The sequence below is a fragment of the Cucumis melo genome, chromosome 8 (genome assembly GCF_025177605.1).
Source record: "Cucumis melo cultivar AY chromosome 8, USDA_Cmelo_AY_1.0, whole genome shotgun sequence".
NCBI classification, from domain to species: Eukaryota; Viridiplantae; Streptophyta; class Magnoliopsida; order Cucurbitales; family Cucurbitaceae; genus Cucumis; species Cucumis melo.
In genome coordinates this window covers 21,325,323-21,397,198 of record NC_066864.1, presented here as the reverse complement: position 1 = coordinate 21,397,198, position 71,876 = coordinate 21,325,323, and the positions used below count along the sequence as shown (strand labels likewise).

The following is a 71,876-nucleotide window of genomic DNA, read 5'->3' as shown; positions in this document are numbered from 1 at the left end:
CATAGACCATATATATATAGACTACTATTTTTTGTTTTCAAATTTTGGTTTGATTTTATAGAAATATTGATAAAAAAATAGATTAAAAAAATAATTAGATGTAGAAGAGGCCCATAGATTTTATTTTCAAAAACTAAAAACTAAAAACGGACTCCTTTTTTGTAACATTTTGTTTTTTGTTTTTTAAAATAATTAAGTTTATTTCCTTTTTCATTTTTCACAATGATTTACATCTTTCTTAGATACAATGATTTAATTCTTAGTCAAATACAAATGAAGGTGAAAGTAGAATTGAACCTAGAGACCAAGGACAAAACAAAAACAAAAGACTAAGGCCCCGTTTACTTTTTGAAAATTGACCTTTATATACAATTCTTTTACTTCCAATTTTCTTCATTTGTTGTCTATTTTATACGAATAGTTTAAGAAATAAAGCCAAATGTTAAAAACTTTTTTTTAAAAAAAAGCAGCTTTTAAAATTTTATTCTTTCTTTTTTGAATCTGAATAAGAACTTCAATCCTTGTATTAAGAAAGATGTGAATAATTGTATGAGAAGAAAATTGACCTAATTCTCAAAAGTCAATAAATTAAAAATAAATAGTTAATAAAAGAGGCCAAAAATAAACAACTCATAATTCTTGAAAACTTGATTTTGATTTTAATTTGTGTATTATGTAAAACCATGTATTGGTAAGGAAAGTGACAGGTTTACCCTCTTTATTTATATATATATATATATATATATATGTATGTATCGGGGCAACAAAGTAAGCACAAATATTTATAAGCCCTTTATTAATTGGCTTCAAATTTTGTTCACTGACAAAAAAAAGCATGTAATTATTATTAAAATTATTTTGTTAAGATAATAAAAAGTGATAGGTATAGATCATCATGAAGGTATAAGAAATTACAAAAACAATGAAGTAATTGATCATGAAAATAAAGTGACAAAAAGAGAGAAAAGCCAAATGGTAAAGGGACCTATCAACATTTGGACAAACCAAAAAAAGTAGTACACAAATCATTACATAGCTCTAAAACTTATGCATACTTACGATGACAATGTGACTGAATAATTAATAATGGAAAGCAGCCATCCTACACGGATACAAGACTACGTACCCTTTATTATCAACACATACTCTTAAATTGGAAAATTGTCTCAAACGGCCTACATTAGCTTTTGTCTCGCATGTCGTTTGAAAAATTATTTAAACATCTTTTCTCAATCTATTTTAGATAAGATCGACTATTAAGATTTCCTTAAAATACTAAAGGTGTGTTTGGGCCTCAGGTATAGAGGAAAAGGAAAAAGAATTTGGGTCAAACCTTGTTTGGCCCAAGTGTTATGTTAAATGGGGATTAGGGTTATCCTAATCCCGATTTAACCTATCTTCTCCTACATGTTACCCATCGTACGCCTCTCCAAACCCTACCTCATTTTCCAGCCGAAATCCTCTGTTTTCCTCTCATTTTTCGTTCCATTTTCCTCTCATTATCTTCCCATTTTTCTCTGATTATCTTCCTTTTACCGATCTCTCCTCCCTTCCTCTTCAAACTCATTTACATCTCCTTCGTCTCCTTTTCAAAGAATATGTCCTTGTTGTTCGTGTTCCATTTTTTGTCCTACTCTTCTCGAAACGCTTCTTATCCTCTCTCTATTTTTCGTTTCGTTGATCGGTTGCCACGAACGTGCGTGACCTCCGAAACATTTCTCATCCTCTCTCCATATTTTCATACCTTCGTCTGCCGAAGAACCCTTGCCGCTCCCCACTCTTGCCGGTCCTAGAATGAGCTTATTGAATTTTTTTTATACTAAACAGCCATTTTGTCATACATGCTACACTAAATCGGTGAAAGGAAGTTAAATAGGGGCATGGCAGAGCATGGCAGGGGTTCTCAGTCTGCACTAAAGGTATGGTCAGCCTATGATGAGTATTATGGTGGTGTGTCTGATTTTTTTTTCCAATTTTTATTCTTATTTTGGGTCAAATATGCATTTCTGTTCGCAGTGATGAGTTTAATGTTATGATTCTGTTCAATTTTTTTTAATGCTTCGTTTGTGAACTTGTTTAATCATCCTCACTCTCTATTCTTCACATGTATTCCTTTGTTTTGCGTCCATATGTGATCAATTTTGTTTTGCCTCCGTATGTGATCAATTTTGTCGCAACTCTGTATTCTGAACATGTTTGGATTTGTTTTACAACCTCTTCCATTTCAATTATTTTGCATTCAATTGCTCTTAGACCCTCCTTGTGTCTGAGATTTATATCTATTCCTGTAGCCTATGTACAACAATGTCATGCCTACTGTGTACTTGTGTTGAAAAATATGACTGACTACTTTCTTCAACTTTGACTGCATTTGTGAAATCCCCTTTTTTATGGGATTCTTGTTGGACTTAATTATTGATGGTTGTCTTATTTATTATGATACTCCATTTACTATATATTTGGGCTTTCCTCCTTCCATTCCATGTCCGATTGTCTTTCCCTTTTGTTATACTTGCATTCCTCTTTGGTATGTTCATCTAATTCCTTTGGTTTACTTGCATTCCATTATGTTTGCCACTTTACCCAGTGTTTTCAATATTTGAATGTAACATGTTTGCCATTTTACCCACTATTTTCAATATTTCTTTGGTCTACTTATGTAACGACCCAACTCCTTATACTGAATCGAAGTCATTACTAAATATAGAACAAGTGGTTTAAGTCATAAAATTTATTAAAAACGCGTAACGTTTAAGAAATTTTATTTATGAAAATTTAAACAAGGTAGTTATCCAAAAAGGTGTAATGCGTTCTAAAGTCCTACTCGGGCCCTATCTACATAAAAAGATGATAAGTAATGAAAAGTACTCAAACTCAAATACGAAAGTCTAAAATAAGGATAAGCGGAAGCAGTAGCCCCTATGGCCCTCCACGGTCACTTCGGGTCGCTCGCCAGCTTGCCCTTGCCCTTGCCTCGTCCTCTACCTGAAAATATAAGATGAAGAGAGTGAGTATAAAATACTCAGTAAGGGACCCACTACTAGTCCCACTAGGTGCCTGTTAACTTCCTGTCAGAGTCCTGTAACTGGTACCCAATTTCTGGCACGTTCCCGAACACGTGCAACATGCGCTCCCGTAGGAACGTAACTCTGGTCTTCGGTGCCCCGGGGGACACCTAGGACAGTCGGGATGCGAGGACCCCGTCGAGTCACTCGAGTCATATCTATATCCATGCTAGACTGGTGTCCCGTCGGACCACACAGTCCTCAATAGGTGGTGATCCCGAAGGACACCCATGCAGGTACGACTCTAACAGATTAAGCTAACAGGTACCCTAATTGCGGTATACATACACATGGCATCAGCATATAACATATCACATAAATCGTCTCTACACTTTCCGTCTCGACATTCGTCGTATAGCCATAACAGCTCTCGCCACACATAACAGGCTATAGTATAACCATATCGTCAGTTGCATCATACTAACATTTATTTCAGGCATCGTACTGTCTAATTCTTAACATGAAAAATTGGAGCATACATAGTCTCATACTTCTAGACATGAAGCTAGTAGTAGAATCTCTTACCTGGAGATTTACTTGTCGAGTCCTAACCGCGAGGCAGTACGCTTTCCAAGCGACGAGGTCCTAACTGTTTAATATGCCAAAATTCGTAATTAGGTCGCCAACGACTAACGGTTCAAGACTCATTTGAAATAACTTACCCTAGAAAGAGGTTGCAGTGCTCGAGCCCCTACTGAAGAAATCCCGCGCTGCCGCAATTACTTGGTCCAAGACGTCCTATAAGGAAAATAACTTAATTTAGTCCCAAATTAATTTAATTAACGTCCGAAGCATGGAGTCTTACTGGGAAATGCCACAATAATTAATTAAATTACCAAAATTTAGGTGGATGGAGCCAAATTAGTCTTGGCGGCTCGGCTGGAAGAGGACAGGGACCGGCTCGGCTTGGCGCAGGCGCGGCTCGGCTCGGTACAGGGATTTACGCGTGCGGCTCGGCTTGCAACAGGAGGGAGACGCGGCTCGGCTACGCAGAAGCGCGCGGCGCGGCTTCACGCGCGGACGCGGCTCACACGCGGATTCGGCTCCGGGTTCGGGCGCGCGGATGTGGAGCGGCTCCGGGTTCGGGTTCGACGGCTGGAGGCACGCTCGGCGTTGGCTGCTGGGCTTCAGTCGGCGCGACGGCGCGACGGCTGGCTGATGGACGTTCCGGCTGCGTCAGATCTAAGCGGCTCCTTTCGGCTTGGTCGGAGCGGCGCGACGCGGCTCGGCTATCCTCCTTAGATCGAAGCGGCGCGGCGTCGGCTGTCCTCCTTAGATCGAAGCGGCACGGCGTCGGCTGTCCTCCTTAGATCGAAGCGGCGCGGCGAGTTCCGGCTTCGGCTGGCGGCTGCGGGTTCGGCTTGCAGACGCGCGGTGGATCGGCTTCGGGTGGCGGCTGCGGGTTCGGCTTTGCGATGGATGCCCGGCGTGCGCGGATCGGCTTGGACGAATTTCCGGCGCGGCTGGGAGGGTGGTTCGGCTTCTACTGCGGCCGGCTCCGGCGCTTGTGCTTGAAGCTGGCGGCGACGTGCGGCGGCGGCGTGGAGAGTGGCGGCGGCTAGGGTTTTTCTTCTTTGGGGAGATGAGGAGTCTCACGTCTCCCAATGCCTCCTTTTTAAAAGAACTTAAAATAATAAAAGAATTTAATAAACCCTCTTTTCTCTCTCTTCAATTACCCTCTTTTCTCTCTCTTCAATTAAACCACCCTTGACCCTTTCCAAGGCAAATAATTAATTTGCTAATCATCATTAATTAAATTATTTCCCCCTAACTTCAATAATTAAAAAAATAACCAAGGAAAACTTTACCCTTACATTAAGCATAAGGTCCACCATAATCAAATCCATAACAATTTGAAGAAAAGAAAAGAAAGAAAAAACTCTAGAGGTGAAACTCTAATTTGCTGGGGCGTTACAACTTATTCCATTACGTTTGCCACTTTACTCACTGTTTTCTTTGGTCTACTTGCATTCCATTCTTTAGTTTTTAGAATGTTCATCATATTTGAATGTAACATTTAAAACAACATTTCAGATACGTCTCCTATGCTCAAAGATATAGTTAATTCAGCCCCTTTGTTTTGCCTTCTTTGCCACTGTCCGTAATTATTTACAATACGCAGATTCTGTAAATTTGTTTGCTTGCTGTTTTGAATGACCCCTTGCTCTTTTGAATGCTCTATTGGTCTCAGTTTGATCACTCTTTGGTATGTTCTTCAAATTTTCCATGCTTATTTTTTTTATATAAAACAATTATGCTTGGTGTACTCTATTTTCTCTTATGGCTTTTTTTTTTCTCATGCACTGTCACAAGTAATGCTTGTTTTCAATGCTCCATGTTTGTCCACGTGCTATGTTGAACATGTCTCCATGAAACACATTAGAATGGTCTCTATTTTATGTCTCTCTTTGGTTGATTCTGTTTTACATATGATGTTATTGAGTCCACCACAAAAAATTCTACCGCAAATGTGTTCTTCTTGAGTCTTTGCGGGAATTTCTTAACTTTGAGGCTACTTCCTTTCACATACATTATGCACTGACACTTCGATTTTTTGTACGATTCCATGGATTTGTAAAGTTTCATTTGTGGTTAAGGTATGTTTTTTCATTTGCGTTTTTTCGTTACTTTTCTACAATACGTTATCTTTACCAGCACGCATATGTAATGACAAGCTCATTTTTTATCTATATCTTCAGGTTATCGTACTTAAAGCATTCGTAAACGAGGTACTACAGCTATAAACCTCATTCAATTATGAAGTCCATCTATATGTGGTCTACTTAATTGTTTTTATAATTATTAATTCTTTTCTTTCGTTATTATTCATTTTATGTTGTATGAAATGGTTCGAATTCTAGCTTGTAAATCATATTTTTCTTACTACCTCGTTTAATGATACTTTTCTTTATTCATTCTTTTCCATACTACATTTGTCATTCCCCGTATGTATGAATATGATATTCGTTACTTAGATAATATTTTGAAACTAAATAGTGTGACATGTACCTATTAGGACTAAAAGCGTAATAAGTTATCAAATTTTATCCTATATCAAACTTAATTAACATTGTTATTTAAGAAAAATGATTGTATATAGATAGGAATAATTATAAGACATGAGCTATAGATAATGTTGAAACCCTAATTAAAGAGATGTTTTGTTTTATAAAAAGAAAATCAATATAATAATTAATGTATCTAACTTAATAATAATTTTGTTTCTTAAACCCAAAACCTTTGCTCTCTTCATTCTTTTTGGGTTTTTTTAGAATTTGAAACTTGCTAAAATTACCCTATTACTAATCATCTATTCAACTTTGTTAATTAGTGCATAATTGTATGAGAATCTTGATAATTAGTGCATAATTGTATGAGAATCTTGAGATGGAAATGGAATATATTCTAACTTTAGAAATGATGATTATATCAAGATTTATGTTATTAAGGAGTTATTAGTGAAAATAGTAATAAATATTAGTAGTCTTTATTCTTTAGTGATAGTAGTAATATTAGTTATTAATGAAGAGATGTAAGAGTTATTAGTGAAAATAGTAATAAGTATTAAGATGATCATAACTTTAGAGATGTAAGCGAATATTAGTAATAAATATGAATCTTTTTTCTCCCTACTCTAACATCCCAATTTCAGTGTTGTATGAATCCAAAAATAGATTCACAAGGATAACAGGGAGGAAGTTTCATCCTCAACGCAACAAATTTGTCATCTTCACTCTATACAAATTTTCTTGAAGTGAAAAGAGAAATATAATAGAAGAAATTAAGATTAATATATATATATATGAAAAGGATATACAGATGGACAAGCAGAAAAAACACATAGACAAAACATAATGGAGGGGTCTACAAAACATACCCCTCATGTAATATAATTGATTGTTACTACTCTTTTGAATATATATAGATTGAGACATTTCTACTACCTTATCTTCATATCAGTCATAATATTAGAGTCACGAGTCGAAACAAATATGTTGTGTACAATTTAAATTTAAAACCAATAATTATATCAATTTAAACTCTAGATTTTTGTAATTGTATTATTAATGGACAAAAAGTTTGAAATGTTAGAGCTGTAGCTGGTTATTAAGATTATAGTTGAAAATATGTATTCCATGCAATTACATTCTTAAATGTTTAGAGGATATGCTGATTTTAGTATTCAAACTGTATATGAAGTAGTGAGAGAATGGGATTATTATAAAAAGAAAATGGTCCAAAAAGTGATATAGATTATTACATTACAAACATCGAAGTTTCGTTGATGTTAGACGGAAAGTTAAAAAGAAGGGCCAGGGCACACGTGCATGCACCTACCCCTAATCCCTTAATTTTCTTGAAAAGATATATATAAACATATATATTCATATCTTTCTATAAAATTTAAAATTTTATTAATAATTGAATGAAAAATTCAAAACAATGCCTCATTTCATCAAATTGGTATGTTTAATTAATAAAATCCAGCAAAGATTAAGCTTACAACATGTAATCGATAAAATACGGCAAAAATTAAGATCAAAATTCAATATTGGGTTAGCCACAAATAAATTAAAGTTGACGAGAGGAATAACACAATTATTCTAATGTTTCATTTTCTTCGTACCAAAAGCCTCATTTGGTGGCCTTCACATCCTAACTTCAACTCTTTCCTACAATCGTTTTATTTTATTTCTTTTTTCTTTTTTATTTTATTTTTATATTCCTTCTTTCTTTCTATGTTCCTTAATTTGTTTTCTTTTTTATAATTACATTTTAGAAAAATTATCAATCATAGAAAAATTGACACAATATTTATACTTTGATTTGAAAAACCGTGTAATGAACTTTGTCCTTTAATGGCTTTTTAGTGGATGGTAAATAATTTATCCTTTCAAAAATATAACAAATCAATAAAATATTTATACTTTATAAAACAATTTCGAAATCGGAAAAAGCTCACAAGCCGACAGTGGGAAATACCAAAAATGCCTCAGTCAACACGCGATTAATCGATCACACACGTACATGTAATTTTTCTTCTAAACGATCATGATACAATCATGTAGGAAATGATACACGATCGTGTAGGTTGTACCAACATCGGTCAAACGAGGGTGTGAAATTCTTCTTCCAAATGATCGTGAACCAATATTTGGTACAGGATCGCGTACCAAGATCTAGACGATCGTATACAAAATCTAAACGATCGTGGTTCATGATTGTGTACCAAGATCATTTAAATTTAGTACAAAATCATCTACTAATATCGTAGATTTTGTACTCGATCGTGTACCAAAAGCTAAGCGATCATGTACCAAGATCTAAATGATTCACTACTACAAAAACAAACTCTCTTGACGTTTTTAAACTGTCAAGAATTATTATTTTTCACAACTTTAAAACCGCCATTCAAGCCAGTGTCAAGGAAGTCGAAGTTCTTAACAGTTGATAAAAACGTCAAGAATAGTGAACGTTGACGTTTTATAAACGTCAAGTATACAAATATTCATGACAATTTAAAACCGTCAAGAGTATAAGTATTTATGACAGTTTAAAACCTTCAAGAGTATGAGTTTTCTTGACATTTAATAACCGTCAAGAAATTGATTGTTTATGACATTGAAAACCCGTCAAGAATGTACTTTTTTTTATATATTTTAAAATCGTCAAGCATGTTTCGAATTTTTTTTAAATTGTAATTCAATTATATTTTTGCTCCCATTGTCTTGTGTAGTGGTTCAGCAACAATTTCATAAATATATATAAACTACGATATTCATCAACTATAGTTTCATATCTCAAACATAAATATGCACGAGGACAATTCCAAAACTTTAACATATATTAATATTTCACCATATATTAACATTTCACAAAACTAGTATACATATAAATAAGAACTTTCATATATAACGTTTTTACAAAGAAAATAAGTACATGAAATCTATTGAATTTCGGTAAAGGGACAAATACGAGCAAAATAGAAACTAAATCTTTGTAATATATTTTTACAAAGAAACTAAATACAACAAGGCATTGTTATGAATAACAAAATTACAACAAGTCTTGTCACTAACCAAACATCAATCACTTTCTTGGTAGCTTCATCACTACAGTAGATCGATCGGATATTGGTGCAATACCTAATAAAAACACAATAGTTTTCAAGAGTTACAAAGTAGGTTCAACACTTTGCAAGAGATTAAAACGATCAAAGTGAAGCTTGAGAACCAAAAACAAAAGAGAATAGATAAGGAATGAGAATCAATAACCATAGGCCACTAATAGCAATCGTGAAATTATTTGTTCTGTTGAGAAAAATCCCATTTGACATAGTACACATTCACATAAACATTCACGCATAGAATCATATATACTAAAAGATTAAGCAGTTCAAGTCAACCAACCCCAAATTCAGTTTACAAAAATCAAGAAAATCTAAATTAAGTACAGAATAACCAACAAGAAAAGTCATAAATCTTATCGAAATTTTGTCTAGGTATTTTTCTCTAATCTGGGCTGCCTCAACATGTCACTTTTTTGCAAAAAAAAATGAACAAAAACATATATGATTTTGATTTGAAAAAGAGATTATAAAAATACATGATTCTATAGAAAGCTCAAGAATATACCAAAATCATGCTCTTGCTTGAACGAGCTCGTAGGTATTAGTCACAAAAAAACTAAGAAAAGTGGTTGAACAAACAATCAGTCGTAGTCGATATAAAATCCATCACAAAACTAATGTAAAATAATTTATTGTACTTCGGTTCCAATAGAAGCATAACGTGAAAAAATTTACAACTTTTCTTAGAATGGAACAACATAAAGTAAATGTCACCCAGGGGAATGATCAAGTAATGTCAGATCCATAAAATTGGTATTCTGCTCCCATATCAAACAACGCTATATCACCATCTTCCAACGTCTGCATTAAAATATATAAATTTTAAACTTAGTATGCTTCACAAAAGATTCAATAAGGAAGTTAGAATCATTAGTGTCTACTTGAAAAAGTCATTTATCCAAGTTATACTATTACAAATCCTCAAAAGATACTTCAAGAGTTGTAGAGGTCGTATGTGAGAAAAAAAAAACAGAAACAAAAGGAAAAGGTAGATTTATTAATTATGGTTGAGATATGAATCCATATTCTTCCCACACATATCACTTGATCATCATCAAAAGTTCACTTTTCTTTTTGTTGCACCCAATTTTTTCCAATACATCAAGTGTTTTCAATTCTTTAAACGATCAAATATTTCTTCAACTCAACTGTGTGCTCCTCCATTCTTTTAATATCAAACTCCTCAATCCCCTGCTGTTTCATCTTGATGATGTATCAGAAATCACCTTAGAAATAAACAAAAACAAGACATAACACAAATAGAAAATGTAGTTTGATAAACATTTGTAGTTTTGTTCATTCAACTTCAAAAAACTAAAACAAACCCAGGAAGTAGAACATTGTTGAGATCATTATTTAAACAATGGCTTCTTCTGGTAGAAACCGTTCAATTCTTCAACCATTACAAGCATCAAATGCATCCATGAATTGACAGTGACATCAAACTTATATGGTCAAAAAATAAACAATAATATTATTATAATAAACCTTGTCATCTTAATCGGGAGACCCCTCTTTCTACTACTATCCAATTTCAATGATAAGTTATAAACTATAAACTATAAAATTGTCAGTTCTGAAGCTCCAACACAGAAAGAAAAGTACAAAGAAAGAGAAGGCAATATGTGGTTTACCTTGGAGAATGGTACCCCCAAAAATAGGCAAAACAAGAACAACAATAATGGGGTTCTTCAGCAGTTCCAAAATGGGGAGAAAATAGTATAAATAGCACCAGTACTTACAGTAAGGCCGTAAATGGCATATCTTCTAACATTGTCCCAAAAATTCCTCAACCAAAGAGCCTTCAAGGCCCAAAGCCAAAGTCCTTTCGCTGTGGCAACCATCAGAAATAGGGCAACACCCACCACGGCTCGATTGCACCGGCGGATTTAGTATAGGCGTAGGGGGGCTCGAACCCCCCTCAACTTTATTGTCTTTATATATATAATTATCTTTTTCTAATAATCATAAATAGCTTAATGATTATTTTAGTTGTCAACCCCCTTCCAACCGGGGTTCAAATCCCAATTATGAAATTTATTTCTAGATTTTTCTTTTTCTCCAAAATTACAACCCTTCGATTTCCACCCAAGAAATAATAATAATTATACACTTTTCCCCACCTAAATTAAAGCTATTACCTATTCATCTTCATTCATTTTATTGTTTTCTTTATTTTCATAAAACTTAATATTTAAGACCATTCTTATTGTTTGTTTTAGCTTTAAAAATTCCTTCTTCAACTTCTTCTTGGATAGCTTCTTGTTCAACTTTATCTCTTAATTTACGAGGTAAGCTTTGTATTTATTTTCTTCTCTTTTTAAGTTTGTTATTTTATTTTTATGCATTTGGTTTTAATATTTCAAGTCATTCTTATTTTTTATATTAGTCCATTTTTTTTATATCTATTATATTAACTCTTGAAATAATTTATGAAACTTAAATAAACTTGTTGGGTTGTTTAAGTTATAATATTGTTGTTATATGTCAACATCTTCTTGATTTATTCTCGTTACCATGTTATGTTATTGTAGATTCAATTGGAAATCTAAATGGAGAAATATTTTAAAAGAAAATTGAGGGGACCATCATCTCCTTTGAAGAAAAGTAATAATAGTTTTGAAAGGTCCATTATTAAAGTAAAATTAGAAGATTTAGCAGCAGATCCTAGTCTAAGGATTAGAATTCTTGATTACAATTGTAATATTCGTGATGAAGTTCGTAGAGCATATCTACAAAAAGGACCTTGCCAACCTCGAAATCATACTTTTCCGTTGAAGAAATTTGGGTCACAGTCAAGAAGATTTAATCCAATTTGGTTTACTGAATATCCTAATTGATTGGAATATAGTATTTCAAAAGATGTTGCCTATTGTTTATGTTGTTATTTATTCAAACTAGAAGTTGGAGAACAATTAGGACGTGACCATTTTGTTGGTGAAGGATTTTCAAATTGGAAGAAAAAAGAGAAATTGCAAACTCATGTTGGAGGACCAAATAGTGCACATAACCAAGCTTGGGGCAAATGTGAAGCTCTTTTAAATCAAAAAACAGCAAATTGCAACATTTTTTAACAAGATGTCTAACCAAGCAAGAATTGACTATCGGATTCGATTAGGTGCAACAATTGATTGTGCTCGATTTTTGTTACAACAAGGTCTTCCATTTCGTGGGCATGATGAAACTGAAGATTAAAAAAATCAAGGTAACTTTCTTGAACTCCTACAATGGTTATGCAACCATAATAAAGATATTGAAGTCGTTTCTTTGAAAAATGCTCCTAAAAACTTGAAATTGACTGCACCAGACATCCAAAAAGATATTGTGAATTGTATTGCAGTAGAAATTGTCAATTCAATCATACAAGATATTGGTGATAAGTTGTTTTCAATTTTGATTGATGAGTCGAAGGATATATCTTCAAATGAGCAAATGTCAATTGTGTTGAGATATGTAGACAAAGGGTGTGATTGAGCGATTTGTCAGTATTGTACATGTTACCGATACAAGTTCTTTATCACTTAAAGAAGCTATTGATGGAGTCTTTTCTATACATGGATTAAGCAGGACAAGTTTGCGTGGACAAAGTTATGATGGAGCAAGCAATATGTGAGGAGAATTTAATGGATTGAAAACATTAATTTTGAGAGAAAATGAATGTGCATTTTACATTCATTGTTTCTCTCATCAACTTCAATTAGCTTTGGTAGCTATTGCAAAAAATCATGTAGAGATCATTGGTCTTTTTCTTTTAGTTGTAAATGTGGTGAATGTTATTGGTGCATCAGCAAAACGTCGAGACATGTTAAGAGAGAAACATAGTGCCAACACTTTTGAAGCTCTGAATAATGGTAAGTTGTCAAGTGGAAGAGGATTAAATCAGGAAACAATGATTAAACAACCAGGAGATACACGGTGGGGATCACACTACATCACTTTGGTGAGATATATTTCAATGTTCTCATCAATTTGTGAGGTACTTAAGATAATTATAGACGATGGAACAAATTCTGAACAAAAATATGAAGTAAAGGTTCTAATGAATTCAATCCAATCATTTGACTTCGTTTTTCTTGTGCATCTTATGAAAGCTATCTTGGGAATCACAAATGATTTATCTAAAGTACTATAGAGAAAAAATCAGGATATTGTGAATGCAATGAATTTGGTCAAGATTTGTAATGTAAGATTACAGTCAATGAGAGAGTCAGGATGGCAATCATTGTTGGATGAAGTTTTAAGTTTTTGTAATAAGCATGGTATTCTAATGCTTAAAATAGATGATGCATTTTTAGTTCGAGGGAGGAAAAGACGAAATTCTCAAGAAATCACAAATATATATCATTATCGTGTTGAGATTTTTTATGCAGTTATTGACATGCAACTTCAAGAGTTAAATAATCGTTTCGCTAAAAAAAGCACTGAGTTGCTTCTTTGTGTGGCATGTCTCAATCCAAGCAACTCATTTACTGCTTTTGACAGACAAAAGCTAATTTGCCTTGCACAATTTTATCCTAGAGATTTTTCAACTACGGGGCTTCTTATTCTTGAAGATCAACTTCAAAATTACATCATTGATGTGTGTTCAGATAATATGTTTGTTGGGTTAACAAGTATTGGTGATCTTTCTCAAAAAATGGTGATAATAGCTAAAGATAAAGTTTACCCATTAGTCTATCTGTTGCTTACCTTAGCGTTGATCTTACCAGTTACAACGGCTACCGTGGAGAGGACATTTTCTGCTATGAGCATTATAGAGACTCAGTTGCATAATCGAATGGAAAATCAATGGATGAATGATTGTCTTGTAGCATATATTGAGAGAGATTTGTTTGATAAGATAGATATTTAAGCTATTATGTATCGATTTCAAAATATGAAATCTCGTAGGGGACAATTGTGATGTACAAAAGTCAGTAAATTTATTAATTTTTAGAACCACTCGCTTATAAATTATTTTGATTAAACTATAAAGCCCCCCATCAAAAAATTTTCTGGATCCGTCACTGCTCGATTGTCTTGATTTCCCACTTTTTGTTGCTTCGATTGTCTTGAAATCCGATGGGTGAGTAATTTTTCAGGGGAATCGAATGAAGAGGAAGAGAGAGAAGAGCTGAAGATCATAGCCCTAGTCGGAAAGAAACAGAGAGGAACATGACAGCCGAAGAAGGATTAGAGAAGACAATCGTAGTTGGAGAAGAAAGAATACAAAAGACTGAGAGAAAAAAATTAGAGACAAATAGAAGGAGAAACGGAACAAGGAAAGTTAATTAGGGCTTTTACGGATCAAAGGAAAACTAATATTTTATTCGTTTAATTCTTTAGTAAACCTTGACGTTTTTAAAACGTCAAGTAAAAGTGTCTAATTTAACGTTTAAAAACCGTCAAGAATTTTCGAAAACGACTCTCCTCTACCTTTTTATAAAAATTCTTGACATCTTAAAACATCAAGAATTCAATTGATATTTCTTGACGTTTTTAAAACGTCAAGGAAAAATACATATTACTTGACGTTTCAAAAACATCAAGAATGTTGAATTTATAAATATTCTTGATGTTTTAAAAACATCAAGAATTTAATAGATATTCCTTGACGTTTTTAAAATGTCAAGAAAAAATATATATTACTTGACATTTAAAAAACGTTAAGAAATCTAAAATTTAAAAATTCTTGACGTTTTATCTATGAAATCACCTCTTTCTTGACGCTTTTTTCAAAAAATGTCAAGAAAGGAAAACAACAACTGTCAAGAAAGTCTCTTTTTCTAGTAGTGATTATTGTTCAAGATCGTTTACCAAGATATTTTATATTTAGTACACGATCTTGAACCAAGATTATTTAACTTTGGTACATGGTCGTTTAGATCTAGAAGAGAAAATATATGAGAGATGACAAAGATCATTTACCAAGTGGGAATTTGAAGAAGTGAAAAAAGAAAGAAGTGAAAATCGAAGAAGGAATAAATTCTATAAGAGGAAGTGAATAAATGACGAACAAAAACAAGTGGGAAATGAAGAAGAAGAAGTAATAATATGAATAGGAGATAAATAAATCACAAAGAAGAAGAAGAAAAAGAAGTGAAAAATTGTTCGCAATATTCAAGTACAAATCTAAAATTTATGAAAATATCATGGGTTTTTTTATTTTGTTGCAGAGACCGTAAATATTTTTGTGTTTTGTTATATTTAGAAAAATTAACCTTAGTTTTATTTGTTTTTCATTTTTATATTTCTTGATTTGTTTATATTTTCCTTTCTTTATTAATGGGGTTTTTTAAAAAATATAATAAACCTGCAAAATATTTACACTATATAGAACAATTTTGAAAACAGAAAAAGCCAACAAGCCCACGATGAAAAATATCAAAAATACCTCAATCAACACGCGATTAATTGGCCACACACGCGCATGTAATTCTTCTTCTAAACGATCATGATACCTGATCGTGTAGGAAATGATACACGATCGTGTAGTTATTTTTAACGATGGAAAAAATGTTTCATGTAATTCTTCTTCTAAACGATCATGATATGCGATCGTGTAGAAAATAATACACGATCATGAACGATGGAAAAAATGCTTTGTGTAATTCTTCTTCTAAACAATTATGATATGTAATCGAATAGGAAATGATACCCGATCGTGTAGGAAATACTGCAAATCTAAAAGGTCGTTTAGATCATATCAAAGTGATATTTAAAGGATCTTTATATTCTAAAAGAGAAGATGTAAAAAAGAAATAGAAGATGAAGAAAGAACGAATGAAATCTAGAAGAGAAGATAAATGGAGGAGCTAAAGAAATTTGGAATAAAAATAAAAATTGAAGAAGAAAACGTTGAAGAAATCTAGAAAAGAAAATGAATAAATCGATAAAAAGAAGAAGAGAGAAGTGACGAATCGTTCGTAATATCAAAGGCAAATATAAAATTTATGAAAAAATTCTACCAGCTTCATGAGCTTTTTGATTTTATTATACGAGTCGTAAATCTTTTTGTGTTTTATTATAGTTACGAAGACCAACCTTATTAATTTGTCATCTTTTTTATGTTTAAATTAATTTTGAAATTTAAAATTTGCAACCTTTGATGTGTTATTTGATTTTAAAATTTCAAATTTAATTTTAAACTTTTTTTCCTATTTTTCAATATTTATTATATATATTTATTTATTAATTGTTTCGTATGTGTGTATATATATTTATTAATTTATATGTTTTATTTAATTTTAAATTTTTCAATAAGATAATTTTCATAAATGTAACAAAACACCAAACTATTTACGGTCTGTGTAACAAAGCCCATGAAGTTAGCAATTTTTTAAATATTACAGATTTGCCCTTTCGTCTTTCTTCTCCTCCTCACTGCGATTTCTTTCATAGTCTTCCTCTATTTTTTTCCACTGTGATTTCTTTCCATGTCTTTCTTCTTTTTCTCTTCTTTTTTACATCGTTTAAATTTGGGTAACCAATTGTAAACGACCGTATACAAAAAAATAGCAAAATCTAAAAGATCGTGTATAAAGAATATTCTTTTCCTCTTCTTTTTTTTACGTCGTTTAAATGTGAGTAACCAAATCTAAACGACCATGTACAAAAAATAGAAAAATTTTAAAAATCATGTATAAAGAATCTTGAAAAAATCATTTAGATTAGAGTAGCCAAATATAAACAATCGTGTAAAAAAAGTAAGCGATCGTGTAAAAAAAATAAATCATAATGTAGACAAATCTAAATAATCGTGTATCAAATTTTGAAAAAAAATCGTTTAGATTTAGGTTTAGATCTAAACGATCGTGTAACCAAATTTAAACGTAACCAAATTAAACGATCGTGTAACAAAATTAAACGATACAATTGAAAAAATAAATTTTAGCCAAATATAAACAACCAAATATAAATGATCATGTACCAAACAATAGCCAAATCTAAACGATCGTGTACCAAACAATAGTCAAATCTAAATGATCGTGTACCAAATATATTACGTGCGCGTTGTTGATAGCGTAGCTGACGGGGCATTTTTTATATTTTCTATGGTGGGCCTGTAGGTTTTTTTGTTTTCAAGATTGTTTTATACAGTGTAAATATTTTAGCGCTTTGTTATATTTTTTAAAAAACTCCTTTTCAATATTTAAGTTTATGTTAATTTACAAATATAGAAAAAAACCCAAAAATATTTACAGTCCATGTGACTAATAAAAGCCCATAAACTACCATTGTATTTTCATAAATTCCAGATTTTCTCTTGAATATTGAGGGACGATTCTTCACTTATTTTCTTCGTCTTCTTTGCGATTTATTCATCTCATCTTCCAGATTTTCTTTCTTCTATTTTTAAACGATATTCTTCTATTTAAATCTCTTATTTCATCTTCATCATTTTTAGAAAGATGCTTTGAAGCTATTTCATGATTTTTTTAATATTCTTCTTTATCTTCCTCATACTAAAAAATATCAAGATCGTTTAAATAACATTTTAAATAATAAACACGATCGTTGACAATAGTTGATACAATCGCTAGATTTAAAGTTTTCATAATCATTTACATGAGACTACAAGATATCTTATCATAACCAACACGATCTCTTATGATCATCAACACCATCATTTACATGATCAACACGATCGTTTACCATGGTCAACACGATCGTTAGATTTGAAGTCTTTAATGATCATTTACATTGTACTACACGATCACGTACCATAATCAATATGATCCTTTACTACAATCAACACAATTGTTTACCATGGTTAACACAATCGTGTAAAGTATTTTATTTCACTGCACGATCGTCTAGTCTTATAATTGTTGGAATTTATGTCCTAAAACTCATAGCTTGTAGTTTAAAATTATATTCTATTCAATAAAGTAGTTATTAAGAAGTTATTAGTGAAAATAGAATACTATAATCTTGAATCCAATAAACTAAGGTCCCGAGTGTCACGCTCTGCTCTAAATGTCACCCCATGCGACCAAATGAGGACGTGCCTCCTAGACATCTGTTGTGTATATCCTAGACATCCGTTGTGTATCTCTCTTTGAGACTATACTCTGAACGCCTAGTAAGTGGAACAACGCTTACTCTTGTCTCTTTAGCAAAGCTCTTCCATTGAGCATTAGAAACTGACACAACTTTCTACAGCGAAAAACTACTTTTGAACTCGACTTCGTCGTCAAGCTTTTAGTACTTAACTCAAAAATTGTAGGCAATGGGCACAAATATAAACACAGCGGCCTATACTTTACAACTTTTGAACTTTACTCTAATCGCCTAGTGCTTTTACATAGCCCTACTTAAGACTTTGACGCCTAGGCGCTAATCTCAAGGAGATAACAACAAAATAGCGAAATAAATGAACTTCTTCTCTTTATTAACTTAACACTTGCAGAGTTCATTCATTACAAATTACAACCCTTGAACTTTACTTTGCATAAAATAAAACCTAGTCTGATCTTCTCGAGCCGTCCTTCTTCTTCCTACCAAGATGCTTCTCTTCACGCCAAGGACTTAAAGGTGTAAGACTCCGACTTTTATCTTTTTTTCTATTTTATCATCTACAATCCAACTAAAGGACATCCTTAAAGGTTTCCTTTTCTTTCTTCACCATTAAACACTGCTCCTTATGGCGGGTACCTAGAGGTGTAAAGGTACAACTTAGTCCTCCGCCTCAGTCGCCCAACCACCTCTCTTTGTGGATCACATTTAAGGTTATCCCTTCCCCGACTCAGTCCCTTAGCTCTTTGGCATTTCGGGTTAAACTTGACCAACCTGCATACTCGACTTCCTTTGTAGTCGAGCCATCCACGATAAGGAGCCATCCGCTTACCAACGGGCTCCTTAGACGTATGATGAGATGTCATGGTTAACACACCATGTAAGGCTACAGAGTAACTATGCCTTTCCTTCTTACCTAGGCTACAACGCCTCAGAACATCTTTCACTTGGCTTCAACTCCTAACAATCTGTGGATGAAAAAACATAAAACATATGTCAAACGGATTTAGTTAGTGATGGGTTTGAGAAAACCTTTTTGGGGAAAGCACATATAGAATAAACAAGATTAACCACATAACACCAACAACCATAAATAATAGACTTCAAAACTCAAACTTTTGCCGCCTCAACCACAGTCACGCCAATTATTGCAAATCCATATGGTTCAAGCCATCAAGCAAACACTACCCATCACTGGGACCTAGGATTCTCCCATTACCTTTAATCACCTAGATCTGGGATTCACTTTCACCAGTTTCTCATCGCCTAAACCTGGGATTTACTCTCATCAGCATCACGTGATAGATCTGGGATTCACTTTCACCAGCATCACACGATTGAATTGGTATTATTACCAGCATCTCGTGACAATTCCATCTTTTTCAAACCTAGGATTCTCCTCTTGCCATGACCTAGGATTCACATTCAACCAATGTCATATGAGTTATCTAGGATTTCAACGAACGTCCAGCATCAAAAACACGTCACGCTCGCCCTAACCTTAGGATTCTCCCCTCGCCTAGAACTGAAGTTCACATTCAACCAATACCATGCGAGTTACCTGGGATTTCTACTAGCATCATGCGATAGATATTATTACAAGCTAACAGGGCAGACATAAGGGTTAGACTTTCGACCTATTTTCCTTACATATAATCACAGTACCAACAATATCACAAGGTACTTTCAGATAATCAACAACAGCATACAACATTTCCATAACAAGCCTATAAACAGAACACACTATTTTAGTATAAATCATTCGTAGAACATATCATTCTTTAAAAAGATCAACAAGATACCAAAAGCTTGCTTAAAATAAATATTTATTCATAAATAATCAACTCATAAATCACATTGAAAACTTGTTTATCGCTCGCAAACATTTATTTATTATAAGGATCACTTACGACAAATACTTAGCCTCAAACCTTTCCTTCTCTACTTTTGGAGTCCTCTTCTTGTTAGGCGGTTCTCTGGATCGGTCGTTCATCACTTAGGGTTCCTCCTTGACATCTTCGTTTGAGGAATTTAACACTTCCGAACAACGTTTTTCTTTTAGATTTTGGTCCTATTTATAGTGATCTCCCATGCTCAAATGGTCACTTTCACACTTTACACATGCCTCCTTATTTAATTCGTTGTGCCATGTACCCAACCCAACTCAACATGTAAGCTAACCGTTAGCGGTGATTTAACTTTTCCTCGAGGCACACATCTTATCTCATTGAGAAACCAAACTCTTTTATCGTCTGACCCTCATATCTTCTTGGAAAGTAACAGACATTTACTTTCACTCAACGAGTTGTCAAGTCATCTTGACATGACACTTCCTTGCCTCCACTTCCTTAGGCGTGGATACTTCTTCTCACATTACTAAACAACTAACTCCTAGCATTCACTGCATGCTTCTTCCTTGTCGGCTTACTTCTATCACGCCGCTTGCCTTCTTGAGATAGAACTTAGACTTAAGCATCTCTTTTGGCATCCTTTCCTCGCAGAATATCATGCTTATCCAAGACAACCCCTTTCTCCGGATTAGTGCCTCACACCGAGGCTATCTAGCGTATACTTGAACTTTATGTAGAGACATAAATGTGGATCAAGTTTGAGTATATAGCACAAATGGTCTATATTGTATGAATAAAGGTTGGACGCCTTATTCTTGGGAGACTATGGATGCAACTCGCTTTGTAGTTAGTACAAACGATGTGATCCTGAACCGTTCATGTAGAAATTTGGAAGTGGGAGCATCCTATGTAAAGAGTTTACATAAGGCTAGAACCATGAAATAGTCACTTTTAAGTTATAACACTATTAACCGTATAAAACTGACTATTTTGAGTATTAATGACCTAGGTAACTTAATCTTAATCATGAGCTAACTATGAACTTCTATTCAAATAAAATTATTCTTAGATATGCATAGTTGAGGGCAGCTCATCAGTGCTTGCCCAATAAGTCTCCCATTTCAGGGGTAAGACTAAGTGGATGGCTAGAGACATAAGGTACAAGACGAAATTCGCTCCTACCTGCTTTAGGGTTAGTAGATAGGTTGTTCCCTTAAGGACTGAATCTAGGTCTTGAACAAGGGGTCACACCCTCTCATCGGCCGGCGAGGGATTTGATTTATAGGTTGGATCTTAAACCAATTTTTCAATAGTAGATCAGTAGGCTTAACAAGCAAGAATTAATCTCGAAGGTAAAACGATATTTTGACCCAAGCGAGGTTATGAACAACCTATGAATGATTAAATTACTAATCATTAATCATGGTTATCTCATATGGACATAAATATATTTATAGTATGGGGAATGCAACTACAGGACTTCAGTGAAATCACCCGTTAGTTAACGAATGTTGATTAGTTTGGTCTAAAAGGATTTAACAAGTTGATCTCGGATCGTTAAAGCCCATGATCTATAGGTCCATTAGGTTCCTCTGCAAGCTCATATAGAATTAACTTAGAACAATATGATGGAATAATTCGAATTGTTTGAAATAGGTAAATGGAGAGAAACCGATGAATATATGTAATATAGTCATCGGTTATCAATTTTAGATAGAGCTTTATGTTTAAATGTGATTTAAATATTAAAATTATGAATACGGACTCATATTTGGAAGCTCGAAATTGATGAAAATGGTCAAAGTTGTAAAAAGTCAAAATGTTGACTTTTGACCTTGAAAAGTCAAACTTTGACCGACTTTATATTCAAATGTGATTTAAATTTCAGGAAAAAATGTGGATTCATGCTCAGGAGGTCGGAATTATTCAAGACGAATAAAATGATAAAAAGTCAAAATTTGACTTTGACTTGAATGGTTAAATGGCCATATTGCCCTTGGACTAAAGTTAGTGGGAAAATCCAACATTTTGTTGGATAATTCCACTAACACTTAGTGGGATAGGTGGCTACATGAGATGTAAATACCTAGTCCACTAAGTTCCACTAATGATTAGCGAAATATTAGGTGTTAAGATTTTATGGACAAATTACATGCAAGCTTATAAATAGTAAAAGACTATTTGGAATTGTAAATTTGGTCATTTTTTCTAATTGTAAAAAACTTTGACCATTATTTTTTGTAATTTGGAATTACAAATTTCTCTCCCTAATCTACACCCTAAATCTCCACCTTCAAATTTGATCTCTCTCAATTTCCTCCACCTTACAGGTCTCACGACCCAGTTTTAGGTTCTAAGTCCGAAGAATAACCGGTCAACACTAGTGGTGGTCTCGGCCTCAAGTTTGTGAGGAGATTACAAGAATCAGGAAGTTTCAAAGGTGAGTTTTTCTTTTAACCCTAATTTTTTATACTTCGGTTATTTTTAAAGCATGTTAATTTCTAAATTGTTCAGATTCAATTAGAGTAGAATAGATCCCATCATTCCCCTACGCATGTCTCGATTTCCTTCAGTACTATATCTTAAACGATCGTGTAGTTATGGTAAGCGGTCATATACACTGATCTCATAATCGTTTAGATTATATTATACTATCGTCGTTTATGTCTGAAGCTTTCTTGCCATCTAATCCAATCATTTAAATTTGAAGCCTTTGTTCTCATCATTTAAAATGAACTACACAATCGTGTATCATGATCTAAACGATCGTAGATCATTCATTTAAACTATAGTACACGATCGTTTAGAAAAAATTACTCGCGTGTATGTGGTCGATTAATTGTGTGTTGACTGGGGTATTTTGGGTATTACACATTATGGGCATATGGGCTTTTTCCAAATTCAAAATTGTTCTATATGGTGTAAATATTTTATGGCTTTGTTATGTTTTTGAAAAAAACCCTTAAATTTATATATTATTTTGATCTTTAAATTTTTAATTTTTAATATGTTTTGTCTTTTAGTGTTTTTTTCTGGATAAATAATTTGTTTTTTAATAATTTTTAAAAAGGATAATTTACATAAATGTAACAAAACAAAAAAATATTTATGGTCCATGTAACAAAAAAAAATTAAAGTCCATGAAGTCACTATTGTTTTTTCATAAATTCCAAATTTACTCTTTGTTGGTTTTGAATATTGCGGGACAATTCTTCATTGTTTTTCTTCTTTTTTGTGATTTATTCTTCTCCTCTTCATATTATTAATTTCTTCACTTCACTTCCTTTTCTTCTCCTTGTTCGTAATTTCTTCATTTTCTCTTTTAGAAAATTTTCCTTCTTCTTCATCTTTTATCTTTTATCTTTTTTTTTTTTACAAAGCATGTATTTATTAATAAGTTTATTGATGAGGTTTACAAGCAATGACTTATAATTAAGCTTTGAGATTATGAAATAAAGTTGTTTGTGGTTTTAGAAAGATACTTGCAAAAGCATGAATTTAATAAGAAAGGTTTTTAAGTGTCATGCCCCACCCCAAATGTCACTCTCTGCTTTGTAAGCATGAATTTAGACACCCACCATGTTCCTCACTACAAGATGACACAATGAACGCCTAGTAAGTAGAACAACTCACTTTAACTTGTCAAATCGTGTTCGCCTCGAACCTTAGAGACTTACTCGTTGCAGCAGAAAACATGTAACCTTTAAACATTACTTCATCTCCTAATACTCTTGGTGTAAACACAATTCATTTACTAAGCAATAAAATACAATTAATGAGCAGCAAAATAAACATAGCTTCTTTTATTAACACTTTAACGAAGTTTACACTTAATAGTTACATTCCTTGTCTTGCAAAGCATAAAGATAAAACCTAAGTTCTAATCCACATGCCTTCCTTCAACCACTAAAATGCCTACTCCTTACAACAAGGTATTTAGAGGTGTAAGGACCCCATTTTCATCCTTCTTCTCGGTCACCCAACAACCATTTCATGAACAACTTTTAGGGCTTCCTTCCCTGACACATTCTTTCACACTCATCGTCTTTGGCCTTACCAACCTTGAAGCTTTAGGTGACCTTTCTTCGATCTGAGTTGTGGCCCCTGCCGTTAAGGAGTGAAATTCTTACCCACCAACTCCTTGAACGCAAGATAGGATGACACGACTTGCTCACCGTACAAGTTTACATAACAACTCAACTTTTTCTCCTTTACTTGGCTTTTACGCCTGACATCCATTTCTTACTTGGCTTCAACGCTTAACAACTGGGAGGGAAAACTGAAAAGGTCAGTCAAAGACATAGTGAGTGATGAGTTTAGGAAATATCTTTTTGGGGAATACAACATACTCATACTATTAACAACATTGAACATAACCCAAAATCATACACACGAGTTTTCATTCCATCAATTACAACCACAACAACACCAAATAATTCCACGTATTTCAATTATCAGGGCATTCACTACCTTGCCACCAGGACCTGAGATTCTCCCATTTACATCTAATCGCCTAGACCTGGGATTCGTTTTCACCAACAACTCATCACCTAAACTTAGGATTCACTTTCACCAACATCTTGTGGTAGACTTGGGATTCATTTTCACTAGCGTCTCACAATTGCATCAGGATTTCTACTAGCATTTCATAGCATTCAATCTTTTCTCAGACCTGGAATTCACTTTCACCAAAATCTCATTGCCTAGACCTGGAATTCACTTCACCAGCATCACGCGATAAACCTGGGATTCACTTTCACCATGATCTCTTATTTCGTTCCTCGACTAGATCTGAGATTCACATTCACCAGCATCTAACATCAAGAACACAACTAATTCTAGCTCAAACCTGGCATTCACTTCCACCAGCATTTACCTACTAAACCTGGGATTCATTTCCACCAGCGTCTCACATTAAATTTGGGATTTCTACCAGCATTTTACGATTTATCAATCACCATTACTCGTTACAGAAACACCAACATCAAATGAGAGACATTAGCTTAACAGATCACACATAATACCAATATCACACAGCAAGCACCAACAAAAAGATTTCATAAGAAAGCTTTTAATACAAACATTCACAAAATACTTGCTTTCGTTTGTAAAAATCGTAATTACAGCATTTATGTGATAAATATCATGTATTCATTTAGAAAGATCATTCATTCAAGAAACCATTCACGAACAAACATTCATTTTTAAGGATCACTTGCAATAACACTTAGCATCAACTCTTCCTCCCTTTGGCTTTCGACTTCCTCTTCCTGTCCAGTGGTTTCCCTCAACCGACTTCTCAACACTCCAAAATCTTCTCAACAACTTAGTAAAACGTTTAACATTTTTTTTTTTTATGCTCTTTCTTCTGGGGTCACTTCCATTCTTTATATGTATCACCTTACCGTTCTACAACGTAAATGCAACAAACTCGAACTTTCCACGTAAGCTAAACGTCAGTTATGATTAGACAATTTCCTTGAGACGCCAACCTTATCTTCTTGGAAAGCTAAACTTCTTTAAATCACTTAACTTTCTTTTTAAGAAGCAACAAACATTTACTTTCTTCAAAGGGTCGTCTAGTCACTTCAACTGAACACCTACCTCATCGCCATACTCTTAGGCATAGTTCTGTAAAATGTAAGTGTTCATATTAAAAGGAATCACTACAAGAAATAACATATACAATAACTATCGAAAAAGGCTATAATATACTTTTTATATCCTTTTTTGAAAATCCTAACAACCCATATTATTAAAAGTCTGGGGCTTTTTATATCGTTTTTCCAAAGCTATAATGAGTTCGATTGTATAGTATGAAGATATAGCTTATATACATTGCTATAAAAACACTTGATAGCGTTTATTCATTGGAACTGTAATAAGTTTATATAGCTTAAATTGACATATAATAGTCTTTTTTTCAACGGTATAATATAGTATTTATAGCTACAATATAGTGTTTATAGCTATAATACTAAGCTACAATATAGTATTTATAGCTATAGTATTAAGCTACAATATAGTATTTACAGCTGTAATAAAGCTGTAATAATGCTATTTAATCGTTTTCAATTATTATAATAATTATAATAACCTTTTAATACCATTTCGTTTCTGGCTATATAAATCTTTCTATAGCTTTAACTTATGACCATGAAAGAACTAACTTTTTTCTCAAGATAATTTTTAAATTAATTAACTTTTGATAAATTTTAGTTCAAGGACTCAACTTTAGTTAAATCTACTCATAAATACTTTATACTTTATAGCACAATGAATACTAATAAATTTCATTCATAATGTATTAAAATTACAAAATAAAGTAGTTAATAATTTACTTAATGAATGTTGCGGTCTCAATGTACCAATCACACAAATTAACCCTTAAGATACACAAATTAGTAAATGTACCAACCACACAAATTAAACCCTCAAAACACAAACAAAATTCATCATAAGTGTACAAGATTATATGAGCTAACTGTCATCGTTGGTTCTTTAGTCCTCTGGTTAAGACGACTACATGTCATTCACCTACATAAATTTATAAAACATATATTAATTTATGGTTATCTAAACACCAATTATAGTGGATATTAATTAAATAAGTATAGAAAATCTTTAACAAATGTAAACAAAAAAGATTAGAATTAGACAACATACCAATGATCACTTTATCAAATGGACATGCAACTATACTTCCCAAAGCTTCTTCAATACATGTCATTTCTGGTGTTGGCCTCCTCTACGTAACTACTATTATTCCAAAACAATATATTCTGTTTATCAAACTACAAAGACAATCGAAGTTCTATTAAAACCATAAGGATTAAATCCTAAATTTTTTGCATACCATGACATCATGGGCAACTCAGTTCTAGTTTGTGTCGATCCAAACAATGACACTCATAACCTCATTCATCAAATCATATAAGACAATCCAAAGAAACATACGCACCAAAGTCTTCAAATAAAATTACAAATCATATTCAACCAATCATATAAGATACAAAAACAGCTTCTAAATCTTCCAAATCATATTTAACCGTAATCATATCCAGATCCATATTCTGAACCCAAGTCAGCTCCACTCTAATCTTCATTGAAGTAGCGAAAAATATGAGATATATATACACACATATATACTTTAATTTTTTAGTTAAAGATTCAAAAATTTTGTGGGACTTTTTGGGTTTTATCCAATCATCATAAAAGACTGAAAAAGACATCTCCAAATACGAATAATCAATCCTCAACAAATCTTTTGAGTCAAAGGTGTATGAAGGTCTAGAAGAGTAAAATAGGGTTCGTGCAGCTTGAAGAAGAAAGACTGGGCCTACTGTGATGGATCATTTTTGGGCCTGCAATCATCAAGTGTTACAACTTTTCTAAGATCAAAATACACAGTTTCAGTAAAGGTTCCTTCCCTCTTGTAGGTTTTTTCTTAGCCATACAACAGGACATTCTCTTTTGAGTTGATCCATGAATTTTCAGTTTAGGGACATGAATTCCTGAACCATCCACATGCCAATAATGTACGTCCGATGGATGGAAATAAAGTATTGTTCTTTCAAATATCAGTTATCCTAGCTCAACTTCAATCTTAAGTCTTGTCAACTGTATCTTAGTTGAAAAGAATTTGTAACCTCTATAATAAAAAAAGAATTAAAAGAAAAAGAAAGAAAGAAAGAAATCATAAATTTTGCTTATTACAGAGGGAAGTTGTAAATGCATTTTAGATTGTTGTTTAACTTGTTTCGAGAAGCAATGGAACTCAAAGCACAGGAAGCAAATTTTAACCTAAATAAACTTATTTAGTGAAAATTGTTCTTTCAGTCTCAACTTTTTCCATGTCTAGTAATGGAGGATTGGAATAATGTGTAGCATAGCGGCATAAAAGCACAAGTTACCTAGGAACGTAGCGTACACTTGGTTCATCAGCTTATTCAGTAATAATCAGACAGTGATAAGTCTATTTGCTATTCTAACCTCATACGCGTAAACAATTTGCTTGGAGTTTAGAAAGACTAAAAAAGAGCACCAAATACAGGCCCTTTTTTAGACAAACTAAGAACTTAATGCAAAAGTCACCTCGTTCTTCTGATAACTGCCAATGAGAAGGACTTCACCATTCATATTTATACTCGTAAACACAACCTGGGATGGTAATCATGATTTAATCATCAGATTAGAGTTATTCAATGCAGGAAATAATATACAGAATGATGTCTGGCATTTAATAAAAAGTTTGACAGTAAGATCGTATTTATGTTTACCAAAGGAGCTAGGATTATATTTTAAAACGTAAAACACAGTTCGACAGCTACGTACTCTAAGCTAGGAAAAGTTTTAACAGCCTTAAGTAATTAGGACTAGAGCTATAGAAATTGGAATTTTTAAAAGGATAAGCGCCTACAATTGAAATTTTATCTCAACAGTGTCTGGAAAACATGGAAAACGGAAGATGTTTAAAATACTTCCAAACTAAATCCGTAACTCATCAGTAATTAAATCTTATTAACTATTATTGTATGCAGGCCTCCAGCTATTTTGTTGCACGATCCAATTCATACAGCCAAACTATGGTTGTGATGCATCAATTATCTAATAGAGACAGGCAATTTAATGTGTTGATTGCCATCTACCTTTCACACTAAATAAGTTATGAACGTGAAATTCACTTGTAAGATATCACTCCTACAATGGTTCATTGACCACCAATGTCTCCAATTCACGATGGTTGACTACTAAAAAGCACCCTTAGAAAAAGAAATACCTATGCCCATCGATTTCTCAGCAGGCCAATTGCCACATTCAAAATTCTTACCTTTGAAGGTCCTGCAGCATGAAGAATGTTACAAGCTTCCCTACCATCTCCTTCAGATTGGATCCTGCAAAAAGAAAGGATTCTTAAAAACCTCTCTACAAGGAAGAAAAGGATGTTGAAGTACTAACTACTTGCAAGTCGGACAATTGAGGTTCACTTAAACTACAAATTCAAGAGTTTCAAAGAAAAACCGCTAATTGTTACATAGAATTACATAGAGAAATCTAAAATAATAAGATCGGTAGGTGGGAGAAAAACAACTCAGAAGAATTCAAGAAATGGTGTATCAAATTTTGCTCAATCAAAAAGACAAGGAACCCCAGTCTTCACTTCCAACCATACCAGTTTGCACTTAATTTCAAGATTTAAGTATCGACATCATACAGTAAAACACTTGTAAGGTTAATTGTTAGAGATAATTTCAAAAATATATCAATCTACAATACACCACATTCAGAGTTTCAAAGGTTTTCACAGCTAACTAAGCCATATAAAAAGGTATCTTTGCTTGCACTTCAACAACACATGCACGCATTCAAACAAACAAAAGTAAACATGTATCATAAGCTTTCCATATATCTATATAGGCCAGTAAAAATAACATTAGCACATCATCTCCATCCTATTCAAATTACCTTAACCCTGTCAATTGTTCAGCTTCAAATTGATTAGGAGTCAACACTGAAGCCACCGGGATTACCTAACCATGAATTGAACTTATCAAAAACTTTTATGGACAAGAACAGGAAAAAGAAAATATAAAGGGCAGATGCTTAAACAATTGTTAGCTTCCAACACACGAGGATACAGAATTACATTTTTAATGGTTCACATACAAAAGTACTCAAACATTGAAAAGTTCAATAGACAATGCTAATTAAGGAAAAATCCAAGTTAAGTCAAGTCAAGATTAAGTGAATGAGCTATGAAGCACCACCAGGGGCCATTGTGAGCTGGATTTCTCACCTTCTCTCAGTATACAGATACTAGTTCTAATAATGATCGTAAGTTTTAATAATGCAGAAGAAGAAGAAGAAGCAACAATGAAGGGGGGAGAGGGAAGTGAAAAATGATCATAAGTGAAGACAAACAAATTATGTAGGAGATTTGGAAGAGATGGGATGAATTACCAAATCTATTCTTTAGTACTAAAAAGAGTGATGAGGAGTAATCATATTATTGAAGATTTCTCAATCCATTAATACCTTTCAATCATCAGCTGAAAGATGAGAAGAACTTAGAGAGATTTGAGAAAGAAAAAAAAAACTTAGGAAACATTTCCAGCTTCATTGTCTAACCTCGAATCATTTAGTCAAGTTTCTAACCTAGAAAGGAAGAAGAAGACTAACTTCGAATCATTAGGCTATCACGCGCCAATGAAGAGATGAGATGAGATGAAGAAATCGATGTTGTCATCATTAACCTGGAAGCGACGTCGTCGTCAGTTGAACGCCGATGAAAAAGACTAACCTGAAAGCAAGCGCCAGAGAGGAAAGACTAACCTCAAATCATTAACCTGGAAGAGGCGTCGTCGCCAATTGAACGGAACTCATGAGAGGCCAACCGATGAAGAGATGAGATGAGATGAAGAAATCGATTTAATAATGTGAGAGTTGAAGAAGTCGATTGAACTATGAGAGCAGCTATCGCACGCAGATAAAACAAAATTGATGTGACGAAAAGAAAAATGTTTTAGGCTAAACGCGCGTGGGGGATTTTATTCATTAATTACTTTTTTTTTTCAATACCTTAATTTAAAACGAGCTATCTTGGAGGGCTATTAAAAGTCCAATATGTTGTGAATATTTTGAAAAGCTTTCTTTCTATGTCTTATGTTGTACGCATACATAACTATATCGTATTATTGTTGATGTTGGTGTTATTTATTTGAAAAGAAAAGATTTCTAAACAAATGTTTTCTTTGATGATTGCGATGCTTGTATGGGAGTAAACCATTAGCGTTATTCTTATCGGTGAGCTAACTATTATGTGATGTGCACATAATGAGTAAAGGCATAGAGAGAATGGCCTAAGCAACAAGAAATGAACCAAAGAGATTCCCCAAAGGATGCTGGCGAGAGGAAAGGAATCTCGGATCTTTGTGTGGGAATGGTTCATTTTTCGATAGAAAAGAATAAATAAAAGTTAATGTGTGATTTATGTTTTCATGAGAGGGGTTGAGACTGTATTTATGAAAGGAAAATGAACTTATATATTTGCATTCTATTCCCCAAAAAGTTTTCAAAGTATCACTCACTAAGTCATTGACTTACAATTTAAGTTTCCCCTTCCCCAGAATTTAGGCATTGAGGCCTAAGATCGGGTTAAAAGGTAAGCAATCAGAGCTAAATGATTGGTCAAGGAGCTAAGCGATTGGACAAAAGAGTTAAGCGATCGTTTTAAGGTTGAAGGTTGTAAAGGTGTTTGTGATATCCTTGTTGAGATTCTGTATTAAGAATGTTTGTATTATTATGATTGTAGAAGGCATGAGTTTAAGATGATAAAGGTTAAGATGTGTTGTGTTGTCTTTTCACTACATAATGTTGTGGTGTTCATCATTTAGTAGTGTTAAAGGACCTAAGCTAGCTTCTGTCATTTCGCATTAGGAGAGTCAGGATTGCTCAAGTCGCATTTCGTTCTGCACGACAAGTTTATGGATGTGTGTGGGGCGGGGTGTGGCAAAGGAAGCTAAGTATAAGTACTACGCATTCTAAGGTGAGGGTAGTTAAAGTGACTAAGAATGAGAATGATGCGTTCTGAAAAAGGAGCATGTGTTCCAGCAAGACAACGCAAGGAAGGGTGGTACGTAAAGTAACGCTAGGCATTATGCTAAGTCAAAATAACGCGAGAATGGTTGTTTAGTAGTCGTTTTAAGCTAGGCAAGGAAAGGTCAAGCGAGGAAAGGGTGATTCATATTAGTTAGCTAATTACGTGTTAGGTTAGAGTTAAGCATGTTTAGAGAAGATAACCTACACGTCTAAAGTACTAAATAGGAGCCGACGAGCTAAGATAAGTTTAAGGATGACTAATCCAGTTTAGGATTAGTATTAATAGGCCTTAAGAGTTCAAAGGAAGGAATAAAGAAATTCTAAGTGTTGAAGCTACGCCAAAAGAGCACCAGGCAAGGAAAAGAATAAGGGGTGTTAAGAAAGAGACTAAGATGAAAACATATAGTTTTTGTGAGTGACTCTTTCAAAGAGAAATAATAGAGATTTCTGAATCTTGGTTTTTCAAGTCATGTTATGTTCAGTTTAATGCATGTACAAAATTGTTTATGGTTAAGGGAAAAGCATGACTCTTTGAAAGAATGTTTCCAAGTTAAAGTATTTCGATTTATGATACTTGTATATGTCACACCCCGCCCTGCACACGTCCTTAACTTTGATGTGCGAGACGAAACATGACTTGAGTAATCTTGACACCTCTAAATGAAATGTCGAAACGCTCGCTTAGGTCCTTTAACAATATTAAACAGTAAGAACAAAACCATAACCAACATAAACAAATGCTACTGAAACAACACAAAACTTCACTTTTAATCACTTAAGCTCATGAGTTCAACAAGTACTAGTAAACATAAACATGCATAATAATACATGACACATAAGACATGACCATTAGAAAATAAAGCTTTAGAAATCTGTAATCATTTAGAAAATCACTCACAATTTGTTTTTCCTTTCTCTTACAGAGCCTTGCCCAAACCTTTCTTCACCAAAGAGCTTCTCGACAACACTCTTAAGCAATTTCTCTTTCTTTTGTGGGAGTTTAATCTCAAAATAAACTCTTTCCTTTTACTTTAATCTCTTATTTAAACTAATCCCAAAATAGATTAGTCACTCCTTAAACTCTTAGAATTTTGTCATCTCCTGCTTAAATAAATTATAAGTCTTTGCATGTCACGACACCTGGAATCCAACTCCATTGATTTGATAATTATAACCCCTAGAACCTCTTTAAACCCCTACACGATTGTTCACCCTTCCACACGATCGCTTATCTCTCTTAAACGATCGTTTTCTTCTTATACGATCATCTAGCTTTCTTATACAATTGTCTAGCTTTCTTACACGATCATTTTACTTCCTACATGATCATTTACTTTACTTGCTTATACGATCGTTTAACAAAAATATTCTTTTCAAAACCTTCCATTCAGGAATAACGGGTCGCACGGTATGCAAGTAAACCATTAGCTTTACTCCTATCTTTGTTAATTAGTTAGTTATCTGATTAACTAACTAATTATTTTGATAGATAGTCATTTGATTTTTATTTGATTACAATATCACTACAAGAAATTGCATTTTTAGTAGTGCACAAAAAACGTCACTAATAGGAAAAAACACGTCGCTAAATAATACATGCACAACAATCATGAACATAACATCTAACCGATCTCAAAATATGGATGCAAGGCACGAAGTAGGCACCTTTATCACCAAAAAAAAGAGCACCATGTACCTATTTTAGTAGTCTTAGAACTTGCATCACCAACTATATTTACTATGTCTTGTTTCAAGCAGATCTTCATCAGACACCAAGGTCGAGCAACCAACCCAGTTCTGTAACTCTGGGAAAACAATCATGTTAAGTCATATATATAATTAAATTTATAAGAAGTCAAAATTAACATAGTTTCAGACCAGGATAAGACTACATCCAAAACTAAGCAGCCTACTTGCTGGAACTTGAAACTCTTAAACTAATAAACTAATAAAGAATATTGTTTAGACTAAAAAAGATCCACATTGATGCAAAGCTATAGGTGCACTTCCAAATAAGATCTTCTCTAAACATCAAAATGTTTTGCTCAATGAAAGATAATGCTACTTGTGTACCTGAATCAAAATGTTATAAGAGCACCCATGTATATGCATTCTTATACATGTTTTTAGCACTGAATTCACATTTGTCGAAAAATATCCCCATGCCAAATAGACTCCTTCCACAATAATAAAAAGAACACGTTGATCTACCCAAGAATATTTTGTTGGTAAGAAAGGCTTAATTATAACTTCATCACCGGGTTTATCACTATGAATTTTCAAATCAGAAGATATTAAAATTATAAAACTATTTAATATTTAAAGACAATGGAATTGAATAAGAAAATGAAGAAATGTACCAGAAAATACAGCAGCAGTAAATGCCTCAGTTTGACAACAACAAATAGCAAAATCAGTAAGAGGCTTAACATTTAATCCATGAGTTTTCTTAACTACCTTGCCCAGTTCATCACATAACCCTGGACATGCCTTGTGTTTCAAAACTAGGTTTAGTACATTAATTAAGAAGACAAATTGTAGTAACAAACATACTAATCTGTAGATATTGAAATTAGAAATTGGATAAACATGAAGGAAGGTGATGAGTGAGTAAAGAAGTTACGGATAATGAAGGTAACTTCACCTGTACTAGTTGAAATCGGAGTTAACGGCAGAAACAGCGGCGTTTTTTAGGGTGAGGGAAGCTGGAAAATCTGGAAGTCCAAGCCGCACACCAAACGCTGGCGGAGGTGGACGACGAAGCGGCGGAGGGTGGAACGAATCAACTGAGGCCTTGGTGAGAGGTGGAAACGTTTAGCTTCGATGCCGTCGTGGGTCGTCGTCAACGTTCTAAACGCATATAGCTTCTGGTTAGCTTAAATTTCGCCGTCGGAAAAGCATATGGCCGAAACGCATCATGGCCGGACGAAAAGTTCCCTTCAGTGGCAGGGCGAAACGTTGTGGGTCGCATCGAATGGTCCTTTTGTGTAGCCGGGCGGTGGAGATGGAGAAGAGTGAAGGTGGGGTTTTTTGGGGTTTCTTTCGTGGAGATGGTAGAGAACAAAGGGGAAATAAAAATAAATATATTTTTTAATAATTTTTTAATGAAAAGTTGGAGGGAAATGAAGGGAAAAGGGGAAGTTTGGTAAAGGTTAGTTGCTAGAACTATTTAATTTTTAGTAACATTCCATTCTTTTAATTAAAAACGTGTAATTAATAATAATCTTTTGTTCAAATTTTTTTGTGACTGTAAATGAATTTTTACCGATAAAAGTTACTTGCGCCACTAAAACTTTGTCATTGAATAATGAATTTCTTGTAGTGTACGAAAGCCTTTTATTTTGTTAATTAGTTAGTTATCTAATTCACTTATATTTGCGGTATAATTACTTTGAATTCTTTTTTTAGATAACTTATAGTTTTTAATAATAAAAAAAAAAACAAAATACCGTATCAATCTCATGACAAAGGCAAGTAGTCATCGATCATCAATTTATTGTTGTCTGATTACAATTTGACTACTATTTGATATTAATTGCTATGCTATACCGATTTATTATTTGATTGTTGTTTGACATTAATTGCTATGTGATTGTCAAAGATATTGATTGTTGTAAGATGGTTGTTTGATTACTTTGGTATTAATTGTTATATGATTGTTGTCTTATTACTATATGATACTAATTGTCAATAATATCAATTGTTGTCTGATTGTTGTTTACTTACTATTTGATACTAGTTGTTAGTTAGACCAAATTACTATTTGATACTAATTGTTAGTGATATCGATTGTTGTTTGATTACTACTTGATGCTGATTATTATTTAATTATTGTATGACTATTATTTGATGTTGATTGTAATATGATTGATAATAATATAGATTGTTATTTGATCACCGTCTTATTAATATTTAATTGTCAATGATAACTACTGTCTGATTTTTAGATAATTATAGTTATTTGACAATGATTTATATCTAATTTTAATTAAAAACTAGTTTTTATCTTGTAAGATATGCTAATGATATTTATTTGGTATTTAATTATTGTGTGATTACCATTTAACAAGGACTATTATTAATATATTGTTGATACACTTAAAATGTTGAGTTACTTGAGTATTTATTGATCGTTGTCTGATGCACCAATAACTAATGTACTTGTTAATATGTTTTAATTTTATTAAAGTAAAACAGACATCATCGATAGAGAATTGTTTAATTATAAATTTTGAGTTTCTGGCCATAGCCTCTCCTCCATTTTGTCCAACAATATTCCTCTACAACCAAAAAAGGATAAAAATTTGAAAGGGTATTAGAAAATTGAAAGAAGAAAATCTCCAAGAAAATGGTCACTAATCCCCACAAGCTCTATATACAAGAGGGACAGAAAAAGTTTAAAAAGGAAAGTGTAGTAAACTGAAAGTGGAAATAAGAATCATAAAATATGAGGGTAGTTTCGAAATAATGAATAAAATAAAATGTTAGATTTAAAAAGTTGTCATGTTTACAAAATTACAAATATTGCAAATTCTATATTACAATTTTTCCTTTATAAAAACTCCTTGCCCAACTAAATAATATATACTTTGTTTAAGTATATATATATATATATATATATATATTATTAATTGGAATCTAATTCAAATTTCAAATGTAAATTTTTCTTTATTATTTATTCCTTTTAATACTTTAATTAATGTAAATTAAAACTTGTCATCTTATCAACTCCAAGGAAAAGAGAGTTAGTCGATTCTCATGGATTATACGACAAATTATTTTGATGGATATAATATTTACATGTAAGCCGATTATTCACTGACATTCTTGATTTTAAACCTAAAATCACATATTATATTAGAGTACCCTAACTCTCTAATAATAAACAATTCGTTAATAATACATCAAATACCACTTCAGAACTAGTGAGAGAACGTGGTCCCATGTTTGATTATTGAAATTGATACGCCTCAAAATTATTCATCTGCTTACTTAATAAAATTGATTTAAATGTGAATATTCTCAATTAATAAATTTACACATAAAGGTTTGAATATATTTTGTATTCCAATCTCATACAACGAAACATACTCGCATCTTATCTCGATGATGAGTTTCGTTTTCTCCAAAGAAGATTAGGGTTTGGTAGAGTGAGGCTCAGAATCCGCTAACCCGATACCAACTAACCATCAACTAAAATAACTTTTTGAGGTAGTTGTTTGTTGTCCAGAATTGGATTGGTCAAACAGAAAAGGATTACAAACATTACCATAAAGTTTTAAGTCAGAACAAAATAATGTAGAATCACGTAGGGGAGTAACCAAAATGTCTTCATCATAATCATATGATACGATACAACAACGGATGTCTTATACTTTGATGATTTTTATAGTTTTAGTTCTAAGGACTAGTATCACATATCTAATATCTATTCGTTTGCTTTAGTTTCTGTTTAATGGGATTCCCCAAACTACAACTCTTACTAATTTTTTTTTTTTTTAACAACCATCTCTTTTGAGGGAAGCTTCTAGAAATGACTTTCTGTATGTTAACCAATTCTAACATCAAAAATAATAACAATAATAATAATAATAATATTACTCGAGCAAACTTGGTTTTGCCAACCTCTGTGAAAAATCCCAAACATTTATTCCTTGATCCCACCACCATATCCAGCTGGGATCACCAAACACCCACGTACTTTTGTTTTCATAGACTCCAAACTCAGAACAAATCAATAGAAGACTACTAGAAAAAAGAAAAGTTGGATTGAAATTTCTCATCTTACTTGTATAAATGGCAAAGAACTTAAATGTGTGATTATGAATACAACTTCTTCTACAACATATTCACCCAGATTGTACACATCACAAGCAAGAATTGGTGAAAGAACAAAGAAAAAACCACACAACTTCATATTTCTACCTTATATCTACTAACTCTTCCCCATCATTGACCATTCATTCATACACGCACTTTTCTTTCCTTCTTATATAGACTAGAGCAAAACACTAAGGGAGAATTCATCAATTATACAACGACAAAAAATAATGAAAAAGGGATGAGCAGAAAAAGAATGAGAAACCAATGAAATCATATTACCAGTTCGAAGTCATCTCTCAGCAACCAAATCGCAAAGCCACGGCTTATCGGCTGCATGCCAAGATGAAATCAGAAGAATACTACGAATGCGAAGCTTTCCTCTCAACCATACCTTCATTCTCCCCTTTGCTCTTTCAAAAATCATAATTTTTTTTTAGAAAAGTTCCTCTGAATTAAATTTGTTCCATGCTTCCTGTTATCATGAGAAATAAAATTTTAACAAGCCCAACTAGAGGAAAGAATAGTTGAAACTAAGGGATTATGAGAAAGCAGCAGTGATAACAGTTACTTTACGTTTAAAAAAAATTATTTCCCCATTCAAATTTCCAGTTAAGAAAACTTTTTTTAATATCCATGAGTGAAGCCAGCTTATCCGCACCTCGACTAATCTCACAAGACATCCCGCCTAGCCCTACAACATTTTTTGTGTCAAGGTAACTCTAGAAAATTAATTCCTAGGTAGATGGCTGTCATAAAAGTTAGTTATTGAGACTATGTCTCCATTTTTACCACTAGACCAATCCACGATGATTTTAAAAGTAGTTATTAAAAGTTTATTTGGATTGGCTTTCTAAGTGTTCATAAAACTTTCTTTGCAACAGAAAACACTTAGAAAAGCAATCTGAAAACACCTTAATTCTACGATACTGTTTATTTTTAAAAAAATTTCCCACTAGCAAACCGATAAAAAGACAGGAAAGAATAATTCAAGTAATGAAACCACATTTTAGCATACTATTATTTTAAGTGTTTAAATTTCTACAACCTATTCATTTGAGAAGTCGAACTAAGTCAACAAACTTAAAATTATTGTATACCGAGAGTGAAACATCTTACATCAGTATGGCCTGATAGAAAGAAAAATAACTACAAACGGACGTCAAAGAACTAAGAGTAGAAACAACATTAAATCTTTAGTCTCTTCCAGAGCCTTACGACATTACTACTATCAAAACATCACTTAATAAGTGACCACAGCTACGCTACTCCTCAAATATTTCAGATTTCAAGCCTTTCTGTAATCATTGGCTATCTTAGTTTACTGGTTGACTCACTTTTTGTTGGATTTCTCCTTTTTTGTATGATTGTTTATTCTTTCATTTTCTTCTCAATGAAAGCTTGATTATTCATAAAATGTAAACATTAACTTGAAACCCACTAGTTCAATCTTTAACAGCATTTTACAGTGGACTTGTAAAATAGCCACATTTATAAACTAAAAGTGGGGGAATATGAACTGAGGGAGAAATATTACCAAGTATTAAAAAACTTTTCACACAAATTGTGAAAACAAGGCAAGAAATTACAAGACCCCCTAGGACCATTGGAGTAACACCTAAAGAGTAACCTCATGGTAATCAAGACCACTAATGAGGAGCTCATATGACATCCATAACTAACCAGGAAGCAGACACATTATGAAGTATCCAGTATCCACTACTAGAGCTGTATTTAAATTTTTAATACAGTAGCTTTTTTCATCATTAGGAAACTATATATGGCATAGAAGTACCTTTAGAATGTCAAACACCTTCTCAGCAACATACTTTTGCTGAAGAGTGGCACCTTTTTGCTGCACCTTATCAGGGTGAATGCACAGGGTCGCTTTCCTATATACTTTCTTGACTGCATTTGGAATAACCATCTCAGTCAAAGAAACTGGCTGCCACCCACACTCAGGCCAGAGCACCTAATCATCATTCAACAGTGAAACAAACAGGTAAACCATCTAGTGAATCAGCATAGTATTTTCAGGCCACGACAACAAATTGAAACCTGAGACCTAGCTTCTTATGATACCATTTCAATTGTTATGATAAATGAACTGCTCACAAGATTCTTTAGCTAGTAAAATCCACAGTAATAGTTTTGTTAACATTCCTTTAATATACAATCAAAAAATTGGGGAACGCATTGGTTTGGATTGGCTTATAATAAGGTTAGTATTAAACCACCAATTCACCCAAAAGCTTAAGCCGGTGGTAGAAAGGCAAATTTAATTATATATCACTAACACTTCTCCCCATTTGTGGGCTTGAAATATTTGAAAGGCCCAACAAGTGGAAATCAATTTTAATTGGGAAGGAAACGACAATGCAAGGCCTTGAACACAGGACCTCCCTAGACCACCTGCTCCGATACCATATTAAACCACCAATTCACCCAAATGCTTAAACTGGTGGTTGAAGGCAAATTTAATTATATATCACCAATAGTTAGTTCATATTCGAGTCCGTTCAACCAGTTTGAATGTGCTTGATGTAAATGGTTTTTAACTAATTAAGCTGATTTGAAAAGAAAATATGAAGTTGAAATGACTTTTCTTACGATAAAGGAAGTTAATTAAGGCACACAGCATCTCAGGATTATTACTCATTGTAGATGATCCAACAAAGGATAACTAACATGCAGCCAAATAACTTACATATTGCAAAGTTGACAAAAGAGCACGTAAATTTCCCTCCTTCCCGGCAGCCCAACGCTTGATCTCTGCATCCAGTGTCTCAGCAATTCTCTGCAAACATATTATTGGAGAGAAATCTAATGAAATGTTCGTTTCTTGTTTGGGGAAAAAGAAGTACATAAAAAAAAATTGAACAGCAAATTTCTTTCTATGTTGTATAAACTTATAGAGTGCAAGACACTTGTCAAATATCATCCTTTCACTTTAACTTCATCCAGATATAGCATAAGGAGAAACATGCAGTTAAAATAGTACCAAACCATTAGTAGCTGCTTCAGATCATGACAAAACTTTTAAGGACTTCCAAGGTTATACCAAGTTTTGGACTGGACACATTGGAATTTCAAACGAATCAGGCAAAAAATGAAAATTTTAAGTTTTTTGGTAAGTTACAAATAGAAGTGAGCACCATGTTTCTTATAAGACAATATTGAGTATATTATTTCATTGATAAATCTGCATTCAGTCTCGGAAAATTTAAGAAAATAAACAAAAACAGGATGAGACAAATAACAACGTTATGAAAAACTAGGTTTTCTCCAAATCAACACAGATTTAAAGCCATAAATGCCTAGTTCCAGCACACCCCACAAAAGAGAAATGGCTGGGCCTGAAACTGGAACAGAAACAAAAGCAATAAATGTCAAGAACATAAACTCACATGTCTCTCGGCTTGCTCCCTCTGCATTTGAAGATCTCGCTCATTTTTCTCAGCCAGAGCTTTAGCCTGAAATAGTGCATACAAATTTGAAATGTCTCATTAAAGCAGAGCATACTGTATCTATGTACAAATAGATTAGAATCAAGCATAAGTTCATGCGAACTGTAAAGCATAGTACAGTAGTTCTAATTGCAAGTTTGTTCTCTTTTGTCCACGTCAGTACGTTATGTAATGCATATTTAAACAGATAAGTAAAAGGCACCCATGCACAATATTCTTCCCCAAGTCATAGTCATGGATTCAAATCCCCTCCAACTAAACAGAACACAAGCATACCGCACGTGTTTGGACCCTCTGGTGGCGTTCCAGTCTGGCTCTTCGTCTTTCCTCACTTTCCCCATCAACTTCCTGAAATTCTCCAGAAGATGGAGGACCTTCGCCAAAACAAACAGTTAAAGTCAACGCCCGAGACAAAAAATCCAACTTCTATTGGAATGTATGCAAGTGCTGAAACTTTGTTGAAGATTGTATACAGATGTAGAAGTACCTCCAAAAATAGATGAAAGATCATCTACAATATTAGTAGCAGAAGATGCTTTCCTCATATTTGATGGAGGGGTAGAAGACGGTTTAGTTGTCTCTGGTCTATTTGGTGATTGGGCATCAAAGTTGTCCTGAAAAAAGTACCCAGTAAGAAACCCAAGATTAAAAAGAAAGCAAAGGAACTGATTTACAAGATTTACGAACTTAAGGCCTCACCATAGGATTGGCCCTATGCTTGGGTACACTACTGGGTCTACCCATGCTGAAAAATGACTCAAGGTCATTTTCGTTCTTCTGTTGACTAGCCCTGGCTGCTGCTGCAGCCCTCTCTCGAGCATCTACAGCAGCCCTTTCTCGAGCCTCTGCAGCAGCTCGTTCCACAGCAGCTCGCTCTGCCCTACTTCGTGCTTCAGCTTCTGCCCTTGCCACAGAAGCTCTCTCTCGTGCTTCCCTCTCTTTTGCTTCTGCAGCCGCCTTTTCTGCTCTTTCCCGTGCCTCTGTTGCAGCCCTTTCTGCTCTTTCTCGGGCCTCTGCTGCAGCCCTTTCACGGGCTTCTGCTTGAGCTCTTTGAACTGCAGCCCTTTCAGCACGTTCTCGAGCCTCTGCATTTACTTTTTCAACAGCAGCCCTTTCAGCTTTTAAGCGAGCTTCAGTAGCTGCCCTCTCACGCGCTTCTCTTGTGGCCCTTTCAACAGCCTGTCTGACTTTTATCCTTTCCATCTCAAGCTCCCTAGCTCTTTCCCTTTCCTTCTCTAACCTTCGTTGTTCTTTCTCTTTCTCCTCTCTTTCCCTCTCAAGCTCCCTCACTCTTTCTTTCTCTCTTTCAGCTTTCCGTTTCTCCTTCTCCTTCTCTTCCCTTTCCCTTTGGAACCTTTCACGATCTATGCTCTCCTCATCTTCAACTCTCTCACTTCGTGTGGCTTTTTCATCTCTATCCCAATATACAGCTTCTTTAATTTTAGAAGTTCTTGTACTCTCTCTCTCCCTCACTTCCTTGGCATGCTTAAACTTAGCCTCTGCTCTATCCATTGCCTCCTTCATGGCTGCAGCAGCAGAGTTCATCTCTGCTTCTTCATTTGAAAGACTATTTACTTGTTCATCAGCATTACTTGGATTCCTTCCCATGGCAAATTGCTCGAGTTCATCCACTGAAGATACTTGATCTCTCATTGAAGGGGAGGTAGATTTAGGAATCTGAAAATGATGGGTAGAACTGGGAAATGAAGAAAAGTCATTAGCATTCATCTTTGAACTTCGTAGTCCATACGAACCCATTCCTTCTTTGGGAACCTGCTGTGGTATAGGAGGTGGTGGTCTTGAAGGGGGTGGAGCAACCGTGGGTTGCGTAAAAAGAGGAATCTCTGATACAGTGAGCCAGATTTCATCTGATTCGACACTATCTTCAAATCTAGATGTATCTCCCATCACGTTTGCATCATTCGAAGCAGGAGGGGATGTTGATTGAGGCCCAAATTTATGAGAATTAGTTGAAACTGTAGGAATGTCAAACACAGGCTGATCAAAATGTCTATCATTCTTAGCAGGCACATCCTTCTTCAAAGGTTGTACAGAAGTTTTTATAGATGGTTTCTCCATTGCATCTTTACCGTTAGGATTCTGAGGCCCAGCAGCAGTTCCATCTACCCTAGGAGGACTCCTAGCCTTACCTCTATTATTCCCTTCTGATGAAAATGCAGGGACAGATTTACTAAGGCTAGCAAATGGGTCCATATCATCAAAAGCTTTATTATTTGCATCAGAGGAAGAGTAACCATCAAATTTTGGGCTTTTAAAATTACCAATGTCACTAGCTTCTTCGTGTATATCATTGTGCTCCCTTGACACCCCAAATGGGTTTTCCATTGCCTTGGAGGATGTTGTGCTTTTAACTGATGTTGGCTCTGACGACCAGCTGGCTCTTGAATTTGACCTGAAAGTAATATTACAGGAAACATAGGCATCATTCAATTTGCCCTTTGCCAGACAGAACAGCATCCATTAAAAAAAACAGAAGCACCGGTTCCAAAATCTATTAGCTAATTGTGCCAACGAAATATGAAGAAACAACAGCTCTATTCAGGCAAACTCTTCTGATCACCTAATAGTAAAGAAGTCCAAATCAGGAAGAGTACTGGAGCTATCTCAAGGAGAATACATTAATAAGAAAATAAAATAATGAAACAAACTGAAAAAAAAAACAATCGAAAAAGACTCAGATGTTAGCAAGTTTCCATTTGAATCTGATGTCAATCAATATTTTACCCAAAAAAAAACCCAGATTATAAATTTGTAAGCTGAAGAAAGACTAGGATCTATCTGAAGTACAAGACTAGACTATTTCAAGTGAATAGAAATATAAATAATTTATTGTTATTACCAGCAGGCAGCAGCATCTTCAAGCCAAGCATCCCCATTTATGCAGGTGCTCAACTAGAAAATGCTGCTTTGAAAAAAAAATTATGGTCGTCCATTTTCCAAGGTAAATCCAGAAATGAGATGTAGGCAGTAGGTTTCCCTGGAACATGGAATCTAAATCTATACAAAGCAGCTTATGATATTTCAAACCTACTCCTTGATCCTAGGTACCATGGAAAATGGTTAACAGTTCTGTTCATAATAAAATTTCTAAGATGAGCATTTGACTGCATAAATCCAAAGCACCTCTCCTCTGAGCTTGAAAGGACTGCCAACCCAACCAAATTGTCATGCAATATTCTATTTCATTTTATTAGTAACGGCTTTCATTGAAAAAAAAAAAGAAAGGATACAAGAACATATGAAGAAATAAAGCAAGCCCAAAAAAAGAACACCAATTCAAAAACACAAGTGAACTAAGAAAAAACTGCCACACAATATAACACCAAGAAACATTGTGTCCTTAAGGAGCCACTACCATTTTCAAGTCAAATGAAAATGGATAAACAAGCAATTTTGAGAATTGTCCTCTCAAAAGAGAAGTGGACAGCAAGTCGGAAAAGGCTAAAGAGAGGGATTTCTACTTTGAAAACTTCTCATATTCATACCTCCCAAGTCTAAGCTTCAGAAGAAAAAATTCTTCTGAAACATTCTTTAATCCCAATAACTTTAGACAAAGTTTCATGGAGAAGAAACATTCCCATGGTGAAGTGATGAAAACCAGAAGCTGTGGAATGCAAGAAATTCCACTACCACTTCCAGGTAATCATATCATCTTACCAATTGACGTTTTGGCATTTGGCAATTTAGAATTTGTTTGAAACTTCATCAATTTCTATTCATAAAGTGGTCAAATGAAAAGGATCCTCCAGAAATAAGTACTAACAACAAAACAATAAGTTTTCTTCTTTTGATTTTTTTCTTTGTACTAGTGTGCAATATGATGCTCCCAGGTGGTGCACAAATCACAAAAATCCTTTTCGTTACTATTGTCTCTTCATGATTGATAACAATTGGAAAGCTTTCCTTTAGAGTTGCTTTGGGAAGGGGTTTTCTCTTCACCTTGCACATAAGTTGTTCTTTTGTTTCTGTGTGTACATATATATATATATGATTTCTCAGTTTCTTATTAAAATTAAAAAAACAAAAAACCAACACAACAATCTTTCATCAAAGCTTCTTTGTCGTTAAATACTAGAAAAACTCCAGAGAATAAATTGGACTGCTCCATAAAACCAAGATTCAGAATTTAGATTCAGAATGTTATGACCTTTACATTATCTTGCATCCAATGCGACCTAGATGCACCATCTACTTGTCTTCAGCTTATGAGCTATTTGAGACAGCGAAGGTCTTAGAAACCAACATGGGTCCTTCCATCGTGATTTTCCCTTGCTAACATGTTTTTCAGAAATTTTTCATAACAGTTCACCAGCATAAAGATACTATAAACCAAGCATCTGTTACTTTAGGAGTTCCTATGATTGGGCTAGCCACACAAAAGGAATGTGTACCCTACTGTATAACTAGCAATTCTTCTAAACCTTTCTTGACCATGCTTGCATAGCCTCTAAATCCTTCTTGTCCAGTCACTTCATTTATGTACACTACTTGCTTGCCACCTACCCATTAAATTTGACTTGGATCTCCCTCAAACCACATCATGTGCAAAGACTTTTCAACTTTGATACCATTGAAGTCCTAAGGCCCAGGACTATGAATCAAAATCCAGATTCAACATCTAACAGCACTAAAATTCCCTTACATCCCCTTGCATTTCACGCACGCCAACCAGCATCTCGAACAATTTGCTAGAGTGAAGACTCTCTATAAACTGACTCCAGTACACATGTTTTTTCCTCGCTCATACTTTTTAGACATTTCTCTAAGCCAAGCGCAATTAGCATTGGAGTTCCCATGCATGCTAAGTAAAGAAAAAAATCACAAGAATGGCCTTCACAAGGGCTAGGATTCCAAATGTGAATATCCCCTCTCCCATGTCTAAGTTCAACACTGAACGAAGGAGAGTCATTCCACAAACAAGATTGATCAAGTCAAGCTTGAATGTTTCAAATGATGCAACCTACACTACATAGAATTGGAAGGAAACTTAGCTCGAGGCTAAGAGGAAGCACCTCTTTTACCGCATTTCTTAAGTCTCTGTCTCCCCATCTATGATGGAATTAGTTATGTTATCTATAGCCTCCAAGTAAACGTTAAAAGTAACAGATTGTCAATATAAGGGTTCTAACTCAAGTACATGAATGACATAACCACAAACTCCAAACAAAACTAAAAAACATTAAGAAATGTTCAAAACTAAATTACAATCAAATAACTAAATAAACAATAAATCCGAGATTGAAGTCTATTGATTAAATTGACAAAAAAAGAATCCACAAAGGTAAATCTTCCTTCCTAGGAAAATATAGCATCTTTTTATTTGACTGAGTATTTGACCTTTTAGAGACTCTCTTAATAACAAGGATTGCTTTTTGGTATCTTTCAACGAGAAATCAAGAATAATATTGAGAGAAGGGTCTTTCATTCCTACCACAAGCTTGAAAGACTTCAGAGTTCCCATAATATTATGTAGCTGGAAGTCTAAGCCTTTGAGAATAGCGGGGTGATTTGAAGATGATGAAAGAAGAGATGGTATTCTTTTCAAGAAAAAATTCTACTTCAAGGGCTTTACCATTATTAAAGACCAGCAATTTAGGGATAAATTCTCCAATAAATCCAATCAAACCCAGTTCCATTTAACCAGGGGAAAGGCTTTCTCGAGATCAGATTCCAAAACCCAAGCCTCGAAATGTAGTAATAGTGCACAAGAGGGTAGACTGAGCTAAGAATCATTTAGCAAAGATCCTTCCAAAAAACTCCATGTGTTAGCTACAAATAAGCCCAATAAAACACATGCTAACATAGAGTTGAACATTTTTCTTAAGATGCAAACATTTTTTTAGATGTATGCAACTGCTTTCATTGAGAAATAAAAATGAAAAAATACAAGGGCATACAAAAAACTTCTAGAGAATGGGTTCCAACTAAGTAAGATATTACCTATAATTACAAAAAGTCTTAGAAACCGAAGCCCAAAAAGAGACATGGAACTTCATGAAGGACCAAATCTCACAAGGTTCCCTATCACCTCTAAACACTCCATTGTTCCTCTCCCCCCAAAGATTTCACAACAGAGCATGCACCCCCAAACCACAAAAAAACGGTCTTTCTCTTCAAAAGGTGGATGGAGTAGAAACTCCTAGAGTTAAAAAAAGAACCTAAAGTAAAAAAAAAAACCTAGTATTAAACATTTGAATCAAAATGACAGCTTTGTTTCCACCAAGCTGAACCAACATAAAAAAATGATGAAGACAGCAACAATTCATTCTAAAGTGCCATGTCTATAAATTCAAAGATAAATGCTGAATACAATGATTTACAGCAATGTAACAATAGTATAATAAGACCAAGAAATGAAGGGGGCAAAAAAAAAAAAAAAAAAACTAACTAACTAACTAACTAAATTGCACAAATTAACATCAAAAGTTAAACGATCACAATGGAAGTAAATTATCCAAACCCCAATTCAACAATATGAAATTACGAAGCTTAACTAACAACACAAGTCCATTTGAAGATTGCACACTATCACCATGTTATACCTGTCACCAGGTGGGCTGCCGCCTCTAAACCCAGGTATCAAATCATCAAAAGCCGGAATCTCTTGATCTTTACTCTGCGTTCCTTTTCCACCCTTACTCTTCGGTACACTATCCGATTTACCAAACCCCCCAAGAAGATCATCAAATGCTGACTCTGCTTTAGGCGGCGAAGACATAGATGAAAACACATCATCATACTGAACTTTAGACGAGTTTCTCAAGCCCGGAATGCCATCAAAGATATCATCATCATATACGGGCTTATCATAAACCGGTAAGTTAGAAGCCGGCGGTTGACTAGAATTCCCAACCCCATTAAACAGAGAGTCAAAATTAACATCGGAATCGCCAGCACGGGCCTCCGGTTTTCTGGAAAATCTCCCAGACCCACCAAGCAGATCATCAAGACCATCAAATTCGCGATTGTCATGAGCACTCATGGATCGATTAAGCGAATCACGGTCATCGGCGAGAGACCCAGAAAGGGAATTGGAAGTCTTGGTCGATCGGAAGGAGGGACGAGATCCAAGATCGAAATTTGGGGAGCTGGTGGGGTTGATATTAGAATTACCCTTTGAGGCGGCCATTGGGGCGGCTTTACCTTGAGGTTTGAATCCATAATTGGTAGCTAAAAGACCCTCGAAATCGTTCATGGGTAGGAGTTAAAATAGAAATAGAAGTGAATGAAGAAGAGAAAAACAGCGATCCAGAGAGAATAAAAGAGAAAACTGGAGAAGGGATCGGAGAAGAAGAGAAGAAGACAGGGGGAATGAAAGAGATCTGAATTGGGAGAGGGGGAGAGAAAGAGAAGTCCTGCAATGAAGTGCAGGGGGATACGGTGAGGGATAGAGAGAGAAGAAAAAATGGATGGTAGAATTAGAGGGATTAATAATTGAAGAAGTAATCAACATTTTTTCTCTTTTTTCTTTTTTATTCTTAAAAACATTTTGTGTCAATATCAAGGTCAGGAATTCAGGATGTTTTGTGTTTGCATTTGCAAGATGAGGAGTGTTTTTCCTAATGACAAATATGGAAAGGTGGGAATTTGAGGGCTTTCAATTAACTTTGTTATTAAACAAATTATTAAATAAATGTGGATTTACTCCATTTCATAAATTCTACAACATTTGATGTCTGTAGGACTTTCTATATTTTAATTCTGTATTTTCTTCTCTCCTAAATAAAAACAACAAAACTACAAATAATTTCTGTTGCAACATTCAATCCCATCCATTAGTATTTTTACATAATACATGTTTTCAAATTCTGACATTAGATTTATAAAATTTTGTTGATTTAATCGATGTAAGGGGCCATTGATTTTGGCACTTTTTCTATAAATTTGAGATTTACAAGCCTGAGGCAGCTCATTGTTGTGAAAGAGGACCAAAAACGAAGCAGTTTTTTTGACAACCTAGAGTTGTCTTTACTGTAGTGTGGCGATATTTGGTAACACAAAAAATGTGATGTCTTGTTTTGCTTAGTTCAAGGTTGTTTCTAGATTTTCTAGGTTTAGAACACAAAAAAGGATACAAAAGAGCATAAGTGATTGAATGAAGTTAAAAGGGACCAAAATGAAAGTTAAATGATCAACCAAGAGAGAATGCCATCCTACAAGCTGGCATCACAATGCTAGCTTGGTGTCATCTTTAACACTAAAAGGCAGCAAGCATTGTTTTTGTACAAAGTGGATAGCGTCAGGGCACTCTGAGGACTAAACACAATCAATTTTTCATTCGCCACGACGCTGCACTAGCTCATTATTGTGGCATTGTGCTAATCTTTATAAATACATGTTTTGTCATTTAGGATTTTGTAGGGTTCAAATTGGTGTCCTAAATCTTGTGTATCTCGTGGTACGTGGTTTGATAACAAAATTTTTTTATTTAATAAAATAAAAAATATTCTTATTTAACATTTAAACAACATTAATTCAATCCAATACACTAAGATCCAAGGTTATATGATGTTACTTGAACAGTTTGTGGTTGACATACAAGGGGTTCATGTTCAAGTCTTAACCTAAAAGGTATAGAGGTTGACTACCTTATTCTAGTAAAACTACAAGCAGGACCCACTTTGTAATTGTTACATGATGTCACTCCTCGCCCCAAAAGTCACTTTTAGGCGACCCAGTGAAGGCGTGCCACCTAGACACTCAATGCATATCACTCTATGAGATAAACGTTGAACGCCTAATGAGCAGAACAACTTCTTAAACCAGTCTCAACGCAAAGTTTCAATTTTGATCTCAAGAGACTTTTACAACATAGTGCAGCGAAAAAAAACTTAACATCTTAATTCACTTATTCTTGGCTTTATCGCCTAGTCTTCAATACTTAAGCTCTTAAGCTCTAGGCAATAAGCACAATACAATGCAGCAGAATAAAACAACAACACAACTTCACTTTTATTAACTTTAAACCATGTGTTCCATAATTGTAAAGCATACATCCTCAAATACAGTAACTATAACACAAAACTTTAGAATGTTGGGTATAGTTTCTCCACTTTACTCGCTTAGCCTAATCACTTAGCTTCTTAATACGAGGACTTAACTTCCCCAAAACTGAGATGCAACCCTTTAATAAAATATAATAACTTCAAAATAGCTGAATATAGATGGTTTGATCAGCTTTCTCGCATCGCAACTCATCTTACCCTTCTTTACTTGGCCTTATTGCCTAATCGCCTAGGAAAGGGAGAACTTAAAACATATGTCGATGACTTAGTGAGTGAAATTTTAAAAATACCTTTTGGGGAATACAATATATTCACATAATTCTTTTTCATTTTATAAACACAGGCTTACAACGCCTCATTTCATAAATTACAGAAATCACACATTAGCTTCCTCTTATTCCTCACTAAGAACATGAATTGTTTCCTATGCCTAGACTACTAGGATTCACTCTCGCCAGCACCCTGCGTTTAGACTACTGTGATGTTCACTCCATCCACAACATCCGAGAATTTTCCTAATTCATTTCTCGTTGCACAGGCCATCCACATGACGCCTTTACACATTATGTGCACACCACATAATATCTACTCGCTTGATAAGAATAAGGCTAATGGTTCACTCGTACACAAGCAACAGAATCATTATACAGAAATCGATAGTTTTCTCTTTTTAAATAACAACATCAACAACAACATAGCAATATATATAATGCATAACTATAGACTCGAAAGGAATACTTTCAAATACATCTTTCCTTTAAGATGATTATTCATATTTTACACATGAAGGTCACTCACGAAAGCACTTGATTCCCCCCTTCTCATAACCCCTAGTTTCACTTTTCTTTTCGTGTAGCTCTTACAACAAGAGGCTCAATACTTAGTGCTTCCTTGGTAACTTCTCAAAATGATAATACTTCCTTTGATCCCTTTTAATCTTATTTATACTAATCCTTTTAATTGGTTCTTCCCTTTGCCTGTCAGTTCCTACTTACAACTTTACACATGTCAACTTACTGCAGTTGGGCCATGCAATCAACTAAAGCTCGACACGTCGCCATCGGTCAATTCAGGATTAAATACTTCCCTTGAAAAACTAAGCTTATCTTCTTGGAATACTCAACTTTTCCTGTTTGCCTTCTTCTCGCAACAGACAACAAATGTCCACTCCTTCTTACTAGACTTCACCTCATGTTGCTACGTAGAATGCCTAACTCTTTAATAAAACATCTACTTCACAGAAACAACTTTTAAATGCAAGTACCTCTCCCCACGTCGCCTTTCCTTGAAACATAACATTCTTCATAATAAAAGTCATCTTCTTTAGAATAATCATTTCTTTCCCAAAAGCTGCTTCTCAACAAGACTCCATTTTTGAATCTAAGTCTTACACATGAGATGTAAATGTTACAAACAATATGAATCATGTGAAGACATGTGAGTAAGGACATCCTGTATAAATGAGTTTATACATAGATTGAACTACAAAATAATTGGTTTCTCTTTATAACACCATTACTTTTAGTTAACCAATATTTTACTAGGATGATCACAAGAGACTTGACCTTAATCTTGAGTGAGTTGTGAACTCTTACGTATTAAGGCAATCTATTGATCTATATGGGTGAGAGTAGCCTTGATAGCCGACTGAACAAACTTACCATTTTGAAAATCTGTCTGAGTAAGGACCTGGAAACATAACTACACAAGATGGAATTCACTCATTTCCATTCCTTGATAGTAGATGATTGTTCCCTTAATAGCTGATTCGGGGTCTTCAATAATGAGGCTTCAACCTCTCACTAGTCCGAGAGGTGTTCATTTATAGTTGGACTATAAGTTATTTATTCATTAGAGGGATCGATGGTGTTTAAGGAGTTAGATTAACTATGGGAATAAAACGATAATTTGACCCAATCATAATTATGAGCAATTGTGAAGGGCCAACTCTCTATTGATTGGTGATATCTATAGACGCAAAAATATATCACAAATAGTGCAACTACTAATCTTTAATAGAGTGACCAATTGTTAATGAATATTGATTTAATCGAATTAAAAGAGTTTAATTGATTAGTTTCATATCATTGGAGCTTCAAATCTGTAGATCAGTTAAGTTCCCTTATTGACTCACTACGAATTAATATAAGGAATAATTTGAAATTTTCAAATTAATTAAGATAATTTTACATTAATATAATTAATATAAAATATAGTGTATTCTGATACACTAATGGATAGTAGTTAACTGTGAATTTGATCTATAATCCAAATTATTTGAGAGAGATATTCAAATAAGATTTAAATATAAAATTCATATGAATTAGATTCATATATAAAATACTTATACAAAGAGATTTATGGATATGCAATATTTATAAATATTGTATTAATTATTTTGTATTAAATATGACTTAATACATGGGATTTTTTAAAAATATAACAACCCGATAAAATATTTTTAAAAATATAACAATTCAGCAAAATATTTACACTTTATAGGACAATTTCGAAAATGAAAAAACCTACAAGTTTACAATGGGAAATATAAAAAATAACCTAGTCAACATGCGATTAATCGACCACATGCGCCGGTAACTAACTTTCTCCTAAACGATTGTGTACTATAGTTTAAACGAATTATCTACAATCATTTAGGTCATGATACATGATCATGTAGTTCTTTTTAACGATGGAAAAAGGCTTCAATTTTAAATAACTGTGTTGACCATGCTAAAAGATCATGTTGACTATGGTAAGCGATCGCTTAGATCATATCCATACGATTGTGTTGTTCTTTTAGATGATGGAGAAATGGCTTCAAATTTAAATGATCGTGTTGACCATGGTAAACGATCGTATTGACAATGGTAACGATCGTTTAGATCAAGTCAGAATGATAGTTAAACGATCTTGATATTCTCTAATATGAGGAAGATGAAGTAGCTTCAAAGAATCTTATTGAAAATGGTGAAGATGAAATAGGAGATTTAAACAGAAGAATAAATCGTTTAAAAGCAGAAGAAAGAAAATCTAGAATAGGAGATGAAAAAATATGGAAGAGAATAAGGTGCAAAAAAGGAAGAAGAGAAGAAAGAGAAGTGACGTTAGAGGTAAACCTGGAAATTATGAAAATATTTTTCAGCTTCATAGGCTTTTATTTTTTGTTACACGGGCCGTAAATATTTTTAGGTTTTGTTATATTTATGTAAATTAACTTTGATAGATTATGGTTGATTAATTAATGGCTAATTAACCTATTGGTATAAAAGATGTTTATAAATATTATGTGTCACGCCCCGCCCCAAGATCACTTCATGCGACCATGTGAAGGCGTGACCGCCTAGACATTCAACGTGTATCTCCCTGCGAGATAACTCGATGAACGCCTAGTAAGCGAAATTAACACAACAATCACTCTTTTGAATTTTTAAACGTCTATTGGGTGACAAACTTCACAACGCAAGATAGAACAATCAACATCTTTTTATTAACTTAACAACATGTGTACCAAATACATAATACATGCTTTCTTAAGTACAAGAACTATAAGAAAAGGCTTACAACGCCTAGCGTAGCTTCTTCAGTTACACGCTTAAAATGCCTATTTGCCTGCTTTATCTTTTTTAACTTGACCTTAACGCCTTGTAACTTAGGGAAGGGAAACTTAAAATGTAAGTCAAATACTTAGTGAATGAGGTTTTAGAAATCCTTTTGAGGAATACAATACAATCAAGTAAAAAATTCATCTCATAAACAGGCTCTCAACATGTCATTCAAAACATAAAATACACATTAGCTTCCTCTTATTTCTTTCGCCAAGAACATGAACTATTCCCATGCATAGACTACTGTGATTTCTCATATCACCAGTATCTCTTGGAGAATTTCCCGGTTCATTTCTCGTTACTCAGGCTGCTAACTCAATACCCTCCTTTTAACACATCAGTCAGCTTCTTACCCCCATGTGGTCCTTTCACCCCATGGTTGCCTTGACTCATTATATTCACATAATACGTAACTCATTAATAGGAATAAAACTAATGGTTTGCTCGCATGCAAACAATCATCACATAGAAACTTTAGTTTAGAAACTTCATTTTCGAATAAACAAACTATCAAATAACATCAAGAACATTACAAAATACGTTAAGTATTTACAAACAACATAAGACTCAGAAAGAATGCTTAAAAAATTGTTCCTTCTTTTAAAAAATCACTCACAAAAACACTAAGTTTCCTTCTTTCTCCGATGCCTAACACCAAAGTCCTTCTTCTTGCTTGGTGACTTCCTCAATAGGTCCACACTTAATAATTTCTCTTAGTAAAATCTCAAAGTAACATCCTTCTCTTCAGACTTTACACTCCTTTTTATACTCATCCTCAATCGGATTAGTCATCCTTAAATTTCTCTCAACTTGCCAACTCGTACTTAGAACTTTACATGTGTAGGATTATTAGCTTTCAATCCATGCTTAACCTAAATCCAACACGTAATCAGCTGTCTAATCAAGATTAAACATTTCCTTGAAATTCTTAATTCTCTCCCCACCATACTTCTTCTCACGTCAAAATGCCTAAACATTTACTTCCTCATGTTACTTAGCTTCAACGCAAACTTCCTCATCGTGTCGCCTAACTTCAATGCGAACTGCCAAAACACCTACTACTCAAAACACCTACTTTCGAAAAACAACCCTTCTATTCCTAACTTGGGTCTCACATTATGTATTATTTATTTTAGATTAAATATGCTTTAATAAACGATGGTTGGTTAACTAATGACTAATTAACCTGTTGGAGAGTTATGGACTGAGATTAGGTTTTGAGTGGCTGATTCACGATATGAAATGCATGTTTTTAAGCTATCATTATGAACTTGTATAAGAAAAAAAATTGATTAGTGCATGAGTTTGCTCCTACTTTTTAGTAAAATTCAATTTAATTAAGCTCATTAGGGATATTTGTGCTTAAAGATGTTATTACTGATTTGGAGTCAATCTGGTCAATTTTGGCAAGCTTTAGGTTGTTTCTACAGATTTTCTATCTGATGTTCCAACACACGATATGATGCACCAGTAAGCGCATCCTTGTGACCTAAAATTTTCAAATTTCAAAATAGTCCAGATCAATTCTATTTTTCATGTTCTATTCAGTTGGGCAGCTCATATTTTGCCTGGAAATAGTTAAAAGCTTGATTTTAGGCCTTCTCCGACCACTTTTGTGACACTAGAAAAGATGGATATTTCGCATCATCAACCCTCTATAAGCTGTCAACTTCATATTCTTCATTTTTTTTTTGTTAATTTTCCAACAATCACTTTATGAATGAAAGTTCTTCTAAGGTATTTTGGGTTCTGGGATAATCTCTCTTTTTATGGAAGTGATTGTTAAGAGACGATTTCCACCTTGAAAAAAGGGAAATTATCTTAAGGAAAGGGAAATTATCTTAAGGAAAGACATGGGAATTCAAGAGAAAACTCAAGTTTTTCAGAGTTATCATCTTCTAACTTTTATTTTCTCTTCTTTATCTCTTTGTAATTACTTACCATTTCTTATCAACAAAACTATATTGAAGCAATGGTTTTAATCTAATATAAAAATTTATTTTGTCATTGATCATGAACTAAATTTTTCTTAATGGTTCGACAATGTGTGTGCCTTAGGGTCTCAATGGCTTAAGTACTGTTGTGTCAGCACCACTTTGTTGTCTTTCCATTCTCTTTGTTGATTTTAACTAAATCTTTGGTAAATTAACTTGATCACTTAATTTAGCAAACTAGTGAAACTTTAGTGCTGAGAAGGCTAGGGTGTAAACAGACTTCAAAAAGGAATATGAGATTAAAGCCTAGGAATAGGAAAAGTCATATCACCTTAGAAATAAGGAACGTCATATGTTAAATAAATTAAACTTTAATTAATCTAGGATTCAGCTATCCATATGAACATTTAACAATAGTTGTTTAGAACTTCTAAAGGAACTGAACATCAGACTGAATAACTGTGGGCTTTTGTACATGCATACTTCATTGTCTAGTTGTGATGCGTCAACATCATTTTTGATGTAGCAATATCACTTTTGTTGTAGATCTAAAAGGTTGAAGCATTGTTAACTCTTGTTTAATCATCATTGTTTATTGTTCTTTTATTTAAATTATTGTCCACTTATAACAAATCTCTATGTTACCTTCGTTTTTATTTAGTCACTTTATTAAACAATTTAAACTAATGTTAGTCATGTGGGTTCGGTACTCGGGATACTCTAAGATGATTACTTTATCAACAGTGTCTGCTTGCACTTAAACCTAGCTCACTTGTATATTTACCACTCATGCACATTGGATCAATTAGAGGATCTATATATAGGTCATGATACCCAATTTAATAAATGTCTTCGTTTGAGAAAAGTTTACGTAGAGACAATAGTTCCCTCCATCCTCTCAAACATAGCCTCCACAGTAAATTCTCCATACATTCATCCTTTAATCGCTCTCTATTCATAAGAATTACAGCCCACATATCTAACTCTCTAAGGAATCCAAGAGAATCATGGGAAAGATCATGTGGCATGTTCTTTAAGATTCATTTAGGAGTTCAAGATCGTGATGTGGATCATAATCGTTTGGGATTCGAAGAGGAAATTATAAAGGTTGAAATCTTCAAGGGTAAGTTCAACATCTCTCTATCTCCAAGCAGTTCAATATCTCTCTATCTCCAAGCTCTTTGATAGCAAGCTAAGGTTGTACATTTGTTTATCCTTACCAACGTATGATTAGTATGCTAATTGTGCTAAAGGAAACCATTTTTAATATTACACAATGATCACACACTTCTCTTCTGTGGGAATTTGATTTCCTTCACAAAGGAAGGGAATGATCGTCTATTGCTTTCAATTTTGTTTTGAATTTGAAAATACATAAAAGAAAAAAACAAACAATAATTACAATACATAAACATAACTAAGCATGTAGATTAAGTATAATGAAGAAGAAAACATTACCTTTGAAGAATACTTCCTCAATTCTTCTCCAAGTCTTCACCAATTTCATGGATCCATTTTCACATATTGATTTTTCAACAAACAGGGATTCCTTTGTAGAGTTGATGGGATTAATGCCTTAAATCCTGTGGTTCTTATACTTTTTAAATTGTAAATATGAATTATTGATTTAAAAAATAAAAAGTTATTTTATTTGACATTTAGATTACATTAGCTCAATCCAATAAACTAAGACCCAATATTATTTCTTGTAATTTGAGTAGTATGTGGTACATGAGGATCATGTTCAAGTAATAACTCCAAATGGTATGTATAGTATATGGATAATGTTGGATGTCTTATCTTGGTGACATTACATATACGACCCCATTTTTTAAAATGTTACAAATGTTGTAAATGTTACAAAATGATGTGGTCCCAAATCGTTCATGTAGGAAAATCTGAGTGAAAGTATTATATACAAAGAATTTGTATAATACTTGACCATGAAATGATTAATCTCTCAAGAGATTAATATTTCATAGGATGACCATTGAATTATGAACTCTTGTCTATGAGGACCTTTTTTTTTATTTGTATAGATGAGAGTGATCCATGTCCCCGACTTAATAAGCCTTCCATTTTGAGGATCTGTCTATGTAGAGAGTTGGAAATATAGCTTGACAAATGGAGTTCTCTCCCTCCCTCCTTTAATGTAAGTAGATGAATAGTGCTGACTATGGGTCTTGAACAAGGAGTCACATAAAAACTATAGGTTAATGTGAAACCCTAATTCGAAAGGGAGTCCTATTGAAGGAGAACTTCGCCAAGGTAGATAATTTTGATGAAATGTAAGAAAGAGGTGTTCCGTGAGGAAGGATGCAATTGGACAAAGGATGATGCGAAGAGAAGTGTTGAACCTAAGTATTATTACGTAAAAGTAAGCGACACGAAAAGGTTTAGATGTCAAGGATAAAGTATGCGATAAATGCTAAGAACTAAGCGTAGGGTGGGTGATGCAGGGAGAGACACGTACACCTAAGTTTGATTGTGACAAGGCAGACATTCTGTTAAGTAGATGGATGTTTGTGTAGGATGATTGGACAACCCATTGAGATAAAGTTAATATTTTATGGCTTCCCGAGAAAAGAGTTAAACGATGAGAAGTTTAGCTTTCCAAAGAGATATGGTTGGTGTCTTAAGGAAAATGTCTATTCATAATTAACGATAGACTTACGTGTCGAGTTAGGGTTGGCTGCATAACACGACGAATTGAAAGGGTACACATGGAAGTGACCTAGGGATGTGAAAGATCACTATAAATAGGACCAAAGACAAAAAAAAAAAGGGGGGCATGAGAAGCTACCATTATGATAATTTGTCAAAAGAGTTTCAAGAGCTGAACAACTGGTTGAGGGAATTGCTTGGCGAAAGTGGAAGCTGATATTAGAGAAGAAAGACTGGAGCCTAAGTAACTCTTTGTGAGTGATTCTTATAAACGAAAAATTGTTACGAGTTATTCTTATGAATGACTAATTCTTTGTGAGTAATTCTTAAGAATAAATGTTTCTTTGTGAATGTTCTTTAAGAACAAATGATTGTTGTGGGTGATTCTCACTTGTAAAATTGTATTTGAATGGTGGTTAATTTCCATATGAAAAATGTATATTATCGTGAATGGTTTTCATAAATATTTTGAAATATTATATTATGTTCCTTATATCCAAAGGAAGTATCTTTTGAGCATTTGTGTTGATATAACCTTCCGTAACCATGTGATTTGAATGGTGTTGTGTTGTTACATCCTTTTGGGTTGATAAGCTAACGTTTGTTGTATTGTTGATTATGTGATGTGTGGTTTTGAGATCTATCATGAGACGCAAGTGAAAATCCTAGATAACTCGCAGGACTCTGGTTGAGGTGAATCTTAGATTCGAGCGAGGGGAGAATCCCGGGTCTGAGTGAGTTGAGATGTGTTCATGATGCTAGATGCTGGTGAATGTGAATCTCAGATCTAGGTGAGAAATAATGTGTGAGAGTTGGTGAAAGTGAATCTCAGGTCTATCGTGTGACACTGGTTGAAAAGAATTCCAGGTCTAAGCAACGAGATACTAGTGAAAATGAATCCCAGGTTTGAGAAAAGATTGAATGTAGTGAGACACTGATGGAAATTCCAAGTAACTTGCAAGACACTGGTCGAGGTGAATCTTAGGTCCAGGCGATGGGAGAATCTCAAAGTAATGAGTAAAGATTGCATGGCGACTTGAATCGCATGGAAATTTATTGCGTTGGCTGTGGCTATGTTGTGATAAAAGTTGTGTTCACGAATTGACGGATTGAATTGTTTATATTATGCTTGTGATGGGCTTAACATTATCATTGTGTTTGTGTTGTTGTATTCCTTAAAAAAGTATTTTTTAAGCTCATCACTCACTAAGTCGTTGACTTACATTTTAAGTTTCCCTTTCCTCAGGTTGTTAGGTGTAGAGGCCAAGTAAGTGAGAAGAATGGGGGTTTTTGTGGAAACTTGTGTGGCATGTGAGCCCTGTCATCCTATCTCGCATTAAAGGAATTAGTCGGTAAGTGCATCACTCTTTAATGTTGAGGGCTTCAGCTCAGTCTGAAGAAAGGTCTTCCAATGTGTCACTATTGTGAGGTCGAAGATGAAGAGTGTGAAGGAATTAAGCCAGAGAAAGGAAGTCCTAAAGATTTTCCTTGAGTTGGATTGTTGGGTGATAAAAGAGAAGGATGAAATGGGGTTCTTATATTCAAGAAAACCTTGCCACAAAGAGTAGCGTTAGGCAGCGAACGAAGAAGTATGGATCAGAAGTCAGTCGCAAATTCTTATGTTGCACAAGAAAAAGGAATGTAATTTGTAAAGAGTAAACTTTGTACAAGTGTTAAGTTAATAAAGAGAAGAAATTGTGTTATGCTACTACATTAGTATTGTTATTTGAGTTTACTACCTAGGAGTTAAAGTTGAGTTGTATTGTATAAAAGTACTAGGCGATGAAGCAAGATCTGAAGTTGTTTAGATAGATGTTTCATACTTAAAATTGTTTTGTATGCTTCTCAAAAAGTTAAGAAATTTAATTAATATCTATCTCTTGTATTTTAGAACAAATGTATAGAATATATTTTAATATCAATGAAGAGTTCATTATTCTAGAAAAAGTATTCAGTTTTGTTCTGCCATACTTATTAAACAACTTATATAAGTTAAGACCAATTGAAGCAAATTTGTCTTTAATATTGAATTGTTTAGCAGAAAAGATAAAAGTTTATTCTAATACATATTTATAGTCCTTAAGATTCGATCACATAAATTACAATGCGATTTGGAGAATGGTTAAGAGTAGACTTCTAAATTAGTTAGAAGATAACTCTTCACCTTCATGTGAGTCTTATCTTAATAGGAATAATGATTAAGAGATCTTTTACAGGAAAATGTCTCAGAACCAAAATACCATCAGAACTCGTACATTCGGACCTCTGTGGACCAATGAATGTCAACGTTCAAGGACAGTATTAATACTTCATCAATTTTGTTGATGATTATTCAAGGTTTGGTCATATTTACCTATTGCATCACAAGTCTGATTCTCTTGAAAAGTTTAGAGAATATAAGGTTGAAGTTGTGATTCAATTAGGTAAAACTGTAAAAAGACACTTCGATTAGATTGAGGTGAAGAGTATGTGGACTTAGGATTCCTAGACTATTTGATAGAGCACGGAATTCCGTCACAACTCTCTGTATCTAGTACGTCTAAGCAGAACGGTGTATCATAAAGAAGAAACTAAGCCTTGTTGGACATGGTTTACTCTATGATGAGCTTTGCTCTTTGATCCTCAAGGAATAAGGAATTTGTATAGACAAATACCAAATTCTTAGAGGAAAACCTCACCATAAATCATCAAAGCAAGTAGTAAATTAGTATTAGGATTTCCAAAGACGTTATAGATAAATCTAGTTCAACCACTAAAGTAGTTGATAAAACTAGGGAATCTGGTTAGTCACATCCTTTTAAAGAGTAGAGAGTGCCTTGAAGTAGTGGGAGGGTTGTTCATCGGCCTGACCATTACCTGGTTTTATCGAAAACCAAATCGTCATACTTGATGATGGTTTAAAAGGATCCATGGACTTATGAAAAGGCAATGAATGATGTAGATTATCTATATGACGTCTAGAAATGACTAGTTATGCACTTTCTAATAAGAGTTTTGGAAATGCATAATGTTTTCTCAAGATCTAAATTGTTTGGAACTACAAGAACATAATACTAGCTAGTCTCAGACATCTTATATAAACAAAATGTTGTCTAGACATAAAATGCATAATTCAAAAAGAGTTGGATTGTTGTTAAGTATATTCTAAAATAGTTTAGAAATTTAAAACATTATGTATTTGTGTATAGTGTTAAGGATCTGATCCTAATCAGATACGTTGATTCTTATTTTCAAAGATTCTAAAAAGTCTACATCGAAATTAGTATTCACTCTAAATAGAGGAGCTGTAGTGTGAAGAATCGTATAGTTAAAGTGAACTACTTTATCTGGGTAATTGTGCATCATAGTGATGTTGTAGTAACCCCGATACTGGTTGAGCAAATCGTAGTTGTTGGACTTATAAAGTCCTTCACAGCTAAAGTGTTTGAAGGTCACCTAAATAGTTTAGGTCCGCGAAGTTTGTGCACTAGGAATAGTTGGAGAATGTTTGGGTATATGCCTTAGTTTGTTGTACTCATATGTTTATTGTACTCATATGAGTAATTCTCTCACGATTAAATTCAACATTGTCTTCTCACACTAGGAGTTTTAGTCCAAGTAGGAGTTTGTTGAAATTTATGTTCTAAAACTCATAGTTTGTAGTTCAAAATATATTCTATTCAATAATGTAGTTATTGAGGACTTATTACTTAAAATAGAATACTATAATCTTGAATACAATAAACTAAGGTCGCAAGGCTATGTAGTGTAGACTCGAACTTTATGTAAAGACATAAACGTGGATCAAGTTTGAGTTTATAGCCCAAACAGTCTATAGTGTATGAATAAGGTTGGGCGACTTATTCCGAAAACACTAGGGATGTGACCCGCTCTGTAGTTAGTACAAATGATATGATCTTGAATCGTTCATGTAGAGACATGTGAGTCAGGGCATTCTACGTAAAGAGTTTACATAAGATTGGAACCATGAAATAGTTACTTTTAAGTTATAACACTATTGACTATATAAATTGACTATTTCAACTATGATGATCTAGGTAGCTTAATCTTAATCTAAAGTTAACTATGAATTTCTGTTTAAACAGTATTATCCTTAGATCTGCATAGGTGAGGGCAACTCAACATCTCTGGCCCAATAAGCCTCTTATTTCAGAGGTAAGACCGGGTGGAGGGCTAGAGACATAGGGTGGAAGACAGAATTCACTCCTACCCATTTTAGGGTTAGTAGATAGGTTGTTCCCTTAAGGATTGAATCCAAGTCTTGAACAAGAAATCCCACCTTCTCATTGGCCCGTGAGGAATTCTGTTTATAGATTAGACCTTAAACTAATTGTTCAATAGTGGATTAGTAGGACTTAAGGAGCAAGATGTAGTCTCGGGGTTAAAACAATATTTTGACCCAGCCAAGGTTACGAACAAGTTGTGACGTATTAACTTACTAATCATGGTTATATTAGATGGACACATAAATATATCTATAGCGAGGGGAGTGCAACCACGAGACTTTAGTGGAATGACCTGTTAGTTAACAAATGTTGATTAACTCGGTTTAAAAGGGTTTAGCCAGTTAATTTCGGATTGTTAGAGCTTATGATCTATAGGTCCATTAGGTTCCCCCTAGTTCATATGGAATTAACTTAGAATAATTCAAATTGTTAGGTAGAAAGAAAGAAACCAACGAATATATGTGATAGGACCATCAGTTATAGAGTTTTAAGTTTAAATGCGATTTAAATATTAAAAATATGAATACAAAATCATATTTGGAAGCTCATAATTGATGGAAATGGAAATGGTCAATATTGTGAACAATCAAAATGTTGACTTTTGACTTTGAAAAGCCAAACTTTGACCGACTTTATATTCAAATGTAATTTAAATTTTGAAAAAAATGAATGCAAATTCATGCTCGAGAATTGAAATTAGTCAAGACGAACAAAATGGTAAAACATCAAAATGTTAATTTTTTACTTGAAAAAGTCAAAGTTTGACTTTGACTTGAATGATCAAAATGACCATAATGCCCTTGGACTATTTAGTGGGAAAATCCAACATTTTGTTGGATAATCCCACTAACACTTAGTGGGATAAGTAGCTACATGAGATGTAGACAGTTATCCCATTAAGTTTCATTAATGGTTAGCGAATTATTAGGTGTTGAGATTTTAGAAATTAATTACATGCAATTTTGAGAATTTTGAGAGTTTTTTGAAATTTTTTTTTTTAGTTTTACAAAACTTTACCAAACTTTTCTCTCAATCTCAACGTAATTTCCACCTCCAAATTCCATCTCTCTTTAAATTTTCATTCACTTAACAGGTCCCACAACCCGATTCTAAGTTAGAGAATAGCAGGTCAACACTAGTAGTGGTCCCGGTCCGTGATCGTGATGAGATTTTGAGAAGTCGGGAAAAGCTTCAAAGGTTAGTATTTTTCTTAACCCTAATTTGTTTTAACTAGGGCTTTTTAAGCATGTTAACTTCTAAATTAGTTTAGATACATCTAGAGTAATTTTCCATCCGTTCTTCCACTACGCATGTCTCGTTTTTTCTTCATTTTAAATATAGTAAAATGAACCAAAATATTTATAAAATATAAAAAATTTTCAGATTCTATCAATAATAGATATTTAGACTTCTATTAATATCTATCAATGAACATTGATAGAAACTCATAGAAGTTCAACTGTGTCTGTCATTTATAAAATTTGAAATTTTGCTATATTTATAAATATTTTCAACAGTTTTGTCATTTACAATAACTTTCTTTAAATATATAATTTTTAATTTAATGGGAATGGAGAGTTATTGTAACTCCCCAACTCCTCCTCTTTTATTTATTTTTAGAGGTCGTTTGATTTAATATTTTATAGATGTATGGAAATAAAGAATGTGTGGAAATAGGATACACTAAAATAGGATGTCTGAAAATCAAAGATGATTATATTTGGTTGTGCATGGAAAATGCTATCAAAATTTTATGAAGAAAGAATATGCTTTTATTCAATGTATAAAAATTAAGCATAAAAACCTTATATAATTTTAATAGATTAACTAATTAAATAAGAAATGTCACTCACTATAGTTTCTTTTAATATACCAAAATGAATCAAAATATCTACAATATAAAGGAAAATTTTAGAATTTACCAATGATAGACAGTAATAGACATTGAGAGACATTTATTGGATTTTCGTATTTTTTTTCTTATTTAGTCTATGAATGATAGCCACTAATATCAGTGTCTTATTTAGTCTATCAGTGACATTAAGACACTGATATACAATTTTTAGAAGCCTATCATTAATAGAATATGAAACTTTTCTATATATTGATCCATTTTTCTATATTTGAAAATGCCCTATATAAAAAGTGAAAAACATTAAATAAAATATATATATAAATAAAATAATACTAAAAATAGTTGGAGTCTTTTTAATAATATAACAATGCTGCAAGTTATTTACACTCTATAGAATAATTTTAGAAACGGAAAAACACATAGGCCCACAATGCGAAATACCAAAAATACTCCAAGAAAGGCGTGATTAATCCTTTTGCGCGCGCGAATAATGTTAATAAACGATTATTAAACGGCATCATGTAGAAAAATATATAATTGATACACGAACTTGTAAATTACCAAATATATAAACGATCAACAATAAATGCTAAACGATAGCAAAATAGTTTAACGATTATCTTTAATGGTCGCGTAAATTATCTTTAACGATTATCTCAAATGTGCATCTGATCACATCTGAAAATATAAACGACAATCATACACGATTCTGTACATTATATAAACGATAATCATATATATAAACGATAAGGTAATAAACAGTTAAAGATGACGAAAAAGTTTAAGTATACACGATCATTTTAGAGAAATTTCAATGATCGTTTATATAAGTATAAACGAACATTTACAGAAACTCCAATAACTCGTAATTACAAAAATATCATCACAATGAAGGGGCTATAAAAAGGTGAAAGAACTTGCTCACACTTTTTCATTAATCGTCTTCCTCGTCAATCGTTTATATCTTGGTAACTACTTCAATAAAACTGTCGCAATTGACGATCTAACTTGCATACAAAAAGGTTTGAATCTATATTCATTTCGATCTATTCTGAACATTCTATCTTCACGCCGAAATATATAATTTTGAATGAAATTTTATAATCAACTAAATAGTTCAAAGAAAAAACAATATTTACAATACTCACCGAAACCAAAATAACTGAGACGATATTAACAGAGCAATATACATGATCTTGATTGTCCAAGATGACAAGAAGAGAAACAATGTTATCAAAGATGATGGATATAAGAGCAAATGTTGTCGAAAGTTACGAAAAAGATAAAGAATGATCAAGATGAAAGATATATAAAGGACAAGATGAATAACTCGGAAATGATGATTGTGAAAAAATCGTGAAAAAGAAGAAAATCAGATTTGAAAGATCGTTATAAAAGATTAAGGGCAAATAAGGAATTATGAAAAAATAATTTGCCTTAATGGGCTTGTTATACGGGCCATAAATAGTTTACAGTTTTGTTACATTTATGTAAGTTTCCCAAAATAGTTTTGTAAATATGTTAAGTTAATAATAGATGAAGTAATATAAATAATAGTGAGTATATGTTCATAGTGAATAATCAAATTAAAATTGATCTTGTAACGCCCCGAAAATTCGAGGTAAAAATTTTCTCGTTTTATGTAAATTTTTTTTCGGAAATCTAAAATGTTGGTGTAAGTTGATATAATAATAATATAATATTAATTATATTATTATTATTAATATTTATTTTATTTATTATAATATTAATATTATAATAATTATTATTATTTAATATTATAGTAATATTATTATTTTAAAACAATAACATTATTATTACCTAATATTAATTTATTTTTATTTAATATTAATATTATTATATATTATTATTTTTACCTTATATTATTATTATTATTATATAAGTATTAAAAGTATATATATATATATATATAATAATTTTTTTTTTAAAAACCCTAAGAGGGCGCGCGCGACACAGACCCCCCCCCCCTTTCGTTTCCGCTTTCTTCTCCACCGCGCCGCCGCCATCTCTTCCTCTTCATTCTCTTCTCCGCCAGACCGTTTTCGCCACCATCTCTCTTCCTCTCCGTCTCCGTCCGTGTGGTAGTCGTCTGCCTTCGTCTCCGTCGTCGGAATCTCACCGCCGCGGCTTCCTACCATTTCGGGTCTCCTCTCGGGTTCAAACACCCAAACGCCGCCGTGCATCCTCCGTCAGACCGTATCCGCCGTCGCCCTCCGCCGCGTGGAAGTAGGGCCAGTCGTCGGACAAGCTGCGAATCATCCCGGTCGCCGAACGCCGAAATCCGTCGTGCGTGGTTGCTCCGGTTTCAATCGGACCCGACCCGAATCGCGAATCCCAGCCGACCCGAACCGGAGACAGAGCTGAGCTGCGCCACGAGCCGCACCACGAGCCGAGCCGCGAGCCTAGCCGAGAGCCGAGCCGAGCCGAGAACCAAGCCGAGTCGAGCCGAGCCGAGCCGAGAACCAAGCCGAGCCGAGCCGAGCCGAGCCGAGAACCAAGCCGAGCCGAGAACCAAGCCGAGCAGAGCCGAGCCGAGCCGAGAACCAAGCCGAGCCGAGCCGAGCCGAGCCGAGAACCAAGCCGAGTTAAGCCGAGCCGAGCCGAGCCGAGCTGAGCCGAGGCCAAGCCGAGCCGAACCGAGTTGAGCCGAGCTGTGAGCCGAGGCCAAGCCGAGCCGAGCCGAGAGTGAGCCGAGCCGTGAGCCGAGGCCAAGCCGAGCTGAGCCGAGCCACCTAAGCCTTCCTTCCTCCACTTCGGTTCACGGTGAGTCTTCGGTAAGGATTTGTTTTGATGAATTCCCTAATGTTGCCATATCCGATTCGAGTTGATTATTGGAATAAGTTTTGATCCTATCTTTCACCCCTTAAAGGTAGTAAGGAATTGACGTTTAAGCCCTCGGGTTCTACGGCAGGCTTGTTTGGAGATAGCTTTCCTTTCCTTGGGTAAGTCAACGGGTGTCGTTTCGGACCTTTTAAAATGACTTCTACTAGAGTCATCAACTAAAACCTTTTGTGTTTTCGTTTAGGTTGATCTGTTGAGCGTGGATTCGATCGAGGGGCATAACCGAGTATCAGGTAAGGGTTTTCCTACTACTGGACCTCAGATCGAGGCTGGAAACGTAGTAATCCACAGGGGATTACACGTTAGTGACTGTACTGAATAACTGTATGTGTGTTGACTGTTAAGCACTGTTATTATATTTTGTCTGATGTAAAGGTACTGTGACTGCTAATTGTAGATTGGGATTCTATATTGATGGACCTTGAAGTTACGGTTCAGTATGTAGTAATCATTGGTCTGGATGTTGATCATGGAGTTTGGACGGGGAAGGACAGTGAGTCCGGTTTTGGTTGGTTAGTTGATTGGGTCTAGGGTTTTCCCTAATGGTGTGCGAATTGGTGACGCGTATAGCAACTGAGGGTGTAGTTGTTTAAACCTATACTATCTGACTGACAAAGCCTATGGCGGAACTGTAATATGAATGCCGTTGGGGTGTGACTGTTGTGGACGGTTTAGTATGGACTGAGGGGTAACGGTTAGCTTCATCTATGGGGTAGTGTGCCTTACGGATATGTGCATCCTTCGGGAGCACTAGACTGATATGTGCATCCTTCGGAAGCACTAGACTGATGTGTGCATCCTTCGGGAGCACTAGACTGATATGTGCATCCTTCGGGAGCACTAGACTGATGTGTGCATCCTTCGGGAGCACTAGACTGATGTGTGCATCCTTCGGGAGCACTAGACTGATAGGTGCATCCTTCGGGAGCACTAGACTGATGTGTGCATCCTTCGGGAGCACTAGACTGATGTGTGCATCCTTCGGGAGCACTAGACTGATATGTGCATCCTTCGGGAGTACTAGACTGATAGGTGCATCCTCCGGGAGCACTAGACTGATATGTGCGTTCTACGGAACCACTAGACTGTTATGTAGGGCACCCCCGAATAGGAAGTTAACTGTTGTCCCCTAACGGGCCCAGGAGTGGGTCCCTTACTGGGTATGTTTATACTCACCCTTTTTCTTCTTAACTTTCAGGTAAGGGCACGGCTAGGGGCAGACCGACGAGGGGCAGAAAGGATGGGTGAAGGCCATATGGACGTGTCTGATTTTATTTTCGCTTCCGCTGATGTATTTTGTCAGAATATCTGTTTTGGTGATTTTCTGTTGATAACTTACAAATTTTATTTGAAACCTTTGTGAATTTTGGATTTGATGACTTGAGATTTTATTCAAAACTTTTGCAACTGTATTTTGAAACAGGGCCCGATACCGTTTTGTTGTTATATTCCTAACGTTTTAAGAAATCGTAGCTGGTTCATTATAAACTTTGTGTTGTGTGGTCGAGTCGTAGTATCGAGTAATGACCTCAGCTTAGTCCGGAAAGTTGGGTCGTTACAGATCTTAATAAAAAATTACTTCATTATTAAAAAAAAATATATACAAGTTGTTATTAGGGGCCTTTTTCAAAAATATAACAAAGCGACATAATATTTACACTGTATAGAATAATTCTGAAAACGGAAAAAGCCCACAGGCTCACCATGTAAAATACAAAAAATGTCACACCAACCACGCTGTTAACAAGACGCGTAATATATTTGGTACACGATCATTCATATTTGGCTATAATTTGGTACACGTTTAGATTTGGTCGTTTAGATTTGGATAGCCAAGTTTAAACGATTTATTTTTTAAATTATCTGTACACGATTGTTTAGATTTAGTTACACGATCACCAAATCTAAACGATTTATTTTTTAAATTCTCTATGCACGATCATTTAATTTTGTTACACAATCATTTAATTTGGTTACGTGATTGTTTAAATTTGATCGTTTAGATTTGTTTTTTTGTACACGATCATTTAGATTGGCTAAATGATTTTTTGCAAGATTCTTTTGGTACACGATCGTTTAGATTTGTCTACCAAAATCTAAAGGACGTTTTCTCTAGTATTTTATATTCAGTACACGATCTTGAACAACCAAATAAAATTTTGAAAAAAATAGATCTTTTATATTTGACACACGATTATGAACAAAAAAAAAAAAGGAAAAGAATGAAAGACGATGGAGTAGACGAAGATGGGAAGAAAGGAGAAAAAAGAGGAAAAGAAAAAAGACGATGGAATAGACGAAGAGGGTAAGAAAGACGAAAGTGCAAACCTGGAAAAATGAATTTTGTACTAACCAAATTTAACCAAATTTAGAAATGGCTAACTTCATGGATTTTGTTATACAAGTCGTAAAATATTTTACCAGTTTGTTATATTTATGAAAATTTTCCTTGTTATTATTGAAAAATGAATTTTGTACTAACCAAATTTAACTAATCCTAGGTATTAATTACATATATTTAAGATACTATAAGCTAATTAATTAGTAATTTGTGTAAATGTTTGAGGGTTTTTAAAAACTATAACAAAGTGCTAAAATATTTACACCGTATAGAACAATTTTGAAAAAAAAAGTTCACAAGCCCACAACGTGAAATAACAAAAATATCCCGTGATTAATTGGTCACACACATGTGAAAAAATGATCTTACCCAGTCTAAACGATCTTATACCCTTACCACCTAGTCAAAAGGATCTTGTATCCTTGTACCTAGCCTAAACGATCTTGTACCCTTGCACCGAGTCTAAATGATCTTGTACCCTTGTACCTTGTTTAAACAATCGTATACCTAGTATAAACAATCTTGTACAAAATCTAAATAATCTATTACACGACCTTGTATCTTGACTCAATCTAAAAAATCTTGTATTCTTGTACCCAATTTAAATGATCTTGTATCCAGTCTAAATGATCTTGTACCAAATCTAAATGATCTATTAGTTATAGTAGTCTATTTATGTCTATCTGGGGTAGACAACTAATCGTTTAGATCCTGTACTATTATCGTTTAGATTTTGTAGCAAGAAGATAATAAGAAGATGATAGAAGAAGAATAATGAAGAAAGAGAAGTAACAATATGAATAGGAGAAGAATAAATCACAAAGAAGAAGAAAAAGAAGTGAAGTGAAGAATGATCTCGCAATATTCAAAGCTAACAAAGGAAAAATCTGGAATTTATGAAAAACAATGGTAGTTTCATGGGCTTTAATAAATTGTTACATCGGCTGTAAATATTCTTGGGTTTTTTTTATCTTTATGTAAATTATCCTAAATGTTTTAATAATTATTATTGAGGTATTAAAAGAAAATTTTTCATAAATATAACAAAATCGATAAAATATTTACGGCTCGAGTAACAAAATCCATGAAGTTAGCTATTTTTTAAATATTCCAGGTTTGTCCTTCCCTTTTATCGTCTTTCTTCTCCTCTTCGTTTACGATTTGATTTTTTTTCTTTCCATCATTTTTCTTCTTTTCCTCTTCTTTTTTTTTCCAAACTGTTATTGTGTACTAAATATAAAAAATCTACTTTTTTCAAACTATTATTTGGTCGTTCAAGATCATATACTAAATATAAAAGACTTGGAAAAAAAGTAGTTTAGATTTGGCTACCCAAATCTAAACAATCGTGTATAAAATATATCAAAATCTAAACGATTGTGTACAAAAAATATGTAAAGAAATCTAAATGATCGTGTACCAAAAGAATCTTAAAAAATCGTTTAACCAAATCTAAATAATCGTATACCAAAGAATCTTGAAAAAATAAACGATCGTGTAAATAAATCTAAACGATTGTATACAAAAAGAATCTTGAAAAAAAATCGTTTAGCCAAAACTAAACGATCGTGTACCAAATCTAAACGATTGTATACAAAACGAATAAATCTAAACGATCGTGTAACAAATAGCCAAATATAAATGATCATGTGCTAAATATATTACATGTGTTGTTGACGACGTGGTTGATGGGGTATTTTTTGTATTTTCTATAGTGGGCATTGAGATTTCTCTGGGTTCAAAATTGTTCTATACAATGTAAATATTTTGCCATTTTGTTATACTTTTGAAAAGACCCTTTATTAAAATAAATATTTACATTAATTTTGTTAAATTAAGACTACCTAATTAACTATATTCCAAATGAAACCATATATAAGATAAAATAAAAATAGAGGGAGAAAAGAGAAAATCAACAGTTTTGTGAGAGAATAAAAACTCTTGTTTGTGGGAAATGAGGATGTCTGGAAAAAACTTATTCTCAAGAAAAAGGTTGAAAACTGGAAAACAAACAAGTGAATTGCATTCTTGTGTCAATTCCCATGTAGAAAACTCTCCAACGAAACGATCCCTTAATGGTTTAAGGAGAACTGAATCAAGGGTGTGCTTTTTATTATTCTATAAAGAACATAAGAAAAACAAAGTCTCTTTGATAGTCTTACTTCACTTCCCTTATGTTGGAAAATGAATTAGGGCTAGATTGTAACGACCCAACTCCTTATACTAAGTCGAAGCCATTACTAATTTTAAAAGATAAATAAAATTTATAAAGTTTGGATAAAATGAAACAAAACCTCAAAATTAAATTATTTAAAAGCCTAATCAAAAGTAATTTGCGATATGTGTAAAAATAAAATCCTAACTCGAGCCCTATCTAATTTTAAAGAAATAAAATAACAAATAAGGAATAACTAAAATGCAAACATTTAAAGT

The 71,876-nt window shown here is 33.9% G+C and overlaps 1 protein-coding gene and 1 long non-coding RNA gene across 5 annotated transcripts; both read right to left on the bottom strand.

The window, feature by feature from the left end:
• Window positions 1-26,313: 26,313 nt before the first annotated feature.
• LOC103486089 (uncharacterized) lies at window positions 26,314-34,727 on the bottom strand. Of its 4 annotated transcripts, none has more exons than XR_007822978.1 (7): window positions 34,285-34,725; window positions 33,337-33,445; window positions 29,508-29,572; window positions 28,873-28,936; window positions 28,137-28,202; window positions 26,709-27,142; window positions 26,314-26,579 (listed from the first exon to the last, which is right to left on the bottom strand). It is a non-coding gene; the product is annotated as an uncharacterized LOC103486089 (long non-coding RNA). The 4 variants fall into 4 exon arrangements; XR_001762274.2 differs by lacking the exon at window positions 34,285-34,725 and adding exons at window positions 33,714-33,817; window positions 34,001-34,278 and having other exon boundaries at window positions 26,709-28,202; XR_537005.3 differs by having other exon boundaries at window positions 26,709-28,202; window positions 34,285-34,727.
• A 2,677-nt stretch (window positions 34,728-37,404) lies between these two features.
• On the bottom strand, window positions 37,405-48,376 carry LOC103486090 (auxilin-related protein 2-like). The gene is made up of 8 exons (XM_008443920.3): window positions 47,491-48,376; window positions 41,627-43,340; window positions 41,415-41,541; window positions 41,204-41,301; window positions 40,868-40,933; window positions 40,168-40,257; window positions 39,256-39,432; window positions 37,405-37,935 (listed from the first exon to the last, which is right to left on the bottom strand). The coding sequence occupies exons 1-8, from the start codon at window positions 48,141-48,143 to the stop codon at window positions 37,897-37,899; spliced, it is 2,964 nt and encodes a 987-aa protein (XP_008442142.2). The 5' UTR covers window positions 48,144-48,376; the 3' UTR covers window positions 37,405-37,896.
• Window positions 48,377-71,876: the final 23,500 nt, after the last annotated feature.

Excerpts from the sequence above, each read along its gene's own strand:
- LOC103486090 (XM_008443920.3), bottom strand. The coding sequence starts at position 48,143 with ATGAACGATTTCGAGGGTCTTTTAGCTACCAATTATGGATTCAAACCT. Across the intron at positions 39,433-40,167 it reads TTTTGTCAACTTTGCAATAT|GTGCTCTGGCCTGAGTGTGG; the intron begins GTAAGTTATTTG and ends AATGATGATTAG. Across the intron at positions 37,936-39,255 it reads AGGTGTTTGACATTCTAAAG|GAAGCATGGAACAAATTTAA; the intron begins GTACTTCTATGC and ends TCATGATAACAG.